Source organism: Erigeron canadensis, chromosome 8, assembly GCF_010389155.1.
Source record: "Erigeron canadensis isolate Cc75 chromosome 8, C_canadensis_v1, whole genome shotgun sequence".
NCBI classification, from domain to species: Eukaryota; Viridiplantae; Streptophyta; class Magnoliopsida; order Asterales; family Asteraceae; genus Erigeron; species Erigeron canadensis.
The window spans coordinates 21,377,892-21,449,980 of NC_057768.1; the positions used below are offsets into that span (position 1 = coordinate 21,377,892).

The 72,089-nt window shown below is 33.9% G+C and overlaps 5 protein-coding genes and 1 long non-coding RNA gene across 7 annotated transcripts in view; 2 read left to right on the top strand and 4 right to left on the bottom strand.

Moving 5' to 3' along the window:
• Positions 1 to 4,387, top strand: part of LOC122578048 — a 10,390-nt gene extending 6,003 nt beyond the window's left edge. The window contains exons 4-5 of the mRNA XM_043749914.1: positions 2,894 to 3,149; positions 3,552 to 4,387. Of these exons, the coding sequence (XP_043605849.1) occupies positions 2,894 to 3,149; positions 3,552 to 4,117 (822 nt within the window). The 3' untranslated portion in view covers positions 4,118 to 4,387. The remainder of the gene's footprint in view (positions 1 to 2,893; positions 3,150 to 3,551) is intronic.
• Positions 4,388 to 21,888: 17,501 nt separating this feature from the next.
• Positions 21,889 to 25,234, bottom strand: LOC122610415 (protein indeterminate-domain 4, chloroplastic-like). The gene is made up of 3 exons (XM_043783407.1): positions 25,108 to 25,234; positions 24,137 to 24,539; positions 21,889 to 22,756 (listed from the first exon to the last, which is right to left on the bottom strand). The coding sequence occupies exons 1-3, from the start codon at positions 25,232 to 25,234 to the stop codon at positions 21,889 to 21,891; spliced, it is 1,398 nt and encodes a 465-aa protein (XP_043639342.1).
• A 3,551-nt stretch (positions 25,235 to 28,785) lies between these two features.
• On the bottom strand, positions 28,786 to 29,223 carry LOC122610416. Its single transcript, XM_043783408.1, has one exon. The coding sequence runs from the start codon at positions 29,221 to 29,223 to the stop codon at positions 28,786 to 28,788; it is 438 nt and encodes a 145-aa protein (XP_043639343.1).
• An 11,677-nt stretch (positions 29,224 to 40,900) lies between these two features.
• On the bottom strand, positions 40,901 to 41,627 carry LOC122580678. Its single transcript, XR_006320836.1, has 3 exons — positions 41,439 to 41,627; positions 41,191 to 41,247; positions 40,901 to 41,074 (listed from the first exon to the last, which is right to left on the bottom strand). It is a non-coding gene; the product is annotated as an uncharacterized LOC122580678 (long non-coding RNA).
• A 5,219-nt stretch (positions 41,628 to 46,846) lies between these two features.
• On the top strand, positions 46,847 to 50,996 carry LOC122578908 (protein indeterminate-domain 4, chloroplastic-like). 2 transcript variants are annotated; one of them, XM_043750959.1, is made up of 4 exons: positions 46,847 to 47,068; positions 47,230 to 47,448; positions 47,940 to 48,336; positions 49,559 to 50,996. In XM_043750959.1, the coding sequence occupies exons 2-4, from the start codon at positions 47,304 to 47,306 to the stop codon at positions 50,715 to 50,717; spliced, it is 1,701 nt and encodes a 566-aa protein (XP_043606894.1). In that variant the 5' UTR covers positions 46,847 to 47,068; positions 47,230 to 47,303; the 3' UTR covers positions 50,718 to 50,996. The 2 variants fall into 2 exon arrangements, with proteins under 2 accessions (XP_043606894.1, XP_043606895.1); XM_043750960.1 differs by lacking the exon at positions 46,847 to 47,068 and having other exon boundaries at positions 47,280 to 47,452.
• A 17,249-nt stretch (positions 50,997 to 68,245) lies between these two features.
• Positions 68,246 to 72,089, bottom strand: part of LOC122579551 (protein NRT1/ PTR FAMILY 8.3-like) — a 4,575-nt gene continuing 731 nt past the window's right edge. The window contains exons 2-5 of the mRNA XM_043751740.1: positions 71,215 to 71,317; positions 70,924 to 71,141; positions 69,917 to 70,473; positions 68,246 to 69,306 (exon numbers count right to left, since the gene is read on the bottom strand). Coding sequence (XP_043607675.1) covers positions 68,484 to 69,306; positions 69,917 to 70,473; positions 70,924 to 71,141; positions 71,215 to 71,317 — 1,701 coding nt within the window. The 3' untranslated portion in view covers positions 68,246 to 68,483. The remainder of the gene's footprint in view (positions 69,307 to 69,916; positions 70,474 to 70,923; positions 71,142 to 71,214; positions 71,318 to 72,089) is intronic.

A 72,089-nucleotide genomic window follows, 5' to 3' on the forward strand; every position in this document is an offset into this window, starting at 1 on the left:
ATGAATAGGGAAGTTCTATTGTATGTTCTAGTAAATCCCTTTTGAGACCTGGAAATATATGTAGCAAAAGGTAGAAATGTGTTAATTAGCCCTATTTGAGCTCATCTATTGTGATGGCTGGATTTGAAACTGTCAGCTTGTAGTGGAGGTTAGAGGAATATTAAGATGAAATAGTGTTTTGCATAGAGGTAGCATGTTTGACCCAATAATTTCCTTATGAATGGGTCAATTCGGATTTGTCTATTGATCTACCCAGTTAACATAAATTAGCTGAAATGGAGATGGTCTGAAAGTTTCTTGAGGGGGTAATACTCTAATGTGTAGAACCTCCTATTTATTCAAACAATGAGATTTTACTCGAAGTTATATTACTTTGTAATCTTACTTCATACACCTTTAAAGTTTGAAAATTATTTTTGAATGGCAAAAAGGGTTCAAGGACAATCACAACTGACCTGTTTAAGTTTAAAACTTTACATACTATTTATCAGCTATCAAGATCATGGGCACGTTTCTTTCATTTATATGTCTTATATAACTTTCACAGCTTTTCACATCTGTCCATCCTTAATGATTATGTTGTTCAGGTTGGGTTCAAGTTTATTCCATTTATAATTTTGTTGGTTAGAAGATTTAGAATGCTTAGTTATGTACTTGGAGCCTTATAAAGTGTGAATGGATAAGGACATTACATTTGCTTATGTTGTGTGTTTTGATACTTGTTTGAACAGGGCGATATATCATTGGCCCATATTTTTTCTGAAGGAACTATCTAAGTGTAAATTATCTTCTAGATAAATGCGTGAGTGTGACAATGTTGCCTGATGTGTGCACTAATGTACTAGCCTTAAAATGGGCTTTCTGGTTCAGATTATGATCCATATTAGAAGATTTAAATTCCTATCTGTCTGTTTTTTATTTTCATTTTCATATTTTAGTCTTTATCTTAAAAGCACGTTTTAAGAGGTAAATCAGCCAAGTTAGCTCTTTGTTCTAGTTAATGCTAACTAAGGTGCTGCAAAATCGAGAGGCACACCTGAGGCATCAACCCAAGCTGCTGCAGACAGAGGTGAAAGGCACAGGATTCAGCCACCTGTTGTAATCTTAACATTTTTACCCAGCTTGTCTTTGCCTGAGCCCCATCTGGGTAGTCCTATATTCAATTCTTTCTCCTCTCTTTGATTTAAGGGAAAAGCATACATTATATCTTCATTGCTCTATGCGTCTCCTATTCTCCTGATCAGCGAGTGAAATGAAATATCAATGGAGAAACCCTTGAACGGATTTATCACTGGCTGCTGGAAAACACACAATCTTATTACATTGGGCTTGGCTCAGTTACCATTGTACATCGGTCTAGTTAATTTTTTTTACATGGCAAGTTCTTTTGATGGAACTCGAATCAATTTATTATGGTTATTTTACTATGAATCAATTTATTTAGCTATTTATAATATAATTACATACATATTTATAACATATTAAGTTCAGTATTAATTTATTTATTTTAAAAAGTCCAGTCATGTGTATGTGCTGTGTTCATTTTCGCGTCTCACTTCAGCTTTGGGGTCGCAGTTGCAACAGATCGGAACACGTCTTCAACACCAAAGTTATAGTCTTGTAGATCAAATTTCTCTATTTTTATGAGGGTCATTTCTTTTCATTCTGTGATATCTTGGATGGCTATACGTGGTGATCTTTTTTAAAGTCGTGCCTTGTTTTTCCTTTCAGATTATTCCGGTCAATCTCACTTGACTTCCCATGGACCCTTTAGGTCTCTATCCTGGAGTCTCATGTCTGACAAGTGATGACTCTGATTTGCGGTCTTTCCTCCTTGATACCAAAAACTTTGTTGCTTTATCTGAAATTTTTATAAGCTTTTGAGCTGTTTAAGTTCAGTGATCATTCAGCATATTTAATAATCTGAAGTCATTCAGTAAACTGCTAGAAAGTCAAGGGCCAACTGTATTTTGCATTTCTCCATACAGTGTCATTTTTTTTTTCATCTTTCTTATTTTGGACCATTTATCTTTTTGCATCATACTAGAAGTTTAGTGATGTTTCCCGAATGTGGAGATTTGTTGATATATTTTTTTGTGAAATCAAAATGTTAAGAGTAACAATTTACTAGGTTACTTTAGCCAGCCATTTGTGAAGTCTTAAATATGAGTCGCTTTTCAACGTACATCCTTGGTACCCGAGATTTTCTTTTGGACTTTTCATTTACTAGTATTGTCCCCCAAGGAGAAGAAGCCCAAAAGGTTCAACTGCAATGGCAACTTTTGTTTTACCGGATTAACTTGTGATTAATATTTGTGCTGCTAACATCTACAGGGATTATAACAGACAATAACTTAGAAGATATAGGTTGTAGTTTTGTTTTTATTATATGTTTTGAAAACTATATTCATGTATGCTGTGGAGATGGGAGTGATTCCAATTTGTGTAGTGTTTCTAGATAGGGTAAGATAACTGTTAGGACTTAGGAAACAGAAACGGATGAGGCTGTCCCTATTCAGGCTACCTGGAATGTAAGCGGCCTAACTGGGATATCCTGTGGCTGTTTCTGAACCTTTTCCTGGCCACCTCCCAGATTGTACTTAGCTGGGTATAGTTTGTATATTTTCTTCAACATGAGTAATGATAGATAGTTGGGATGTATATGTCATGGCACTGTAGTGGGCAGACATCTGTTTGGTGGCAAACAAAGTTTTATAAGAAATTGAGGTTTTTCATCTGCAGAAACCTCCCTCTGGTGTAGAGGCCACTTTCGGCTAATTTATATTGCTGCAAGTATCTTGCTTGATTTTTTTTAATGTTTTCATTTGTGTTTGGACTTTAGAGACAAGTTTTAACTAATCAGATATCCTGAACGTATTTTTTTTTTTATCAGCCTCCGTTATGGCAAAGGTACCAGCAGATATGTAGAGAGTGGGATCAATTGAACCCAAAATTAACAGCTGGGGCAGTCAGTGGATCCCAGGAGAAGGCATCTGCAGGCGACAAACCACCTATGTTTGCTTTTTGTTTGAAGCCACGAGGTTTGGAATTGCTCAACAAAGGTTTGAAACATAGGCCACATAAGAAAATTTCACTTTCTGGCTACAGCCATGCATTTCTAGGTGATCACGACGTTCATCGTTCTTCTGGTAAGCTAATTTTGACACTCGTGTATACTTCTTACTCTCTACTCCCTCCCTATTTTGGATTAAATTTTGTAAACGTGACAAGATGTGCAAGTTGGATGGCCAATTCCTTTATTTAAAAATAAGTGGTTAGTGTGTCAAAGTATAATTCCAAAAAATATAGTATTTCAATTATTATCTTACTTTTTTTGAATAAAAAGATTTATGAGGTTTTATGCATAAACAATGTTCAGCTACTTTTAACCTGTTACCTATATAGGATATACTTGTTTTGATTTTACCAGTTCGATATAAAATCCAGCCTGAATCAATCCTTCTAGAAGTTACAGGGTTATGATGGCCACCCCTTGTTTATGGCTGAGTTTTATATATTACTCAATTGTGTTTCTGTTTCATATCTGACAGGAAGAAGATTAGATGCATATCCCTTTGGAGATGAGAGAGCCGAGTCTTCAGATGTTTCTCCACTGGCAACTAGGATGTATTTGTCGCCTAGAGATACTGGTGGGCCCGGACAGTTTTCTTTGGACGGTGGTGATGCCTCTGACTGGAATCACCACCCGAGAGTCCAGAGAAATAACTCCAAGAACATTAGAACTGTTGTATCGCCAAGAATGGCTATGGTGTCATCCACCTTTAGCAAGGCAGGAAAGAGAAACAATGGGAGAAAGTTGAATACAACTGACTCTGATTGGTATAATCAACCAAGTTCTCCATATAGGCATCCAGGTCAACTGTTGTTGGGTGGGTCGGATCTTGATGAGTTTAGGCTTAGGGATGCTTCCAGTGCTGCAAAGCATGCTCGTAATATGGCTAAGCTAAAGAGGGAGAGAGCTCAGAAACTCATGCTGAGTGCAGACCTAGCAATTCATAAGGCGGTCTCTGCTCTAATGACGGCTGAAGCAATAAAAGCTTCTTGTACAGGAGATAATGATGAGCAAATGAAGTCAACCAGTCCACCTACGAGCTGATTGGTTTGATTTCTTCTGTTTCTTTTGTTCATAGGTTCTATTAAATTATAGTCAGTCAGCGAGTCAGGTGCAATTTTTGGTTTAGACTTTGTTTTCACACAGTGCCTGCTTTTGGTACATTTGGTAGTTAGGCTATAGTTTTCCCTCGAGCATCAGTAAACAACGCGATTTTGAGTTGGTGCTTTTGTGGGATAGGGTGGCAGTTTTGTTTAGACATTTTATCTGTACAGAAAATTCCCAGCGATGTATTTACTTGATTGCCCCCCCAAACCCAACCAACACTAACTACGAAAAAAGAAACCTCTCGTTTAATCTCACAACATTTAACACTAGTTAAAATAATAGTGTCCAAAAGCCACACTTGTTTTTGCTATTGCCTTTGTGTATTGTTTGTTAGCATATTTGGTCATAATCAAGCCAACTCGTCCCTTTTGGGGATGGTATGAATTGTATATGTTGCTGTCTTTGCTTGGATTTCAGAGCTAAGCAAGTCGTATTTAGCAAGAAAAGCTGTAATGAACCTCAGAAACAGTATGTCTTTATCCTAACGGCCCTTATTTCGAGAATCGTTGTTGAGGTTAACAAAGTATTGGTACACAAAGAGGTTTTAACGTTTTTATAAGAGTTAAATGCAAGAACGGTCCGTGTGGTTTGTTTCTTTTTGCAACGATAGTCCCTTTTTTAAATTTTTAGCAACTATGGTCCCTGAAGACATGTATCAGTTGCAACGGCAGTCCCTCTCTAACGGATCTGTTAATTAGTGCCGTTAAGTTTTCCATGTGAGTAGCATGTGAGGGGTATCAATGTCCTTTTAGCTACACAAACACAAGGTGTTCAAAAGTATCTGGATCCAACCCTGTAATCCAGAAATCTGATATAATTTTATTTGGAAAGTCGGATATTCGAACTTTTGATATCTTAAATTTCGGATACTGATAATTATTTTTGAAAATCTCGGGCATTCGAAAATATCTAAGATTATTCGAAAAGTTTGGATATTGAAATTCACTATGCGAAAGTTTGAATAATTAAAAATCAGATAGATGAAACATGGATATCCCCCCAAATTTTCGGATAAAGGATTTCAATATCTGAGCATATTCAAAATTTTGGATATTCGAAGTTTTCGGATATCCGAACTATCCAAAATTTTAAAAAAAAATGTCCTAGATATTTTCGTATTGAGACTAAGTTTCAGATATTTTGGTAAAGTTTAGAATATTTTCAAATATTGAAAATAATATTTTTCGATACTTTTTGACATTTTCGGATTTAAGAAAAAACATATATTAAAATTCTTAAACTTTTTTAAAATTCACTATCTGAATTTAAGTCTGAATTTAAGTCTGGAATATAGGGTATCTGACTTTTCAAAGAAAACAGGATCAGATTTTCAGATGACAGTTTCGGATATGCATGTATAGTTTTGAATATCCCTGGGTTTGTGTAGGTGGAAAAACATTAATACCCCTCACGTGCTACTCAAATGGGGAACTTAACGACATTATTTAACGTTTTCGTTAGAGAGGGACTGTTGTTGCAACTGAAACATGTCTTTAGGGACCATAGTTGCTAAAAATTCAAGAGAGAGACTGCCGTTGCAAAAACTGACAAACCACTGGGACTATTCTTGCATTTAACTCTTTTTATGATAATAAGAGTTCATTGAAAGAATAGTCCCTGTGATTTGTACATTTTAGTAAGGGGGTCCCTATTCGACAATCGTTGCAATGAGGGTCCCTATTTTGAGAATTTTTTGCAAAATTGGTCCAAATTTGACGGATCCGTTAAAGGTGGTCGTCAAGTGTTTAGGTGTGCAGCACGTGTGGGGGTATTTATGTACTTTCCAGTTTCCACGCCACAAGGACCTCCATTACTAAAATGGGAAAACCACAGGGACTAATTTTGCAACTAACTCTTCTTTATATATAAAATTTTGCAACTAACTCTTCTTTATCTATAAACCCTTATAAAGGGTATTGAAATTAAGTTTAAACATTTTTTTCATTCTCATACTACTCTCCATATTTACTTTATATTTTACACATTTTATTTACTAACTTTCGAAATTACCCTTACAAAAAAATTAAACCCATAAAAATAAACCGATCTTTGATTTTAGTTTAATTAACATTGATCTTTCTATATTGTTTTAAAACAATCGATATAATCTCATAATCTATATTTTTGACACATTATGTAACCAATGCATTCATTCACAAAATTAGTTATAAAATTCTGCCGTAATGCGCGGGTACCATGCTCATATATAATAAAAGACTATTGGTCTAACTACTACTTAACCATTTAAAAATTTTAGTTTACCTAAAAATTTAATTTACATGTATGATAATTACAATTATAAATCAAAAAATATGGAACCAAAAACCTTTAAATTATTAATTATATTAGTAGAAATTTTTTTTATGAATTTACAATTTTTAAAAATCCATCACTAAATAATTCTTTTTAACTTTTCCATAAAAGAATAAATCTTATCAAGTAATTAACTTAAATATAATTTTAAACACTTTTTAGCTTTTCATGAATATTTAATGTTAAATTACCAAAAACATATTTTCACTAAAAATTCTAAAACTTATAAATACTTCATTTTATGATTAAACTTCAATTCTCATAATAACTTATATCTACTTTCTAATAATATATCAAAGATTTTGTTTTTTAAGGCAAATATCAAATTACTAGTTTGCTTTTTCTTATATTTGTATATTAATATTTATTAATATTTATATTTTTTTATTTTCACTTATTTAATAATTTATTTTATTTAAAAAAATGTTGTTGACTTTTCGTGTATTTGACTCGAGAATAAATAACTAAAATACCATATAGACATTTATATTATTCGAATAGATTTGTTTTTTTTCTTTTTAATAAATATCAAATTTCTAACATACAATCTTTTATTTATTTAAGCTTATATAATAACAAAAGTTTATATATAAATCAGTTCTTTAAAATAAAAGTATTTATATAAGGTATATCTCTATTAATTAAAATATTAAAGTGCATTTAAATTTAATATTAGAGACCTAACGAGCAGATAATTGTATGTTACAATCTCTTGAAAAAGTCAATGAAAATATCAATGTGTTAGTTGCAAGATTGGTCCATGTGGTTTTTCCATTTTAACAATGGGGGTCCATATAGGGTGAAAAGTACATAAATACCCCCACATGTGCACACTTGATGACCACCTTTAACGGATCCGTCAAAATTCGGACCAATTTTGCAAAACAAATCTCAAAATAGGGACCCCCATTGCAACGATTATCGAATAGGGACCCCCTTGCTAAAACGTACAAACCACATGGACCAATTTTGCAATTAACTCTAATAATAATAAGAACGAATTGCATTTTTGGTCCTTGTGTTATTATGTCATTTGCAACTTTGATACAAACATGTGAAAAGGGGCGAAACGTATCCCTATGATATCACACCTGTTACAATTTTGGTCCAAAACTAACGTGTCGTAAGAATTCAGCCGTGAATGTCCCCCATGTGCGTCTCACGTGCAGGGTAATTGAGTCATTTACACCCTCCCACCCATATATATACCAGAAACCACCCCTAAATTCACTTCAATCGGGTTTGATATCACTTTTGATTAAATAAATAAAAAAGATTTGGAATCACTATAACTGTGGATTTGATATCACTTTTAATCGTATATGTATATAAATATATATGATATAGAGAAGAAAAGAGAAAGAGGAGGGGGTCCGGTGGTCATGTAGCAGCATGGAGGTGGTCTCGTGGTGGCAAAATCAGATACTGCTTTGGCGGCAGTGGTGGTGGCCAGCCGGAGTTATTCAAAGAAAGACATGTTTTGAGAAGAAATTCCAGTTGAAGTGAATTTGGAGGTGGTTTCTGGTATATATATGGGTGAAAGGGTGTAAATGACTAAACTACCCCTCACGTGAGACGCACATGGGGGCATTAACGGCTGAATTCTAAACGACACGTTAGTTTTGGACCAAAATTGAAACAGATGTGATATCACAGGGATACGTTTCGCCACTTTTTACATGTTTGTATCAAAGTTGCAAATGGTGTGATAACACAGGGACCAAAAATGTATTTCGTTCTAATAATAATAATAGTAATAGTAATGATGATAATGATAATGATAATGATAATGATAATGATAATGATAATGATAATAATAAATAATAATAATAATAATAATAATAATAATAATAATAATAATAATAATAATGGGCTTCTTTTGAGAATCAGACAGGCCGAGATATAGCCTGGTTTCAAGTTTTTGATCTGGACTTATTTTAGAGTTGCCTGTATACACGAACATATATATAAAAAAAAACATTACATTTTAATACATTATAAAATTTGATTTTTTATTATAAATGTATGTCTCAGTGATTCAAAATACTAAAGGATAATGAACACCGATAGTTGTAAAAGGTAAATATAACTTAATTCGATTTTTACAAACTTTTGAGAAATAGTTGCACCAATTCAATTAACTTAAAAGTAATGTAAAGAATAGAAATCTAATAAAATCGTAAAACAAGTATATATAAACAAACTTTAATACATATTGTAATTTTTCAATATAACTCTTTATAAAGAATCTATACAAATAATCACAGGGTTGTTGTGAAACAACACAAACTACACATATTTGAACAACCCAATTGAATTACAAATTACAAGTTTATAACCAACAAGTTTTCACTATAAGGAATCAACCAAAACTAATCTTTTATAGACTAAGCTATGTGTATGAGCAATAAAACTTTGTGTGAAGATTGTTATTGCCATACACATGCTACCAAGGAATGAGACTTTTATAGGTGCAATCTTTGCTTCCATTGGTCTCCAAATCGTCCACGTATTGATCTTCTATTGGCTTGTCAGAAAAAATATTTGATCGTGATATTCCGGTACAAGTGGTCCCCCATTGTACTATCACGTGTTTTCTCTCCGCAAATAAGAGAATGAACCTACATATGTTAAACAAACCACCAATTTGGAATACTATGATCGGTCTGAATGGTACTCCAATCTGACTCCCACACCCAGTTTGATCTTCTATCTTCAATTACTCTCTTCGACTTGGATTGAATGCTGAGAACATTATTGATACAACTTGAAGAACACTTGCTTCCATATGGTATTATATTAAGTATATGAGGTGTGATCTGAGTCAATTCAGATACTTAAGTTAATTCAGTTGAGACTGATTCATATCAGATTACAAACACACACAAAATTACCAAGTGTCACCTATCATATATGTCATTATCAAATTTATACATTAAATAATTAGGACTCAAAAATACATTCCATATGAATTAGTTGAGCTTTATTACACAATAAATTACTCGTGCTATAGTTTTATATATTTAAATAGTTTAAGGATTGAAAATTGTTATATCTATCATACAGAAGATTATACTAATTAAATTTTAGTCTTACTGAAATAACTATATTAAATGTTTCTTAAAAAAAATGTTTCTTAGATAGTATGTATGATATTTTGGATTACACTCATTGAAAGTATAAGTCTACATCTAAAACTACATCTACATCTACCAATATATATATATATATATATATATAACTAGATTAAACACGTCCGTTGGTCGGTAATATTATAATAAATAGATAATATATGCTATTTTTAATACTTCTAAACAATTAAAAATTAATATAAACTTAATTTGTTTGAAAATATATAAAATAGTTGCTAAAATTTTTATTTAATATCATATAGTACTTATTGCACCATACTTGATAGAAAGGAACTCGAACTGTAAGAGAACCTAAAATTACATAACTTTTTTAATTAATACTCCAAAAATATGATATTAGCTATGGGTTGTTTGGTGTTGTGTGTTTAAAACAAATTTTTCATTTTCAAAATTACGTTATAAATGATTTTCCAAAATGTGTTTCAGTAACAAATAATCACTTTTAGGCATGATTATCACCATTCTAACTTGCACTACAAAATAAATTTGAAAACCAACTTTGTTAAAAGAAGTGAATGTGAATAGTAGCTATTTTGTCTTTATCTGTATTTTCAGTATAAATAAAACATATGTTAATATATGCTTAAAGCTTCAGATTAGTTGGTTGGTAAAGCCCCTTGCCTCTCATGGGAGGGGTCTTTGGTTTGACTCCCTTCCTTTTCAAATTTAAACTTTTAGTTCCTTTATTTTTGTACCTACATAATTTTCATATATAACCTTGAAGTTTTATATTTAAACAGATTCATATTTATACTCTTGCCCCTTATTGTGTCATTTGATTTTTTATGAAACTAATTTAAGTAACATGATTTTATTTAAACATTATCATTTTTAAAATAAAAAAAACTTTTTTTTAATTTTTTGTTTTTAGATTTTACTTTTGGGGTTTTTCAACATTTATTTTTTGTGTAATAGTATGAATTCTAATTTTTTTTTTTCTTATAAAAAAAATTCTAAAAATTTTGTTATATTTTTAAACAAATTTTTGATATTAAATTGTTTACATATATTCTGTTGATTCTTATTATTTTCTTTTGACTTTATTTTATCAACATTTATTCCTTCTTATTATTCTTTTGAGTGACATAAACATGATGGTGTACCGGTACATTGCTACTTTTTTTTTTTCTTTTTAGACCCTTAACATATCTCATGGAATGACATTATTTTGTAACTTTTTGTACTATAAGTTTATACTTCATAAAAATTAGATATGAGTTGTAACTTATGTTTTTTTTAACATTTATTTTATACATTTAGTCTTAACTTTTGTTTAGCTTTTTGCTTTTTTGGCTTGTATTTTACAATTTTGTTTATACTTTGTAACATTATATTTTTTGTAGCATTTTTTTTCAACATTATGTTTTAATTAATATTCCATTTGTATATTTACAGTTTTTAAATTTTTTGCTTTTTACAATATTTTTAATGAACTTTTTGTTACTTTTTTTTGTAAAGTTTTGTATCGCATATATGTTATTCAATTTTTTTCACGTTGTAATTTTTTGTTCTCTTTTGAGTTTGTTTTTAAGTTATTTTATAAAAGAATAGTATTTGATATGTGACAACTTTATTTATTTTACCAGTTGTTTTTATATTGAATTAAATGAATACTAGCTGTTTTTATAAAAAAAAATTTTGGTTCTATTTGCATCCGGCGCATGTATTTGATCAACAACGGTTCCGTCATTTTTACCCATACACATCAACGCTCTTCTAATATCCAATGCCGCCCAACGGGCGGCCCGGGCTACCTAGTTATCAATATAACAATTTAACATAGATACTAAACACAAAAAAAATAAATATAAAAGCTTAAAATAAAGTAATTAAATAAAACTCACAATAAAACCAAACTTACACCTAAAAATTAGATAGGAATACAATCTAAAAAGAAAAAAAACTTTATAGAATAAATGGTAAAATCAATGACATAAAGATTATTTTAAAAAAAGATATTTAAGAAAAATATCGTAAAAAGTCAAACTTGTAAAATCATAAAACTTGATATTTAAGAATAAAGAAAAAACTAATGAGAGAAGCTAATGAGAGATAATTGGAAAACTTTTTAAGAACTTACGATCAAAATATTTTTTAATATTGCTTTAAACTATTACTTTTTTTAATAATAAATAAATCCACATCAAATAATATATAAAAATGACAAGTAAGCAAAAACATTAGTTGTCAATTAAAGGATTATGCCACATTAGCCTTAAATTATCCTCTCTTAGTTATATAAAGACAAATGTCCTATAATCATTCCTAAACAAATAAGAACCTTTAGATAAATTTCAACTTTGATTTATAACCTTTAGATCAAAATAATGGTATTATTACCAATTTATTATTAGGTAAATACAACATTAGTCATTCTCATTAATTTACACTTTTTTGTTTTTCATCAATAATTTACACTTTTTTTTTACATCATTAATTACACTTTATAACCTTTTGATCAAAATAATAATATTATTACCTAATTTATTTTATAAGTAAACACAACATTAGTCTTTCTCATCAATTTACATTTTTTTTTCATCGTTAATTTACATTTTTTTCCCACTTTTCATCATAAATATGTAATTTAAAAGAGATATCTAATATATATAATAAGAGGGAAGGGAATATAAGGCTGTTAGGCACCTAAGTTGAGTGAAAAATCCCCCACATACCTTTTTTTAAACCATAAAAATCATGGGGGGCCAAACATTTATTCAAAATATACTAATGTGAGGGGTTTTTCCACCCAAATTGGGTGCATAACAGCCCCATACTCACTTTTCTCATATAATAAATCATATATAAAGTTGGAATAATAATCAAATTTATATATCTGTAATTGTCGGTTCTCTATAAGTTAACACTAATAGTTTATTGTAAATAAACAAATAAAGAATTATTGTAAGCAACTTTTATTCTATGTTTATTCAAATGTTTACTTTGACAAAATTATATTAGCCAATTAAGCAATACTCAAATCGAATGATGATTAAACACAAGACATGATCTTTATAGATAGTTATGAGCCAATGACATTACATCAAGAATAATGATTTTCACAAAAAATTATTATAAATCAATTTCTAAAAACATAAGTTAATAAAAGAGTAACCATCCATGTTGTTGGTGGCACTATCATTTGTTGAAAATTTTATAATCATACAAAATAAAAATGTTTTACTTATAACACAACGTGGATTACTATTCTTATGGACTTAAATGTTGAGAAAGAAATAATATTATGAATGTGCACCTCAAATGAAACATCAAGTGATGTATTTATAGGCATCTTATTTAAATGTCTTTCAATCTTTGCTGCATGCAATGATCTTCTGACCTTTGTATAAAAGAAAATATGTGATAGTTCTACACCAAACTTTGTCTTCTATATTTGTTTTCCTTCTTTGACTTAGATCAAATTTTATAATCTACAATAATGCATCTTGAATAATGTTTGTTATTAAGCTTATTATATAAATACATATGAATATTAGTTCATCTTAGAAATCCAAGCTGACTTAACTCAAATGAGCATAAGCTGACTGAGTTCACAACTAAAGTTTAAACGTTCTTTTATGATGTTTGTTATTAACAAATCTAATTGGTTACACTAAAACTCAACATGTATATCGTACTAAACAACCTCGGTGCATAGTTATTTTTAATAATCACATATCTTATTTCAACACGTTTTATATATAACTATTAATTATGTTATTATAAAAACTTAATATGTTTAACTTGCGTATTATGCGGGAAAATAATCTATTATATATATAACAAGGTCTTAAATTATTTTATGAAGAAACAAGAACCGTTAGATGAGTTTAAACTTTTAGTTACAACAATTAGATCAAAATAATAGTATTATTACCAAATTTATTATTAAGTAAACACAACATTATCCCTTAAACTTTATATTTAAAAAAAATATAAGCTTATGTATTAAAATAATATTAACGTATAATATTAATAATAATATTGAATATATATCTATACTATCTTATAAAACATTGCCATTTTTTAAAATCTCAAAAGATGATTTGAAATACCTAAATTACCCTGCTTCTTTATTCACTAATTTAAACATCTCTAATTAATATACATATAATACCCTTAAATCTCAACCACTCATTTTTTCTCTCTCCTCCATAAATCATTTTATTCTTCTAATTTATTCAAAATCTTTTATCTCAAAAACCGTATATCGATAAATTATAAAAATTGTATGGGTGTTCTTAAAATTTCATGCTCTTTCATTAGAGGTGTCATTTGATATAGTTTCGAATAATTTTTAAATCCGAGTATGGAGCCCGTACGACTAAGACATTTGACTATCACACTCTATGACTTATCACCTCTTATTACCTATCACCCCACCATCTCACCGCCACATTGCACGGGTACTATTGCTCGTAAATATAAAAAAGCTTCGACAAATCTATATGAATGAAGTTTAAATATCACATTATCCAAAATAAAAAAGCATGTACAAAACATAATCTACGGATTTTCTTGCCTTTTATAAAAAAAAAGTATATATTAAGTATTATGTCTTTCACCTTTTTTGATACTTCAACTTAAAGTTGAGTTCATGGTTTGTTATTTTGATAATTTTTTGTGTATGGTTCGCATTTGTTTGTATGCAGTTTTTTTATTTTTAACCTATTAGTAACCATTGACTTTTTTCACTTATATCTTTTTCACTTATTTTTGGTCCCTTAATCATTTACCTTTAAATAATAGGGAAAAATATGTAAGTCCCAACTATTGCTAGATGGTTACTGAAGACATCTCTATGTCGATGGTAAGATACTTTGCAATACACACTGTATCTGGACGTGACCAGTTGCAGTGTGTAGTATACCTGGTAATCTGTAAGTTACTTATTAAGGTGACAATGTAAATAAGTAAATACGATGCAATAAAGTAAGTACAAGAAAGTAGATTGGTGAGACAATATGTATTTTTCAAGTGTATTTTATTTATTAACTTTAAATAAAATACAAGGTTGTTACGGAACCAAGATAATACACGAGTGTAAATATTCTAACAACATATGCAATACAATTGATCTATACTTGGAAATTTTCCTTAACAATCGAAACACTTAAAGTTGTGAAATGTTTCTTTTTGCGATTGAGAGAATATTGCACAAGTTCACTAAGGTCGCGTTTGGTTCACAGAATTTGATGGAATTGGAATTGAATTCCATTCCTTAGTGCGTTTGGTTGCACAAAGAAGAGGGAATCTCATTTTATAGGAATGTAAACATTCCATCATTTGATGGAATCTCCATTCCTTCTATCACTTGAATTTTCAAAAAATCAAAAACATTCCGTCAAATCCAATTCCTTCAAATTCTAATTCCTTTGTCTAATTCCTTTGAAATATTCCATTCCTTCCCAAAACACTCTGTGAACCAAACGCGCCCTAAGAATATTGCAAAGTCTGAATATGCAAAGTTTTTTTCTTGATTGTGCAAAGACCTCTATTTATAGGCAAAGTTGGTATTGGGATTCCAACTCTTTCGCTCAAATATGGTTGGTAGCATTTAAGGATTCAATTTGAAATCCTTTGAAAATGCTAGATAAATTAAGATATAAAGTCACTTTATTAACCTACTTTATGTACTTTTGTACTTTAATCGAAGACAATTGATATTGTTAGGATAAAGGTGCATAAAGTAAAAAGGTCTTCCTCGTAATCAGTGTAAAGTTTTGTAAGTTCTTTACACAGATACTCTACAGTCTTTGATCTGGTAGAAAGTCAACTTGGCTTCGCTGCCATTGACATTCTCTTTCTTCCACTTGATGTCTTCGACTTCAACTGGAATGTCTTCAGATGTATTGGTCAGATCTTCAACTGGAGGAAGTCGTCAGTTGCATAAACTGTACATTGCAACTGAACTTCTAATTTTTCTGGACAAATCTTCTGGTATCCATATGGAACTGGACACTGGCCAGTTTTAGCAAAACTGGTCCTAACAAAATACATAAAAAAGTAACCTATTTACCCAAAGTTCTTAAAAAGGGAAACCTATTTAGTTTTCGTCTATTTAAAGGATCTCGTTTTCATAAATCTCCTAATAAGAGGAACATTGTTAAATTTTAACGCCAGACTTTCACTAAGTGTCACGTCACCCATGTCATGTCATCACCTTTGCTTATGTGGTATTGACTAAAACATAAAATACATTGAAAACAGAAAATCCACCATTTTTCATGAAGAAAAGAAAATAGCAATAAACACCGATTTAGACGTACAAAAATTTATCTCTCTATACGCGCACACACCCCACCCTGTCAAACCAAGATCAATGAATCAATCGATAATCACGATATAGTCAACCTGCTGTCACAGAACTCGAGATCCAGGTCATCTTCTTAATGCACTGAAGAAAAAAAGAAAAAGGAATGGAGATGGAGGACTACCAAAAATGAAGAAAAGATCGAACAAAAGATAAAAAGAAAAAGTAAAACACATAGAAGGACAAGGAGGTGAAAATGTTTTGACCCATTTCAAAAAAAAAGTTACTGAACTAAACTTCTATTTTTATCTTTATAGAACTCCCTTTCTTGAAAATTCATTCAACTGATTCAGGTAAAATTATGTCTACTATTATCTTATATTTCACTACGTACTATAATCTTTAAACCCCAATTGCCATTTCCCTTTACTTGAGTAAACAGGACTTCTTAACTCGGATGGAAGCTTCATTAAGTTTGTTAGCAAGTGTAGGCAGAAGCATTGAAATTGAGGCAATTTTTAATTTTTTGCTTAAAGGGAATTGAGAAATGGGTGTGTGGAAGAATTGAGAAACATCGATTTTACTTGGGTATTATGCTTGGCTGTAAATGGATAACGGGTTGTGGAAGAAAGTTATAAGTCAATGGGGAAAGTTTTAAAAAGTTTTTTTTTTTTTTTTTTTTCTCATTTAAATGGCATTTGATCGATTGATACGAGTATTAGTGCTATCTTAAAAAAGGTGTTTAGTCAATGCCACATAAGCAAAGATGATGGCGTGGAATGGGTGGCGTGACACTTAATGGAGGTCTGGGTGTCAAAACTAACGATGTTCCCTTTATTAGGAAATTTATAAAAACTGAATCATTTAAATATACGAAGACTATATAGGTTTCCTTTTTCAGAAATTTCGGGTAAATAGGTTACCTTTTTATGTATTTTTCCCTAAATAATACCCCACAATACATATTATATACTCGATCAAAATAAAATAAATAATTTAAAAACTAACAAATGAACTCCAAATTTACCTTTTTCAAATAAAAGTTCACTTTCACTCACACCCTTTCACTTATGTTCTTCACCAACTCTAACTTATCATCTCTTTTCACTCATCCCCTTCATCTCACCCCTTACAAGTGGTCTTACCGTAAATGCACAAGCAAGATGAAGAGTGCGATAAAAAAATGTTTCGATCGAAAATTTTACTCTAAATATATTTTTTTCAACTTTGACCATTAATATATCTTTGTTTGTGCTATATGGGGGGTGTTTGGTATTGCGTTTATGAAAAAGATTATGCGATTTCAAAATAAATTTTGCGTTTTCAAAACTGAGTTTTGAAAACACATGTATGTATATGCTTTTCAAAAACTATGTTTTCACAGCTGATAATCACATTTTCATCCAAACAGTTTTTAAAATTATTTTTGTTTTATACACGTAATAATTAAATAATCACTTCAAAACGTAATTCCAAACACCCTCACAGTAATTGATCAAACTTATAATAATGCAAAGTATATTTAAAACTCACTTTGTTCATATAATAATCTATCAATTTGCTTGGAAAAAAATGAATCCTTAAACTCAAAATTAAAAACTAAATTTTGAGACACAAGATTTGAAATTCTTCGATTAAATAAAGAAATAAAGTTTGCGATGAAAATAAATGAAATAACAATATTAGTTAGCGAATTAGTTATCAGTTAATAAATCTAAAACTAAAAAGTTTAAATAGAAAAGTATAGATTATATAAAAGGATAAAGACATGGGAATGTACTCAACTATGGCAAAAAGGCTATGTAATGTACCCTACTACTCGACTTGTTATTTAGTGTAACCAACTATGTTTTTTGGGTTATTCAACGCAAGCAACATGTTACAATAGGTTTCCATCCGATTATATGAATGTCTCTGTATCTACATCATCATCATCCTTACTAAAATCGCAGGAAAAATTAAAATCGTGATAACTTTGTTGTTTCTTCGAATTAAGACTTGAAACTACCACCAATGGACTTAAAATTTGATCTCGCACAAACCCTGACCAAAATTTTTTGAATCCAACACTTGTAGGTACCCTATTGTTGCGTGGATTGTAATAAGATGTGATTCGTTATGTCAAGAGTGCGGAATCCTTTTGAGATAACTAGATTGCTATTGCCTTTTGTCAATTAACAAGTAGTTAATCAACCTAAGGTGATGCACGAAGCTTATGGTTCGTGTAGGAGGTCACACGAACAACAAGTAGCTTTAATTCGTAAATTCGTGAACAATTCCCTAAAAAGATCTACCTAATTTCGTAAATTAGGTTTATATTTATACTAGAATGATATTGGTTCGTGTGGGCTTCGGCCTTAATCAAGTAATTAAGCCCGATTAGCAATAAACCAACCGACCTCGTGCTGACGTCAGCACGAGGGTAATCCTATGTGCTGATGACGTCAGCACGAGGGTAATCCTATGTGCTGATGACCTCGTCCCTTTGGTCCTTTGCTTGACTCCGTTTGGCTCGTACACAACATCCAATCATCGTTTAAGTATTCTATGACACTTATAAACCTTGATTCTATGTTCTTGTACCTGCAAAACAATACATAACACATAAACACAATACAAAACACAAACAGATATAATATTGAAGTTCAAACGTAATCATTAAATACCAAGACAAGTTCTTATTTAAATGATTACAAATGTAGTTCCTAAAACATAAACGATAATCAAATTTATGTTGCGATTGTCACAACGAATCTGCATCTACAACACTCGCCGGAAAAATTTAAATCGCGATAACTTTGTTGTTTCTTCGAATTAAGACTTGTAACCACCACCAATCGACTCAAAATTTGATCCCGCACAAACCTTGACCAAAAGTTTTTGAATCCAACACTCGCCGGAAAAAATGGTGATTCGCCGGAAAGTTGCTGGGTCACCGTTTTAGGAGCTGTTTTCGAGTCTTTTTGTTGTTGTTCGAATCGTTCAAGCCATCAAACAGTATGTTCTTGATGTTTGTACCATTTTTTGACTATAGATGGGTGAAAGTGATGGTTAACAGTCACGCTTTGTGGATGTGTTGTTGCTGAATTTCGAGTAGAAAAGATGAGAAGGAAATGATATTACTTGTTAAGTTTGATGAAGAATCAATAGTAGTTCATATATGATTGCTTTTTTTTCTTGATTGCAATATATTTGATGAGATGGGAGAAGACATAAATGAGCTAGAGCAGAGCATCAATGATTTGAGTTTGATGAAGAAAATACCAATTAAAGTAAAAAGAAAAAACCAAAATAAATGAGATGGAGCAGAGCATCAATGTTATTTTTTATTTTAATAAAAAATAAAATAAATATGGAAGTGTAACCGGTAACTTGTTTCCTAGCAGGTTGCTTGCGTTGAATAACCCAAAAAACGTAGTTGGTTATACTGAATAGCAAGTCGAGTAGCATAATACATTACGTAGCCTTTTTGCCACAGTTGAGTACATTACCATGTCTTTATCCCTATGTAAAATCATTGTTGAACTTTATTATTTATATTAATAATATTTCAAACAAATAGTGAGTTTATATAACTAATTTAAAAAATTAAAATATTAAGAAATTATAACTTTAAACTAATAATAGTAAATTTAATTAATTATAAAAATGAAAATCATAATCCAATAATCAAATTTAAAAGTTTATAATATAATCTTATAAATATAAATTACAATCTAAGATCTTAAATTCTAACTTTAAATATGAATAAACTTTGAATCCCTTATATAATTTTCTAAATATATATCCGTTCATCATTGACCATAGATAGTAACAGTTATGTTTTTATAAAATATTTAAACATCTAGATTTATTAGGAAAGACGTATAATAAATAAATTATTAAAAATTGTCTAAGTAATAAGTTTTTTTTAATTTCATAGGATCAACAACATAAGCAAATGTCATTTAAATGTAATAGAACATTTTAGATGGTCAATAATTAGTTAGGATATGAAATTATATTTACTCGCGTATTACCCGAGACAATAATCTATACTATAGTTTATTATACAGTTTAGTATTTTATATAAAAAAAATCTATCTATACTATAAGTAAAAGAGGAAGTTGAGGGTACACTTGACACCCCTTAAAACTATTTTTAGACCTAAAACTTTCTAATAACTTCTCTAGAATTCTCTCCTTTTCTCCAGATTTAATTATTTTTTAATTACTTATTTAATAAATAATTACCCTTAAAACTCTATCATAAATCTTTTTTTTTTTATCAAAACAAATCTTTTTAAATTTTAAAAATATATAATATCCTTAAAACTCTCCAATAATATATTATTATATATACAATCTATTTTTTTTATTAATCATTCTCATTTATATTATTCTTCTTCATATTTTTAATAAACAAATAAAGTTCAATAAATTTCTCAACAAAAAAAAAACATACGGTTTTTTTATATCACTTTAATTTTATTTATGTTATTTTGTTCGTGTTTATTTATTCTTTGATATCGAAAATTATTATGTTATTGTTATTTTTCATCTCTTTAAATTTAAATTGTTGTCAATTGTAGTTTGATTATGCATTTCTTTTCTACTACAAAAGAGTTTATTCTTTTAAATTTGTTTTCTTCATGTTTGTTATATTTTGAGACTATCCGTTCATCAGACGGGCCTGAAGACTAGTTTATTAATATATGTTGGAAAATCTTTATTTAAATAAATGATAAAATTATTAAAGTTTTTTTTTCTTCAAGTTATAGGTTATAATATATATATATATATATATATATATATATAATTATTATTATATTTGAAATAACTATTGAGTATAGAAAACAAAATTAAATTATAAATAAATGACATTTTTTTTTTATAATTTTTGCTCTCATTGTGCCATTTAAATTTATAAATTTGATTTTTCTAAATTTTTTTCTTATGACCTTGAGTGTAAACTTTTATTTGTTTATATTGTATAGTAATTGATGAAAAAATTGTATCAATGGAAACAAACTTTTTTTTTCACGAGTCAAAATATGAGATTTATGAAAAGGTAGTGTTATATTAACATAAAATTAAATCTGCAGCAAACTACATGCTACAATAAAGACAAATTTTTACACATTACCCCTAACCCTTTTAATTTATAAATGATACAAAACTTCTTCTCATTTTTTTTGCTCTTGCTACATCTCTAAATTACGTCTAGTATTATTATGTTACCATTTTGATTTGATTTATACATTTAACTAATGTACACTTATGCCATTCTACGTGTTTATTCTTTAAAGTATATATATTTACCAATATTATTATCTGATTATTGTAATATCAAACAGTATAATCAAATCCAAACATCACTTTTTTAACAGTACGTTTTGTTACCGTTGATAATCTAATTCTGATTATTCAAAACGCATAATTTAATTTTAAAAAGTAATTGAGAAACCCTTTAAAGACTATATTTTCTTTATGCCCAGCCCGTCTATAAAAGCCCAGCAAAGAAAGGCTACAACATTTTCTAAAAAAACAAATTAATTCGTGCTTAATGGGTTTGGACCGGATTGACCCGGTTTAGACCGGGACTGGCCGACTGCCCAACATATAAACAGGACGGGCCGAATTAGTACGTGTTCAATATATAAGTGAAATGTTACTCCCCATCTTCTCTAGATGTCATGTGTCCAAATTCCGGTAATTGTGCACATGAAATCAGAACAAGCAAAAGTAGATCGAGCTAGAGAATAACACAAGTAATAACAAACCAAGACGAAGCATTACCATTGCCGCCTTTAGAAATACTAACAAACCAGAAATACAATAACAATAGTCCGAGAACACACGCGAATTAATGGAATGAAGTCTTACATAGTCTTTGTACACAAACAACTTTAGTTTTTCTTCCTATGCTAAAAAAGAACAAAAACCTCTGATTATATCATCCAATTTAGGGATTAAAAACAGACGGACCGATATCATTTGCAACATCCTTACTACAGAAAACTTTTTCCACTAAATGCACTTTCTGGCCCTTCACTGCGTATGTCACGGACTATTTTCTCTCCAACCCCAAGAAAGTCTCTTGTAAATCTCACACCAGTAGATTGTTGAATACCCATGTTGCTAAGAGTACCGTTTCTTAGCCGGTTCTGTTCTTCAGAATTGTCAAGTTTCCATGTATTATCATATCCCCCATTTCGGCTTTCCTCTTGTCCATAAGCTGCACCATAACTTAGATTATAAATTGAGGACCCAGCACCACTGCTGCTAAAAGAGTTGAGAAGCTCAATCATTTTGCTATCAGAACTTCCTAAATTTTCACTGCCAAAAAGACACTTGCCCTGTTCATACTTAGGAGTGCTAGAGGAAGCACTTGGATTGAAACCCGCAAACTTATTAGCACTATTGTTGCTAGATGTAGAACCAATTAGAGCAGCTTTCTGAAGCAATGTAGTGGCAGGAAGTTGCGGCATGACACGGGTGTGTGATGATAAATAATGTGCAGAAGAGGGATCTGACGAAACATTTCCACCACCAATGACCATACTTGTTCTGTCTTTTCCAGAATTCATGTTGCTTCTTATAAAACTGAAGTTGTTGTCTTTAGGCATGGTAGTAGTGTTGTTCAACAAGTTTGTGAGAAACATTGTATCAGACTTTGCCTCATATATGTGTTCGTTTGATTGATATGTTGATGGCATAAAGTGAGTTTTTGAGGCTTTGTAAGGGTTCGGTCCAATAGATGGTTTGATCATAAGGCTGGGTGGATTGCGGCTGGATGAGGCGACTGCCTTGGAACTCATTGGGCCTGCTTGAGCCAATGCCTCACAGAAAGCCCTGTGCGAGATGAAGCTGTCACGCCTGCAAAGTAATGGGAGTACGTCGAATGTTAACGACTAAAAATTCATTCTATCAACTATAAGACTCATTTTACCTTAATTATGTACAAAGGTTTAAAGGTCTAAACTATAAAATGTAAACATAATAATTCCGTGTCGTTTTCATGTTTGGAAAAAATGACACGATTAGTTAACAGGTTGTGTTCGTATTTAACCTTAACAGGTTCAGGTTCGTGTCTCAAGATGTCTCGTGTGACCTGTTATGCCTGCCCTTAACACCAAACCTAAGTAGACGACTACCTAGCTTATGGACTTAGCAATGTAAATAACATAATAATATAGGAGTACATAATTAAACTAGTCACATGCCCACGATGTGGCGTTGTGATGATGATGGGGGCGGCGACAACGGGTAGCGACGGCATCGACGGTGGCAGTGGCAGTCTAGCTTTTAATATAAAAGTTTTTGATATAAAAATAGATAATGTAGTTATTTTAAGAGTTAGAGAGATTTTTGTTTTAAATAATTTCATTAAGATTATTATTATTAGATAGAGATATTTAAATTAGTGAATTAAGAAGAATAGATATTTTAGATAGATCAAATTTCTTTTTAAAAAAACATTAAAAGAAAATGCTTTATAAGATAAAGGTGATCCATACTCTAAACATGATAAAAGGTGTAACTCAATTTTTGTTTCTATAATGTTTGTCTTGAATGTTAGTAAAAGCTTTATAGTTTCATTAATAGTTATTTTTTATTTGTTGTTTAGTTAATTAATTTTAGTATAGAAAGAAAAATAAAAATCAATAATACCTGATATTCTTTTACGAGTTTTGAGTCTCAATACCATCTGCGACGATGTATGAGGAAGATTGAGATGTAAATGACCTTACTCCTACCTTAAATTGAGATGTTGTTTCCAGGTTCTACTAAAGTTAGAATTAGACTTTTAGCCTTGCTGGACATGAGAATCGAACCTTTCACGTCTATCTCTAGTGGCGTAGGTTCAAACCATTTGATACAACCCAATTGATTTAGTATAAAAAATGTATATTTTACTACAATTATTATACAAATTTGTTAAGAATAGCAACAAAGAATAATTGCATTGACCAAATCAATATATAGAATGACATTTAAAGGTTTTGAGTTTAAATATTGTAATGCTTTCAAGATGAAAGGTACGTGTTTTCTCATAATACTGGAACTGGTATTAGTATCTAAAGAAACAATGCCGCTAGCCAATTAGAATATTTCATATGGATTTGAGTTTGATTTTTCACATATGTAAAAGTAGATTATTAGGAGAGTTTTCTGAATGATTAAGTTGCATTTTAGACATTGTGTTAGCTTAAGTGTAAGATAAATTACCTTTAAAAAAATGGTAAAATTATGTACCTGGTGAAAATTGTGCCACAATGACATTGGTATTCTTTTTTCCCACAAATCTTTGAATGGGCTTTTAAGTCCGATTCAACAGCATATACTTTTGTGCACCTTTTACATTTGTACTTCTTCTCACCATGCTTTCGAAAATAGTGTTTTTTGATGCCAGTAAGGTCTCCAAGTGCACGACAAGGGTCATGGTGGACACAAGAAGGCTCAGGACACAAATACACTTTTCTTTTCACTACATCATTTTCAGGCCTTTGTTGCTTAAGCTTCCATGGAAGATTATGACCCCTTTTATGAAGTTGCAAGTTTTGCTCCCTTGGAAAACCTTTGTCGCATACTTCACAAATAAATCGATTTTTTCCCATTAGAGAGGTAGGAGAGAGTGCAATAACACGTGCATCCGGGTCTATAAAATATTCACAATAAAATTTCAGATAGTTAAAATATCATATTGAATAAAGATTTTCAATAGTATATTGACCCATATTGTTTTTTAGTGTTTTACTTTCCAAACATTTCTAAACTAGGATTTCTTAGAACAAGAAAAGACAAGAAGAGTGAACAATCATATCATTGTACTCCTTTCACTTTAGTACATTGATCGACATTCTTAGCATTTAGAAAATCTATCTTTATTTCAAATTAGCACAAATAATTCAAATATATTCATTTCAAAAATAAAATTCAGTTCCATCTTGAAAGATAAGAATGCTTATTAAATTAGCTAACCCCATATTGTATTAACACTTAATATTCTAACTAATTTCAAAATAAATATGTAGTTTTAATAATAGATAACAAAAATATTTTTGATCAAAGCTGAAAGGAAAAAAATATACAAAAAGTCAAACTGCTATTTAATTTTGACAATTTATTATTACTGAAGCAAGTATTTTTTTTAGAAGAGAGAAGATAATATAAAGAAAAAAAAAATATGTTGATAGAAAATGAAGTAAAATAGTTAAAGAACTTGCATGGCATTCCTGGACGATTTCTTCGTTTCTTGGGAGGAACAACTACACGGATATCTTCTTCTTGTTTGATATCATCATCTACTTCATTCATTTGGCCTAAATTCAACAATGATGATCCAGAAGCCATCGATAGATCTCCTAGCCCTATAACAACTTTTTTCTTTTATTAACAACAAATTTTTAAAAACCTTTTGGCCGGCAAGATGCTTAACGGCTCTTCTTTTATGTATGCTAACCGTTGCTCTCAAACGAGTGTGCAAACGCGCGATATAGTTCACTATTAAAAATCTAAAACCGTAACTTTTGAAAAATAAATTATATTGAATCGAAAATGTGCCAAATATTTTGGCCGATGTGATGAACCATTTTCGAAATGTTCTTTATTAGCCTTGAAACCTCATATATTTTTCATTTTGTGATACTTTAAAAGCTAGCTAGACAGGTTTCAATTTCTCTTATATGACTCAAGAGAGAATTAGTAGTGGGACCCCATTGCCGCATAATGACATAATATCGTATGTAAGACAAGGTTATAAGTAAAGAACCACCGACCTATACATCATCTCTAGGTGTATTACACAATGTGATGCAGCATGTTTTATGTGAAGTTCATCCGAAAATAAATACTTTTTTGACTTTGAAGGCTTCTCTTAAATCATTTTTCTATTTAAACCAGGTATATAATGTAAGCATAATAAGTACGAGTTATTGCAGGTAATGTAAGCATAACATATCAATTGTCATGTATGTAGTAAATCGTTATACAATATGATTCATGGATTAACTAGTGTGACATTTTGATATAATTCAAGAAATGGGGTTCAATCTCCGTTAATCAATTTGACGGGGCCAGTTGTGTTTTTATTTGGGCGCCTAAATAAAGGGATGTGCTAGGTCCCGTTAAGAGAACAAACTAGCTTGGTCTAAGTGGGTCATCATCACTTATAGATGATAAGGGCCAAGGGGCGCTATAATCATTCTAATAATTAGCATGGTACTCGGGTAATGCGGTGGTGAGCATGATGGCGATAGTGTGGTGGTGGGGCCAATGGTTGATGTTGGAGGCGGCGTCGAGTGATGTAGATATTTGATGTAAAAGTAATTGATGTAAAAGGTTATCAAAGATGTAATACCCTGCTTTATAAAAATGTGGATTTCAAAAATAAAAAAAAAAAAAATTCAACTTTTAACATAACACTGTTAGCGAAAAGCGGAAGCGACGTTTAAAAATCTCATTTGATTCCTAACGGAATCAATAAAACATAATAAATGTCTCAAAAGGTGTTACCAACAAGTATCATCACAATAGTTAAATTGAAACCCTCAATCTAACCCAAGAAGTAATGGCCAAACGACTAAATAATAAGTCTACTTAAATAAATGCAACTATGGGTAACGAAAGCCAACATCCATAAGCTCCAATAAAAGCTACCCATCTCACAAGCATGCTACCAAGTCGCCAATCAATGCCTAACCTGAGAGCACAACACATTTTCACAAAAACAAGTGTCAGCTATTAAAGCTGAGTAAGATAACAGGTTAGTTCAATGAAAAGGATTGCCAATTAAATCCATTAAAAATCAACTCATGCATATATAAAGGCACAACAACAATATCAACACAATCTGTATAATAGGAGTATTAAATCCTATAATGTGCCTAGTAATCCTCCATATCAACACTAGCTACTTAACTAGCACAAACAACACAATCAACGCAAAGGTTATGCCAAATAAAATCTGCACAAATAAGTTGTGTGAGGCGGCCACATAGCCAAACAAGAAACCTCACCCGACTAGATGGGTAGGCCTTACGGGGTCCATCATTGTCGTTATGGATAGGCATAACCAAATCCATGAGTAACCCGTTACTACACTGGTGGTCAATCACTTCACCCGGAATTACTCTACCAACGCTAATTGGGTCAAACGGGAAACATGTACAGTGCCCCCGAGTGATCAACGCAGCACAACTAGCCTAAATAGGCTAACTGTGGGTTAAGCTTAACTCTTTCAACACAATGCTCGAGACTTATCTACACATATAGGTTGCAACCAAATCTACTCATCAACACTAGGGCCCTTATCGTGCACGTGACATGGCAACTTAAATCATGTATAGTGTTCTATGTCAACAGGTCCACACAAAATATTTACAACTCAAACGACAAGCTACATAAGTAAATCATGCAATAAACATCTCATTACTACATAAACATGCATGAATAATACCCCAGTTAACGTCCCTCATATATCCCACACCTAACATATGCATGAGACAATTTAAGTAACATAAAATGGGGTTTAATTATCAAAACTAATTTTGTTGTGTCTCTCATGTGTCAAAAATAAGTTATCTTACCTCTGCGCTTCACAAACCACAAATAATAATAGTTTACCAAGCTTGTTATGTATTCCCAATAACCTATAATCATTGAATGATTAATGAACACGTCAATAAACAAATAACCACTAGAACTACATACTTTTATGTCACTAAAAATAAAACAACCATTTTCTATTAGTATACCCAAACATGACACAATAAAGGGATAAGCTAAAACAAAAATTATATTTTTGTTTTCTGTTGTTGCTCACGACCAGGCAACCAAAAAGGACATGGAGTACTTTTGCTTATTTCAATTGCTCATACCTTCTTTTGTTAATCAAACCTACCACTCATGATATTGTTATATATGTACCTTTCTTGATCTAAATGTTTGAGAACACACTCTTATTATATTATATTAAGTGCTAGTACTAGATCATCTACAAAACAAGACAATTGAGTCTTTCTTTCTTTCACATGTGACACACAATCAAAATGATACCTCTTTTCTTTTATAAATTTGGACCATACAGGACTATAAATCCATGACTTGCCTTCATATACAACTATATTTATATATAATTTCTTTTATATTGTGGCTAGTACATTAAGTCACTATTAGGACAACAAACAACATGCTACTTTGTTTCTCTTTAAAAACGACTAAGACAAGAATCAACAAAAGGACATCTTTGAATTCTCCTATATTATTTACGGTTATTATATATATATATATACATACAACAACTATATATATAAATAAGAAAACAAAACACAAAAGATAATATATTTTTGATTCTTACTTATAGTTGACTGAAAGAAAGTAGAAAAGTACGAGCCAACAAAACGCTATCCCAATCTTTTTTGTTTGCTGCGCCGACCTCAACCCCCCAAACAACAAATATACTTCCGTTTATCTTTTCTTTGTATTCGACGGCAACCAAAGGGAATTTTATATATTTTTAGACTACGAACTTGAATGACATCTTATTAGGTTTTAGGTATATTAACATTTAACACCCTTCTAATTTAATTTAACAAACTGATAACCTCAAGTAACTTCACTTAATGACACCAAATATGAATTCAACACTATAGGGAATACATATCACCTCAACAAGTATTATTTAAAGGTAAACATTTATCAACACTTTTAGTCACACTAAATGGAACACCTATCCATATTTATCCACATAAACACATAATAATTAACACCATAATTATTCGCCTAAAATATACGGCCACATAACGGTAAGTCAACTTTGACTAAAGGTCAAAGTCAACGTAATGAATAAAAGAATTTGGGATGTTACAATTACCTCCTCCTTGAAAGGATTCTGTCCCTAGAATCTACTCAGCAACAAATAAATGCGGGTAACGATCCCTTATCACAGCTTCAGTCTCCCACGTCATGCTCTCACCCTTATTGTGCCTCCATTTAATCAACACAAGATCAATTACCTTTCTACGAAGCTTCTTTTGTTTCCGGCCAAGAATCTCAACCGGTTCATCCACCATCTTTTTCCTTGGATCAATGCTAATATCTTCCAAAGGAATTACACTCATCTCTTCTGCTAAACACTTCCTCAAATAACACACATGGAAAGTGTTATGAATACCATCCAACTCAGGAGGAAGATCCAATCTATAAGCTTGTTGATTGACTCGCTCCAAGACTTTAAATGGTCCAATAAAACGAGGACTCAGCTTACCACGCTTACCAAAATGAATGATACCCTTCCAAGGCGACACTTTCAAAATAACCATATCACCCACCTTAAACTCCATAGGTCATCTCTTTTGATCCGCATAAGTCTTTTGACGATCTCTAGCAACTCTAAGCGCTTCTTTAGCAATATTCACTTTATCAACAGTTATCTGAACAATTTTTGGCCCAACAAACTGCTTTTCTCCCGGTTCCAACCAACAACTAGGAGTCCTACATTTCCGCCCATACAACATCTCAAATGGCGGCATTCCAATACTCGAATGATAACTATTATTATAAGCAAACTCTATCAAAGGCAAATGGCCATCCCAAGCACCACCATACTCAATGACACAAGCTCTCAACATATCCTCTAACGTCTGAATGGTCCTCTCACTCTGTCCATCAATCTGAGGATGATAAGCGGTACTCAAATGAATTCTAGTACCCAACTCTCGATGCAACCCCTTCCAAAAGTTGGAATTAAATCGTCTGTCTCGATCTGAGACAATAGATAAAGGAACTCCATACTTCGACACAATCTCATCCACATATAACTCAGCTAACTTATTAAGCGGCGCTGTCTCACGTGTAGCCAAGAAATGTGCACTCTTGGTCAATCTATCCACTATTACCCATATCATATCATTACCTTTAGGTGTCCTGGGTAATTTCGTGATAAAATCCATGGTAATGTGATCCCACTTCCACTCCGGGATATCTAACTGCTGTAACTTACCATAAGGCTTTTGGTGCTCTGCCTTGACTTGAGCACAAGTCACACACCTCTGAACGAACTTAGCTACATCCAACTTCATAACCGGCCACCAATACAATGTCTTAAGATCATGATACATCTTAGTTGCACCTGGATGAATAGAATATCTCGACCTGTGAGCTTCTTCAAGAATCAATTCTCGGTTACCACCGAGTCTAGGCACCCAAATCCTACCATTCATGGTCTGAAAACCCCGACTATTCTCCACCATTTCAATTCTCTTCTTTTTACCTATTCCTTCATCATCAACATTAGCCGGTAACAAAGCTTCAACTTGAGCTGTCTTGATACGCTCAAACAACCCAGATTTCACTTCGGTAATCATGGAATGAAGTCTACTCATAGAACCTTGCCCTTTTCTACTCAAAGCATCAGCTACAACATTAGCTTTACCAGGATGATACTTAATCTCACAGTCATAGTCTTTCAACAATTCCATCCAACGCCTCTGTCTGGCATTCAAGTCTTGCTGGTTAAAGACATATTGCAAGCTCTTATGATCGGTAAATAAAGTACACTTGGTGCCATACAAATAGTGTCTCCATAATTTCAAAGCAAAAACCACAGCTGCAAGCTCCAAATCATGGGTCGGATAATTCTTCTCATGTGGCTTCAACTGACGTGAAGCATAAGCAATTGCCTTACCTCGCTGCATCAAGACACAACCTAAACCAGTACCAGAAGCATCACTATAAACCACCATATCCTCGGTACCATCAGGTAAAGTAAGAATAGGAGCTTCACACAATTTCTTCTTCAATGTCTGAAAAGATTGTTCTTGTGAATTAGTCCACAAAAACTTCACACCTTTCTTTGTCAACTCAGTCATAGGCTTAGCGATACGAGAGAAATCCTGAATGAACCTCCTGTAATAGCCAGCTAAACCCATAAAAGACTTAATCTCTGTCGGTGACTTTGGTTGTTCCCACTTCATCACAGCCTCAATTTTTGAAGGATCAACTTTCAAACCTTCACTAGAAATGACAAGCCCAAGGAATTGAACTTCCTTAAGCCAGAATGCACACTTGGAGAATTTAGCATATAACTTTTCTTTCCTAAGAACTTCAAGAACAGTCCTCAAGTGCTTACGATGCTCCTCAACAGATTTAGAATAGATAAGAATGTCATCAATGAAAACAATAACAAAGTGATCAAGAAAACGCCGACAAACCCGATTCATGAGATCCATGAAAGCAGCTGGAGCATTAGTCAAACCAAAAGGCATGACCAAGAACTCATAATGCCCATAACGAGTACGAAAAGCTGTCTTAGCAACACTTTCTCCATCCACTTTCAACTGATGATAACCAGACTGCAAATCAATCTTAGAAAAACAAGAAGCACCTTGCAACTGATCAAATAAGTCATCAATACGAGGAGGAGGATATTTATTCTTCACCGTTCGCTTGTTAAGCTCACGGTAATCGATACACATCCTCATAGAACCATCCTTCTTCTTTACAAACAGAATAGGAGCTCCCCAAGGCGAGGAACTCGGACGAATAAACCCCTTATCAAGCAACTCTTGGAGTTGAGACATCAACTCCTTCATCTCGGTAGGAGCGAGACGATAAGGTGCTTTAGCAACAGGAGTAGCACCGGGAATAAGATCAATATGAAACTCTACTTCCCTGTCAGGAGGAAGACCGGGAAGATCATCTGGAAATACATCAGGAAACTCAGCTACAACATCAACATCCGAAATAGAAGGATTAGCTTTACGTGTGTCAATCACATAAGCCAGAAAATGATCAGAATGGTCCTTAGTCTGCCGGATACACCTAAGAGCTTTCACAAGGGAACTAATCTTCACACTACCCTTCTGCTTATCACCATAAACTGAAACCACACTATCATCGGGAGTAGTGATACGCACTATCTTCTTAGAACAGAGAATAACAGCGCCATTCTTAGACATCCAATCCATACCCACAACAATATCAAAGCCAACAACAGTAGTAGGCAACAAGTCAATAGAAAAAGAACGACCCTCTATCTCTATAGAACAATCAAAGAACCCATCACGAACCATAGAAGTACGACCGTCAACTATCTCTACCTCGATCGGGTTATCTAACGGGCGAGTTACTACACCAAGCTTAGGAGCAAATAAAGTAGACACAAAAGATCTATTTGCATCGGAATCAATTAACACATTAGCAAGAGAGGAATTAATAATAAAGGTACCGCTAACTACCTCATCATCGGCTCGAGCAAGTTCAGCAGTCATGTTGAAGGCATGGGCTGTAGTCTTCGGTCGCTCATTCTTCTTATCTGCAGTCTTCAACAACGGACAATCTGACCTCTGATGCCCTATCTGCTTACAATAATGACAACGGGGCTCGGCTGTGCAATCCTTAGCAAAATGCCCCATACCTGTACACTTACTACAACTCAAGGTGCTGATAGAACATGGTCCACTATGCTTGGACCTACAACGAGCACACCAATTACCTGCAGGAAGACCAGTAACATATCTGTTAACCTGTGAAGAATCATTAGGACACAAGTGTTTACAAAATCGAAGCTTCTTTGTGAAATCCCTAGAATACTTAGTAATGGACTTTTCTCCCTTTTTCAAACCAAGAAACTCAGACTCCAAAGCTTGCAGCTCCCACTCAGTACAGAACTCTTTCTTGAACAACTCAACAAATGATTCCCAAGTCAAGCTAGCAATATAACGGGAACCTTGTGGCTGAATACGAGTATCCCACCAATCAAGTGCATCTTTATCAAGCATCTTTGCAGCAAATACCACCTTTTTATTTTCGGGGCAATTACTTGCCTCGAAAGTCATCTCAATCTGCCGAATCCACCTCATACTAGCAATAGGACCAGTACTACCACTGAACATCGTAGGCCCACAATCCTTAAAAGTCTTAAATTTGTATTCCCCACGTCTCTCACCGCCATCATGATGTCTCTTGTGAACTCCACCACCATCCATATCATCCCCATCGTTATGAACCCTGTCGTCCCTTCGGCGAATAGAATGAACCGAAGGAGTAATACCTGTACCGCTACGAGTAGGAGATGGCTCTTCATACTGACGGTTTCGGCGAGGGTAACTCTCTACCGATCTTTCAGGCTGATTCAACAAAAGATCCCTTTCAGTCCTCACTTCTTGCAACTCTTGTCTGGTCCGTGTCAACTCATTATTAACAAAACGTAGCAAATCAACCAACTCAGCTGGAGTAGGACCCTCATTCACATTGTTATTCGGGTTAGTAACACTTGGTCCAGTAGCATCATTCCTACTTCTGGTATTCACCATACTTCTATAAAATCACAAACGCGAAAGTTTAACGGCAGGCATAAAGAGAAATAAGAAAATTAAGGCTAAGCTACATAATTATTCATCTCTACAACAAACACATATAAGCCTTAATCCTACTCTCACACTCAACCCAAACCCATCCTAAAGGCAAACTTTCAAAGTTCAAATGCGCACTATTTTAACTAGTTTAAGTCCAAGACCTACAACTATGGCCAATGGTTCACTTAAACCTGTCTTTGATACCAACTTGTAACACCTTGCTTTATAAAAATGTGGATTTCAAAAAAAAAAAAAAAAAATTCAACTTTTAACATAACACTGTTAGCGAAAAGCGGAAGCGACGTTTAAAAATCCCATTTGATTCCTAACGGAATCAATAAAACATAATAAATGTCTCAAAAGGTGTTACCAACAAGTATCATCACAATAGTTAAATTGAAACCCACAATCTAACCCAAGAAGTAATGGCCAAACGACTAAATAATAAGTCTACTTAAATAAATGCAACTATGGGTAACTAAAGCCAACATCCATAAGCTCCAATAAAAGCTACCCATCTCACAAGCATGCTACCAAGTCGCCAATCAATGCCTAACCTGAGAGCACAACACATTTTCACAAAAACAAGTGTCAGCTATTAAAGCTGAGTAAGATAACAGGTTAGTTCAATGAAAAGGATTGCCAATTAAATCCATTAAAAATCAACTCATGCATATATAAAGGCACAACAACAATATCAACACAATCTGTATAATAGGAGTATTAAATCCTATAATGTGCCTAGTAATCCTCCATATCAACACTAGCTACTTAACTAGCACAAACAACACAATCAACGCAAAGGTTATGCCAAATAAAATCTGCACAAATAAGTTGTGTGAGGCGGCCACATAGCCAAACAAGAAACCTCACCCGACTAGATGGGTAGGCCTTACGGGGTCCATCATTGTCGTTATGGATAGGCATAACCAAATCCATGAGTAACCCGTTACTACACTGGTGGTCAATCACTTCACCCGGAATTACTCTACCAACGCTAATTGGGTCAAACGGGAAACATGTACAGTGCCCCCGAGTGATCAACGCAGCACAACTAGCCTAAATAGGCTAACTGTGGGTTAAGCTTAACTCTTTCAACACAATGCTCGAGACTCATCTACACATATAGGTTGCAACCAAATCTACTCATCAACACTAGGGCCCTTATCGTGCACGTGACATGGCAACTTAAATCATGTCTAGTGTTCAATGTCAACAGGTCCACACAAAATATTCACAACTCAAACGACAAGTTACATAAGTAAATCATGCAATAAACATCTCATTACTACATAAACATGCATGAATAATACCCCAGTCAACGTCCCTCATATATCCCACACCTAACATATGCATGAGACAATTTAAGTAACATAAAATGGGGTTTAATTATCAAAACTAATTTTGTTGTGTCTCTCATGTGTCAAAAATAAGTTATCTTACCACTGCGCTTCACAAACCACAAATAATAATAGTTTACCAAGCTTGTTATGTATTCCCAATAACCTATAATCATTGAATGGTTAATGAACACGTCAATAAACGAATAACCACTAGAACTACATACTTTTATGTCACTAAAAATAAAACAACCATTTTCTATTAGTATACCCAAACATGACACAATAAAGGGATAAGCTAAAACAAAAATTATATTTTTGTTTTCTGTTGTTGCTCACGACCAGGCAACCAAAAAGGACATGGAGTACTTTTGCTTATTTCAATTGCTCATACCTTCTTTTGTTAATCAAACCTACCACCCATAATATTATTATATATGTACCTTTCTTGATCTAAATGTTTAAGAACACACTATTATTATATTATATTAAGTGCTAGTACTAGATCATCTACAAAACAACACAATTGAGTCTTTCTTTCTTTCACACGTGACACACAAACAAAATGATACCTCTTTTCTTTTATAAATTTCGACCATACAGGACTATAAATCCATGACTTGCCTTCATATACAACTATATTTATATATAATTTATTTTATATTGTGGCTAGTACATTAAGTCACTATTAGGACAACAAACAACATGCTACTTTGTTTCTCTTTAAAAACGACTAAGACAAGAATCAACAAAAGGACATCTTTGAATTCTGCTATATTATTTACGGTTATTATATATATATATATATATATATATATATATATACAACAACTATATATATAAATAAGAAAACAAAACACAAAAGATAATATATTTTTGATTCTTACTTATAGTTGACTGAAAGAAAGTAGAAAAGTACGAGGCAACAAAACGCTATCCCAATCTTTTTTGTTTGTTGCGCCGACTTCAACCCCCCAAACAACAAATATACTTCCGTTTTTCTTTTCTTTGTATTCGACGGCAACCAAAGGGAGTTTTATATATTTTTAGACTACGAACTTGAATGACATCTTATTAGGTTTTAGCTATATTAACATTTAACACCCTTCTAATTTAATTTAACAAACTGATAACCTCAAGTAACTTCACTTAATGACACCAAATATGGATTCAACACTATAGAGAATACATACCACCTCAACAAACATAATTTAAAGGTAAACATTTATCAACACTTTTAGTCACACTAAATGGAACACCTATCCATATTTATCCACATAAACACATAATAAGTAACACCATAATTATTTGCCTAAAATATACGGCCACATAACGGTAAGTCAACTTTGACTAACGGTCAAAGTCAACGTAATGAATAAAAGAATTCGGGATGTTACAAAAGATATTTTAAAAAATAAAGGACTGATTAGTTAATTTAATCATTAAGGGTATTTTAGATAATTTGTTATATGTAACTTTCAACATAGGACATATTTTTTTATAATTAGTACATATATAGATATATAATGAATCGTTATTTATAAGTAATTATTATTGAAAATAATAAAAATTTTAAACGTAGTCCTTGAGAAGTTTACAAATAGTGCTCGTCGTTAATTGTGAGCAAGAGCATCTTTAAGTGCAACATTGGTATGCTTTCCGTCAATTGGGTGTGCCGATGTTAATTAGTATTTTCCCAATTACTCGATAATGTTACATTCCAGAGAATATATAATTACATTGTGGCTGGTCTATTGGTCAATAGGTCAAGCTTATAATATTACATTATTACAATTATATACTATACTAACATACTCCCGCAGTTTCATCAGGAGAAATACAAGCGTTCAAACTTGATCGAAATTTGTTAAACAGTGAAGTATGAAGCCCTTTAGTGAAAATATCAGCATACTGTGACTAAGAAGGGACATGTAGAACTCGATATTACCTAAGGCAACCTGATCACGGTCAAATTGAATGTCAATCTCAATGCGCTTAGCTCGTTGATGTTGTACTGGCTTTGATGTCATGTAAATGGAGCTGATGATTCACAATAGACAATTGTGGCCTTAGTAGGAGATATGTGTAGTTCCACTAGAATATTACGTTGCCAACATGTCTCAGCTACAACATTGGCCACACCTTGATATCAGGTTTTTGCATTGGACTGGGAGATAACAACTTGGCGCTTTCAAGACCTGTAGAGAAGATTAGCACCAATAGATACACATTATCCTAAGGTAGATTGACATGTAGTCGGACAACCACCCTAACCTGCATGAGAGTTCCACGAAGGTAGCATAAAATATGCTTAAATGCATTAAAATGTGGCTTTCTAGGAGCATGCATGAGAAGACATATCTTTTGTACAACATAGAAAATGTCAAGGCGAGTAAATGTGAGATACTGAAGAGCACTTGTGAGAATCCTGTAAAAAGATGGATCAAAGGCCGGAGAGCGCGTATCATGTCCATAGCAGTTTAACATATTAACATACGTTATCATGTCCATAGCATACTTCTATTGAGATAGAAACAACCCGATAGAGTTGCGGGTGGCGTATATAGCAGGAAAGTAGTTAAGAGTTCCCAAGTCTGTCATGATAAACTAGCGACAAAGCTGACCAATAATGGTGCAAAGCAAAGACGTTGATTATGCTGTAAAAATGACATCATCAATGTATAAGAGAAGGTTAATCTGCTATGTTGAAAACTATGTAGTTGCATAAAATCAACAAAGCACTAGTACCAAGCAGCTAAGGCCTTTAAGGCCATATAAAGAGCGTTGTAGGTGGTACATATGATCTAGAAATCTAGAATCACATATCTAAGTGGCTTATGCATGTAAATAGTTTAATGTAAATCGCCATGGTGAAATGCATTCTTCACGTCTAGTTGATGAATAGGCTAGTGACGTGAGATTGCAAGACTAAAGACAATACGGATGGTGGCTGGCTTAACAACCAGACTGAAAGTCTCGTCACAATTAATGCCAAGCAGCTGACTTTTACCATGACTTTTAATATTAAATTTTCTTCAAAAACAGCCACATAGAAGGAACCACATTAGCTCCCGGTGGTCAGGGAACAAGTACCCCAAGTATCATATTTAATAAGAGCGTGATATTCCTCGTTCATGGCTTTCAACCAGTGAGGGTCGTTAATAGCTTGTAAATATGACCGAGGCACTAGCGAAGTATTAGTGGTGTGTAAGTTAAGGCGATGCATCAGTTGGTAATCTCGCATTTACCACGGGTCACCATGGGATGACTAGGTAGAGGAGGTGGATAGATGGGGGTCATGGGTATTGCGTTTTGGGTGCTAGGGGTAGGGGTAGGGGGTGACACAAGCGAGTTAGGTGATGTGGAGGAGTTTGAATACGAGGACATTGATGGTTGTAGAGGCTCGAACTCCGAACGGAAGAGTGGGGACAAGGAGTCAAGGAACTCATATGAAGGTAAGTGAGTGAGGTTCACTGATCCAAAGGGAAGACAGTTTTTAATGAAAACAACATGATGAGAAATGATGACCTTTTTGAGTGGAAACATCAAGGCAAGGAAAACCACACTGATCAGATGGGTATCTGAAAAATATGCATGGTGCGGATCGAGGGAAAGTTTGTGAGGATTCACAATGCGAGAGAAGCACAAACACCCAAAAACAAGAAGAAGCATGTATATATGTTGAATGTTGTTTTAGGTTACGGAAATGTGGGGTGTCATTTTGAATAGTGGATGAGCTAGGGGCGAATGTTTAGGAGATGGATGGACATGTGAAGAGCTTCTACCCAATATGTAGACCTTAGATGTGCATGAAACAAGAGGGTGTGAATGTATTTTGATGGTGTGAAGCATGCATTCGGATTTTCCGTTCTGTTGTGAGGTATGTGGACTTGAAAAGTAACAACAAATTCTATAGGTGGAAAAGAAATTCTGAAATTTTTTATTATTAGTTGATTTCACCGCCATTATCACATTAAAATGATTTAATTGTACAATTACATTGATTGTTAACATTATAAAATGTAACTTTTTTTTGAAATACATCCTATTTACGACGAAGTGGATAGACCCATATGTAATAAGTAAACGGAACAAAAAACAAACCATAATATTTCAAGCCACTAAAACTAGTAACAGGTGATGTCCAATTATGAGAATGTATAATATCAATTGATAGTGTGTGTTTGTGTGTGTTGTGGTGGCCAAAATTTCAAGAGAAAAAGAAAAGAGAAGAACTTATAAATCAAAGTCTTGAATTAGTTCCTTAAATCCTTGAGGTAATAACCTTTATAACCTAGTTTTGATTATTTTGAGAAATTGGGGTTCTTAAGATACCTAAATTTGAGGACTTTGCTATAATTGAGTTTATGTATGATTTTCCCCAAGTTTTTGATATATTATAGTTTGTTAGTGAGTTGCATGATAAATCTAAGTAATAATATGAATGATGGCAATGAAACCCATGTTATGGAAAAATAGTGGTTTTACTAGTAAAGTGAGATGATGATAATGGTGATGATTTAAATTCACCAAAAGAAACTTTGATGAAAGTAATGCAACTCAATCACAAAATGGGATTTTCATGAGTCAGGAATGCTAGTGAAATATTGTATGACTAGGTTGAGTTAGCCAAGATTGTGAATGTTAGCTTATATGCATATTATGATGTGATGATAGCTTGAAAGCTTGTATTTGTGCATTGTGATTTTATTGAGTTGTTGTTCGAGTCGCGAAGGAGGTGAGTATTCTTTCATACGTTCGTGTATACGACGGGTCGATTACCATATGATGATGGATTTCATGTATGGTAATCAATTTGACATTAAAACCCATGTGTGGCAATGTGATTAATGAGGCCTAAGAGCCTCTTGTGAACGGGGCCTAAGAATCCCAACTATATGATATTGTTTGTATTCAATTGCTTATATGGATTCATGTATAGCGTTAAAATAAAAAGGTGAGAATGTAGATATGGCACGACTGTGCCATATGCTACATGTGATAGTCCTTTGTGCGTTGTCCTCATTCGTTTATATAGATGTATGCAAGTATATTCACTAAGCATTCGCTTACGTTTTAGTTATTTCCCTTTTTCTAGGCGGTTCCGGAAAAAGAAAATAGGAACTCGTGGAATTGAAGTTTGAAGTTTTACAAGTCACCTTTGAAAGGTTGAAGGTATTACCATTCTTGAAGGAATGATATTTATTTGTAAACACCTAGTTATCCCACCACTTATGGCTCATGATATATTGGTTGTGTTTTAAAAAATCGAATATGTATGCTTTTGTACTCATAATTTGGTCATATGGTCATTTGTATCTTGACGAAATTGGTAACTTCGGTTGTTTCGTAAATTGTGAAAATGATCTTTTTGTGTAAAAAGCATACTTCATCAAATGGAAGATTTTGGGATGTTGGTTTATTCGTTTATAACTTATTTAGATGTCTAAATGTAAGATATGTCAATTTAGTCAAAATAATGTTTTCATGAAGTGTCATCAAATTTGTTGTTACTGCAGAGACTGCGGATGCTGCGTATCATCCGCCAGAGCATCCGTAGGTGAATGCGGACATCTGCCATACCATCCTCCGTCCGCTGTTTTCGACCTCACTTTTTCTCGAGCCTTCGTTTGAACTTCTCGAGTCCTGAAACTTGTAAATTAGTTTTATTATATCATTATAAGAATGTTTCAGTCGTCATTTCTTGAATTGGAGCATTGTGATTTTTAACGAAAATTGGCAATATTTTTCTGTGTTGGAACCGGTCAAATAAAGTCAACTATAAAAAATAGTCTTTTTTTATCGGGTTGAGTTGTTTCATGTAAATAATTAAAACCTTTAATTATATAGAAAACAATTTTAGTTTAAAACTAGTTAATTAAAAATATGAACATCGTAATTAATCTTTATTAGTCTTACATAAACAAATTAATGTAATTAACTCGCTAAAGTAATAATTAATCTAATTAATTATTAAAGAGTAAAGACTAATCCTATTAATTATTAGTGAGAAATATTATAACACTACTAGAAAACTGGGTTTCACCGACGGTCAAATCCGTCGTTAATCCGTCGGTAACAGCTATTTCCGACGGATTACCGACGGAAAATATCCGTAGGTAAAAACCTCGTCGGTATTATTTTCCGACAGATTTAACGACGGAACTCAAATTTTACCTACGGAAATTTCCGTCGGAAATCCGACGGTGAAACAATTTTCCATATTAAATAAAATTATTAAATTAAATATTTTAGCCATTAAAATTAACATCATATTTTGTTGGTGATCCAAAAAAAATAAGAATTATTAATCAGAACTAAAATTAAGATAAAAAATATTCATTAATTTATATAAATACTTTAAGAATATACATCATTACAAACAAATAACATCACAACATATATACAATCTATTGCTAAAAGGTAAATCTCATCTTGAAACTATATCTTTAATTTCTTCTTATTCCACCAATATTCCAAGCTTCATATGCCTAGATCTGAAACATATACAAGAACATGAAACCAAATAAATTTATAAACCCATATTAAATATCACAAAATATTTATAAAAAAAAAAATAGAACATAAAATTTATTCTAGTTTCTATTATCACCTGAAATACAATCACTTTCTATGAAATCTTATAATTCCAACTTCAAATCCTTAGGATCTGAAAAGAAAAAAAAAAAGAATTAGGATTTTCAAGTATGAAAAAAAAAAGTGAATAAAGATATACATAACTTTTGTTTGTGTAATTCAACCAAATAAACTTATATCATCGGTCATGTTTTTGCTATAGTTTATAAATTTATACAAAACAAAAAAATAACAATTAAATAATAACCAAAAAAGAACTTAAACCCGAAATATGATGGCTGGTCAACATGGATTCGATGGTAGTTTTGAAGTATAAGCAGAAAGGTAGTATAGGTTTTAATGTTTATGATGGTTTTATAAATGTATGATTTTTGGTGGTGGAATTTTTATGTTGTTGAAGATGAAAGAGGCTGCCAAAAGAAAAAGAAAATGAATGTGAAGAAAGAGAATAAGGTTCATAGAATCTTGTATGTAAAAATATATGGTGGAGAGATCGTCTTGGGATATGGAGTTAGGTGTTTGGAGGTAATGATAGAGGGAAACGAAATTTTAAAACTTTTTGTAGTTTTTCATTTTTCATGTCCATCTTGCCATATCTAAAAAAAATACATTAAATCAAATAAAAATTAGTTTATGTAATTACAACACTAACATAGTCTTACAATGTATAAAATATTTTTAAAAAAATATTATAACTAAAGACTAATAGCCACTTATAGTAAAAAGTTCACAATTTTTTTTCAATAAAAAACTATGCAAAATTAACTTAATGTGTAGATTAATACGAGTACTAGATTTAGACTCGTGTCAAATATACGAATTGTTTATGACATATTAAAAATAAAATATAAATTTATGCAATCCAAGAAAAATTGTGAAAGGACAAATCAGTGAACTCAAATATAAAAGATGTAGCAAAAATTATAATAGAACAAATCGTAAATTGAAATACAATTACTAGAACATTGACGAAAACGTTTAATTTGTTCGTCTATTAATATCATGTCAAGGGTTGTTGTTGTCGTAAAAGTTTTATTAATATAACAATTTAAGAAAGTTTTATACTTGTTTTCCCTTAGATATATTTATTTTTATATATAATCGTTGATAATTTAATAAGTTATAATTATAAATATCTTGAATAATTTATAACTATAGTTTAACGAACATTAACTGTAAGCAAAGTGATTATAGGGTAACAGTCTTTTACCGAAAAACTGTAAGCAAACTGAGTTTTATCTTTTAAGAAGTATTTTTTTTATATTAGTTGGTTTTATAGGATAAACATGAGTTATAAACATGAGTTTTATATTTTATATAGTTTATTTTAATAATAAAAAGTGTAAATTACATTATTTTTAAACAAATGAATAAAAAACACAAACACGAAAGTGAGTAATGCAAAGTATTATCTTAATGATAACACTATGACCACAATTGCCAAGAATGAATATGGTTTTAATATTAATTGTAGTTGAAAAAAACACGAAACAGTGAAAAATACGAGTTTCAGGCGTATACCATAAATATAATTAAGAATTTATATATTTTTTGATTATGTACAAAGTTAATAGCTCCATCATTAGGTTTTAAAACAAAACAACTCAAAATATATAATTATCCGTCGGTAATATGTCGCTAATACCGACGGATAATTGTACATTTTTGGTTTCGAATCTATAAACTTGTATTTTTCAATCTAAAAGACAAAAAAAAAGTTGTCCAACTCTTATACTCCGTAATATGTTAACAAAGTTGTAATTTGGTGTTGTTTAGCATAATTATTCAAATGCTACTTTGGCGAAGCAAACTCAAGAAAAGAAGTAAACATGAAAAGTGGTAGTTTTATGTTATATCTTATGATTATCGATGCAAAGTATCATAGAAAAGATGTTAAAATGGTTACAATTGTCAAGGATCAACATCAGATTTAAATTAATGATAATTGTAAAACGTGTGATGACAAAAAAAACAAGTTTGTGAGTCCAAACAACCTGTAATTACATATTTGTATGGTTTTTTTTATCATGTACGAAGTTTATAAACTAGAAAGTTAGTTTCCAAAGCTAAAAACTAAAAACTTGAAGTTAACCGTCGGTAATCCGTAGCTATCACCGACGGATTACCTACGAACATGTTTAAAAAGTTCATTTATTTTTAAAATCCGTAGGTTATATCGACGGAAAAATCTAAATATAGATTAAGTAAATTTACAAATCTATATAGATTAAGTAATTTATTAAATCCGTCGGTAATCCGTAGGTAAACATAAAATTTTATATAAAAGTATAAATTATAAAATAGTATTTTAGAAATCCGTCGCTAATCTGTCGGTAAAGTTTGATTCTTTCCGACGAATTACCTACGGAGTTTTTTTTCCCGGTAATCTATCGGTAATCCGCCGGTAATCTATCTTAAATTTCATAAACAACTTTGCGGTGGTATATCCGTCGGTAATTGCGACGGATTTTTTTCCGCGTTGGTAATTCCGTCGGTAAAGCCCAGTTTTCTAGTAGTGATAAAATAATTAAACTAACTTTAATTCCTTAAACGAGATCAACATGCATGCAAATATAGTAAACTAAATAGATATACAACTAAATATATAAAATTGAAGGAATACTAAGCACCTTGGTAGAAGAACTTAAAGACTTCTTGCAATGAACAAAAATTCAAGTGTAGAACGCCTCAAGAGGTTCACACAGATAAACAAATCACCAACCACTAGCTCGGTGGTTGTATTAACTTAAATCAAATATAAATATTTGATATATTGAAAATATAACTAGAAAGCTAATATCAAATCCCTCCACCAAAAGGGGTGGGTTTCCACCAGGCTAAAGAGAGGTAGAAGAGAGGTGCAATTAAAAAGATAGAAAACCCTTCTATTTATAAGGGTGAAAAACCCGTGGGTTTTTTTTTTATTCCATCAATGTGGGATGGAAAAACTTTCTTAAAATTTCTCCTCCCTCCCCCTCTTAGTTCGTGTGCCGCCCTTAGGGGCTCCATGGGTCGATCTTGTTTGGTCCATGGTCATGACGGGTTGGCCTATGGTAATTACGTACCCAACCCGATTTTTACATGTTTCTTGGTATTGGTCTGAACTTCATTTTCAAATCTATTTTTAAAAAGTTTTGTATATTCTTTATATTTTCAAGTTCAATTAGTCTTTCATTGTTATTCGCATGTGAGCCTCCTTGAATCATATATGAATGGTCGTATAAATTTCGTTGAGAAGTTTCCATAATTTCTACATAAACGTCATGACGGTGGTCGTGGTGGTTAAGACATGATGACGAGGATGTGGTGGTGGTGGTCAAGTTATGGAGGTGGTGCTGATGGGATGGCGTTGTTGTTGCTGTTGGTAGTTGCGTATGTGCGTGATTAGATATGTTTTAAAGAATGGGAGATAAAGATACAAATATAGTCCTGGAATTATTTTTTCTACAATAACATTGCCAACGACATTTTCATTGCAGAATGTTAGACGATAATTTGAATTGGTTATCGAATTTTCGATGGAAATTTAAGTGTCTTGGTGAAAAACCTTTGGTGACGACATGTCGTCGCTAATGTAGTAACCAAAACCTTTTTTGTCTTTTTATGCGCCACCAAACACACCGTTGTATCTAGTATGTATATATATGTTTTTATCATATATGTTTTATTAAATATAACTATTTTGATTATTTGTTATAATTAATAAAATAATTTGATACTAAATATATTAATATTAATATAATGCATCACTTATTATATATATATATATATACATATATCTTAATCTATGATTTATTATTTAATTATATTTACTATATATAAAATTAACAACATATAATAATATTTAATTAATAAATAAATATAAGTTATTGTTTATGATAAATTTTATATTGATATATATTTAATCAATAATAAACTATATATTAATATATATATGTATATATATATATATAATAGATAATATACTTATTAACATATATATAATATTAGAATAAATTTTATTTAATGATAGTTATGATAATATTATATAAATATATATTAATGTATACATACATTAATATAAAATTTTTATTAGTTACATATATTAAAGTTGTTGTATTATATTATATATATATATATTAATATATAACTTTTATTAAATCATAATTATTTTATGCTTATTTATTATTTATATATGTTACTATTTTTATAAATATAAATAAAATGAATTGCGTAAGTTAGTAAAACAAATTTACTTTATGGAAATTGGTCAAATGGGCTGTGTATGTTCGTTTCTCATTCGTATAAACCTATTGGGCCTTTCATGTTCTATGTTGTGTCGTGTGAGCCTTAATTGGCCCAATATGATTTTTTATAATTATGAGTGTATAAATATATACATGTATATGTATAATTATGAGTGTATAAATATATACATGTATATGTATATATGGATGTATGTTTGTCTTATATAATTCATAAACTTAATTTCTAATGTGCATCTAGTTATTGAGTCTGTTGGGCCATTATGTTCACCAATGTATAAATTTGCCAAATGAGTTGTATGTGTTTGTTGTTCACTCGAATGGGCATATTGGGCTTAAACCTCGTTTATTGTCATATGGGCCAAATGGGCCCCACATGTTGCATCGATATTTATGAATGTATGTATATACATGTATATATGTATATATGGATGAATGTTTGTTTTATATAATTCAAAGCTTAATTTCTGGTGTTCGCCTAATCATTAGGCCTATTAGGTCCATTATGTTCACCACTTGTGTAAATTCGCCAAATGGGTTGTGTGTGTTTGTTTTTCACTCGAATGGGCTTATTAGTCCTTATACTTCGTTTCTTATCTCATATGTGTCTAATAGGCCCAATATGATTCATCAATAAGTACAAATGTATGTATATACATGTATATACACATATATGGAAGTATATTTGTCTTATATAATTCAAAAGTTTTATTTTTAGTGTTCCGTCCAATCTTTTGGTCTATTGGCCCAATATGTTCACCAATTGTGTAATTTGTTGTCGCCAAAGTCGTAACCAAATATTTGACAGGAAAATTTGGGGTTGAAGGTAAACCAAAAAATGAAAAAATAAAAAATAAAATACATTTGGCGACGACATTAGTGACGGAATTGGTATTTTAAAGTAAAATTCAGTTTTTTGTGCAACATTTAATTTAAGAATAAAATTAAATTAAATTTGCATGGCAATGACTTCGCGAAGATTCACAGCCAAATTTTCATTATGCTAAATTAGAATACATGGTTAATAGAAAATAAACCGAAAAGTAAGTTAATTATTTTAGAAATCAAACCGGTTATTTACTTATTTATTTGTTTCTATCATTTGTCTTGTTAATTTTAATGAATGATTTCAATTTTCATTTTTCCATTTCATGGTACAAAAAGCTAGCTAGTATATGGTACTACAAGTAAAAAGATAGGGATGATTTTAAATCCAAAAGCAATGAGTGACGGAAGGTACGTTGTGTTGTCTTGATGAAATGTAGAAAAGATATACGACGAAAATAAGGAGAGATAGCGGAAATATGATACCCCACTCACTCTCTCTTCAGCCCCGCCTGTGACTACAACGACAGCAACTCACCTTCCCCCACCACCTCTTAAAATAACAATTCCTTTCACTTAAAATATTGTATAATAATTCACACAAATTTGTGAGGAGAATAAAGAATTCCTTTCACATTGTGTGTGAGAGAAAGGTGCGCGCAGTGTCTCTATATTGTATGTACGTCTTTTATGTTTGTATTGTATATATTCAAGATAGCAACAAATTATTCAACAACCACCATGTAGAGGCTGCCAAAAGAAATTACTGATTTTATTATTTGTGTGAAGAAAAAGGAGAGAAATAATATTAGCATAAAAACACAGGTATTATATACTGTCTATATATATATATATATGAATCAAGTATATATATATATATGTATCTTTTTTTTGTGTGTGTTTTGTCTTGTTGAAAAAAGTTCATGGATTTTAGCTGTCTCATGATATTATTCATGCTTTTTTCATGTTCTTTTGTGCTTATGCAGGAAGTTCATGGTTGTGATTGTTTGAAGATTTGTGTGATTTTAGAGTTAATTAATTGTGTTTAAGATCGATCGATATGGCAACAACTTCATCGTCGACGTCGTTTTTCGAGGCAAGATCAGAAGAGGAGCAACAACATGTTCCTTCTTCATCAATACCAGCTACTACATCTTCATCAGCTTCTCAGCAAAAGAAGAAAAGAAGCCTTCCAGGAACTCCAAGCAAGTACCATATAGTTTCCATATGTCTCTAGCTAGTTAATAATTCATTTAATTAATTAGTTTATGTTTAAATAATTATATTTTGGAAGAAAAAAATAGAAAAAAGTGATCATCGTTTTTATGAATCTATGGAAACCTACCCTAGTTAGAAAGTTGTTAATTAAAAATAAAGCACTAACTTTTGCACTATTATTTTTCTTTGACTTGATCAATTGAAAAACCCTAATTTATAGTGATAGTTAATAATTAATAATGGGATTCATATACTTTTCCTAATTATATTTCTTTTTGACTATTAGAACTACATTTAAAAGCTAAATTCATGACCTAATTAGACAAATGTTGATTTTGTTGTTGTTTTTTTTTTTTTTTTCATAACTTGGATTATATAGGATATGTAAAGTAAATTATGGCTTCAATTATTATGTACCAATTCAATTATATTTTGTATTGAATCCAATCAACTTGTTTGAATGAAAACCAAAAAACAGATCCAGATGCGGAGGTGATAGCATTGTCACCAAAGACGCTAATGGCGACAAATCGATTCATATGTGAAGTATGTAACAAAGGGTTTCAAAGAGAACAAAATCTACAACTTCATAGAAGAGGACACAATCTTCCATGGAAGCTTAAGCAAAAGACTAATAAAGAAGTAAAGAGAAAAGTATATCTATGTCCCGAGCCATCATGCGTCCACCATGACCCTTCTCGCGCACTAGGAGACCTTACCGGAATCAAGAAACACTTTTCTAGAAAACACGGTGAGAAGAAATACAAGTGCGAGAAATGTTCAAAGAAATACGCGGTCCAATCTGACTGGAAAGCTCACTCTAAAACGTGTGGTACCCGCGAATATCGATGTGATTGTGGCACCCTCTTCTCAAGGTATTTCCTAGATATCCCTATATCCTAATTCAAATCTCGCAATTCTTTCACCTTTAAGTGCCCTCGTGGCTGCGTTTGTTGTTATTTTTGTATGTTTGTATCTGGGTGTATATATATGTACGTATATATACACCCAGATTCAATTTATAAGTTCAAATTATATGTGCAACGTTCCATACGTGCATAATACATATATAAATCCGTACATACATATTTTTGAAGACGTACATATGGGTACTAACTAGTTCATGTGCGATTTTTAATTTAAACATTACACAACATCCATAATATTTCCAATAATACATGTCATTTCCCCTTATAATTTTACTTGTATTAAATATGTTCTAAGGTTGGTACTTGGTAGTGAAGTATAAATGATTATAAGAAAAATTCTAAGGTTGGTCAAGTATAAATGATTATAAGCTAGAAAATATTCCAATTGATGATATCAATAATTCCTAGTGTATATATATGTATGTTTCTGTAGCATGATAAGATGCTTTATAATTAATATGTTGGGAAATACACCAGCTGGTTACAAAATGTGTTTTTGGGAGATAGTATGTATGTAGTCACGTGTATGTCAGTGTAGACAATGGTAACGGTGAGTGTCTTTGCTGTATATATTTGTTGTCTAGCCTATGGATAGTACCTAGCTTGTATATATATATATATATATATTTATCACTATCACTATATATTATTTTGCTTCTAGCGCCCTGTCTGTCTCTTTCGCTTTCGAATATTTTCTTAAAATGCAGAAAGAAATGAAAAGAGATTGTGAACAGCTAGCTAGCTGGTCCAAAATAACTTATGAAATGTGACTCATAAACTAATCATTTTAAACTTTTATTGTTTCTATGATATATATAGCTAGAGGTTATTGATTTCACTTTTTACAAATTTGGTACACTGAAAAACATATGCATTGAAATGTTGACATATATATATTGTCCTTGATACAATTATAACCATGAGCAAGTTTCAGAGAATATCATCATGATCATATTCATACTTCTTGTATAGGAATAAATATTGTTGCCTTAAAGTTTAGATTCCATTCGGACTAGTGACATACATTTTTGGATATATATGTACGTATATCACATGCAATATATGTATCATTGTCATGTCTTTTTCATTGTGTTATCTACTTGCATATATTTGAAACAGACTAATGACCTAATTTAATTATTTGTAATCTTGATTAATTATTTTCCAGGCGTGATAGTTTTATCACACACCGTGCTTTTTGCGATGCGCTAGCTCAAGAAAGTGCAAGAAATCCGTCGTCCCTTGGTGCAATCGGTAGCCATCTTTTTGGGAATCATCCTAGTAATTCGATGAATTTAGGTCTTGGATCACAAATACCGCATTTACATCAATCTTCTACTAGCAACATGTTAAGTCTAGGAAATACGAATTTCCAACAAAGCATGCTCCCGCCTAGTCAAACGCCTCTATTTTCACATCCTCAAGATCAACAACAAATGTCGAGCTCCTCGTTGCCTTTTTTTACATCCGATCCTAGCCAAGGATTGAATCAAGTGTTGAACTTTGGTCAACAAAGCCAACAATTAGGGTTAATGGCAAACAAGCCAAATATTCAAGGATTGATGCAACTTCCGGACCTTCATAGCGATACTAGCAATATTTCTCCTAATATATTCAACTTAGGATTCTACTCGGGCAATAGTAACGGCGCCACCAATGGTTTGAAAAACAATGACAACGATAACCAAAACAATGAAACAAATATGTCATCATCTTCTGGTTTTATGATTCCTGATGATCATCAGTTTAACGCCGGAGGTGGCTCAAATGATCATATTTACTTCAATTCACCACAAGAAAGCCAAATGCAATCCCATATGTCTGCTACCGCCTTGTTACAAAAGGCCGCGCAAATGGGTTCAACGACAAGTAACAACAATGCCACCACACTGTTAAAAAGTTTTGCTAGCTCTTCGACGAGTAGTATTGGTGGGGGTGAGAAATCACAGACTGGCAGCCAACCATTATCAGTCAACTTTGATGGTAGAGGAGACCAGACTGGCAACCCGATTCACGGACTAATGAACTCTCTTAGAAGTGGTGGAGCCTCAATGTTTGGTGGCTATGCTGGAGACCAAAACGGAAACATGAATTTTGGAAATATTAATGAGGCAGGAAAGTTCAATAATAATCAGAATTTCTCTTTAGGTTTAGGAAACTCAAAAAGAACAACTCTAGATTTTCTAGGAGTCGGCTACTCGCCAAAACAACATCATCCTCAACCTCACCCTGGTCATATCAACGTAAACTCGTTGGACCCAAGGGTAGATTCGTCATCTCAAGCTAGTCATGAACTTGGTGGATCCTCCAATTTACAGGGAACCTGATTATTTTGGTACAGTTTCATTTCATAATCAAAATCATACAAGTTTTTAATCATGCTTCAATTCTCCACCAGAAAATTGAACTAGCTTATAGCTAGGAAACTTGTGATACCTTGATTACTTATCATGTTTTATCGATCAACCACGGTTCTATGACAAAACACGGCAAATCAAATGTACGTTTCCGTGATCGCTTTTTGTTTAGAAAGAAAAAGCTCGACTACTCAAAATGGATGTAAACAAAGGTGAATTTTTAATTATTTACTATTTCATTAGTCACAATTTGGGTTGTCTAGTGTATTATATATATATATATTGTATGTCTGAATCAAGGGCCCTTATATAACATGGGGTAAATGGTACTATCATTTGACACCAGTTGTCTTCATATATTTAGCTAGAGAATAAATTAAATAAACAAACCATATAAACATTTCAAAATGTGTAGAAGGACAAGGATTATTTTCCCATAAACTGTCTCCTCCTAGCTATATATCTAGCATCACATACATCAAGACCTCCTTTTGAAATGATCTAACAAAAATGTATAGATTTACAGGAACAGTACCTTGACCCTGTATGCCTTTTGAAATGACAAAAAAAATAACGATTTGTATAGTATGTACAAGGGATCGCATACCGTTTGTTACAAGGTTATACCCGATCAATTGTCACGTAGCCGGCCTGTGTAGAGTTATGTCCATATTATAGGACTATTATTGCAATTATTGATTGTTGGTGCAGTTTGTTAATCTTCTTTTTTACTTCTAACCTACCTGTATAAATAAGCTTTTTGTATTAATTTACTTTACATTTTAGATCAATGAATGAATATCATTTTCCAAGCTTTCATGAGTCTCACATATTTTTTTAGAACGACTTTCTAATTTATTCCTACTCTTAAATTACACGCATGTTTGAGATGAAACCCAGAACTCTCGAAAAATCTCTATTAATCCACCCCACAAATGTGGGATCGAGGTGGAACTCGAATCCAGGCGGCCGGATCCCCCAAAGATCAAAAACCTTACCAATGGGCCACCAACCCCATTGGCATGAGTCTCAGATCTTGATCTTATTCTAAGACACATCATTAGTTACTCATGTACCATATAGATCTGTCATGTGTATCTCTTATATGTTCGCTTAACATGACCATAAGAGGTATTCGATTTATAAACTTATTGAATTGGACCTATATTTGATCGATGTAACTCAAACCGTACATATGGTTGTATGTTTTTCCCTAACTACATTCATTTGTGTATATATGGTCCGGCCGGAGCTCATTAGACCTACGGTACACTTGTGAACTTATAGTTGTTTTATAGGGTTTACAAGTATTTATTATATATTGTACGTCAATCCGGAAGGCAACTTGGATCCGAAGTTGTAACCTTGTTGCATTATAAAATATAAAATTTAACTTCCTTCTATTAATGTCAATGCATTTTGTTGTAAAGATACATTTTTGATTTCAATGTAGTATCAAAGCATGTAGATTCGACAATTTATTATAACTAGCTAATCAAAGTAACATCATAATGTATTATCATATGAGATTGTAAATGAGTACGGTTGAATGTCACATATCATGTTAATTGGCAATTCAATAACAATTTTGCGTTACTGGGAAGGAACATTAATTAAACAATATGGCATACGTACAAACTCTTTAAAGTAGCTAATCATTCAATATATAGATCAAAAACACATATACTAAAAGTATAAGAAAAACAAAGGGCAGGTATACTTTTAAGATGTTACATTTAGATACAAAATAGACTAATGTATACCTTTTATAACTACTTGCATGTCCTTTGTTTGGTTAATTACATCCTTGATTGCTTCTGTACGTATATCACTCCATGTGCAAGACATTTTATGATATCTTAAAAGCATCTTCATATAGAAGGGGAAAAAAAAGCTTTATGTTAATTATCATATTGAAGAAAGTTTTTTTTTTTAACGGCGGGTGAGAAGGTTGTTCCATCGAGCTGAGCAGAGACATCCAAACGGGCAGTATGCTCAGGGTTCGAGGCGCCTTACACCGCTGGTACCCTAAAGGGAGTCCATTTTACGCTAAAGAGGTAAATGCCCGAAGTCAATGGAAATACAAGATTCGATCCCATGACCTCCAAGCCAACATCCCCTCTCGCCAACATATTAAAGAAAGTCCTATGGTGACATAGGATTAGTTTGGATTGGTTTTAATTTGTGAATTATTTGATTATTGTTTCTTTATGTATAATGTAGGTGAATCGGATTATTGTCCGAGAATAGGTTGGAGTGAGAAATTAATGAGAGAAAATGGGTCAGGAAATGATTTTAAAGTAAACTCTGTGGATTCTTTTATTTGTGTCTCTATAGCATGTTGGAAATTTTATAATTAAAAGAATATTGCAATAGGCTAGATATTTACAAATTGAATGACTTTCCAAATATGAGAAGAATCACCTTTTCAAATAGGATAATATTATTCTCCCTTGAGTGTCTAGGTTACACAAAATTTGCATTGAAAAAGTTCAAATTTTTAACTTAAAAAGTCAATCTGGGTTCAAGTAAGATCTTAAATATTATATGTAGTGCTATTAGGGGGCTCGCATTGGGTTATAAATGGCGAGTAAGAAATGGAGTCTATTGCTAGAACACCACCGTCAACCACAAGAGATGAGTGAGAGATGAATTGGTGTAATTTAACATCTAGTAGCAAGATAGAAAGTGATATAGCAGTTGGAATGTGGGTTTGTTTGTTTATTAGGTATTTAATTGTAGTGACTAGGGGTTGGAATCGAGTCGAGTTGTTCACGAACAACTCGAGTTCGAGCTCGAGCTGTTCACGAATTAACAACTTGAGTTTGAGCTCGTTTAAACCGAGTTTGAGTAGAAAACAAGCTCGATTAGTTAGACTAGTCGAGCTAAAAACTTTATTTTTAGGATCAGCTCATTCGAAAAATCGTTTAACTGTTTCGATCTGAACGATCGAGCTACACGAGCTAATATGTTAATAATGGGACTAGAACTCATGATAACCAATGAGATCAACCATCTTTTTGTTTAATGTTTTACTGTAATTTAGATAATTGCTGAGAATTAGTTATATTTCACTATCTACACACACGTATACCATAATCTAAATAATTTACGAATGATTATCCATATCAAAATATCTTCGTAAATATTTAAATCATGATAACATCTTAAAAAGAATATAAATATTATATAATTAATACCAATGATGGTTGATATCTATTAATTACGATATTTTGCTCGTTAAACTATAATATGTAGATATAATATGTTTTGTCAAGAGGATTTTTTAATATATTTTAAATAAATGTTTAAAATGTTTTCATCCCTTAACATTAATGATTCAATTACAATATCAATCTTTTACCTTTTAAATTATCTTCGTAACTTTTTACATCTATTATATACACCACTCGACGCTACTCCACCACCAATAGTCGCCCCTACCATCACACTATCACCGCCATAATTACAGTTGCACTGCACGAGTATCATGCTAGTTACTATAAATAGAAAAGACATACCAAAATTATCATAATTAGAAATAAAGTCTCATTTATTGTAATAAAATGAAATTCATCATATAGTTGATTTTGTCCATATTCTATTCTATAATGGTAGCATGTTTTACTATATGTATATAGTAAATCAGGTTTCACACGTGAGACCAAGTTGTATTCGTAATATGTAATGTTCTATCTATTGATGGGTTATTCGGTTTAAGTATACACGATTGATGATCGAGCTTAAATGATGGTGTAGTTTTAATATTTTTTTTCTATGTCCTATCCAAAACTCTATTAACTCAAAACCCAACTAATTAATGGGAAAACCCTAAAAGGTTTCCCTAAGGATTGGACTCGTTTATCTCAACTTCACATGTGGGCTCAAACTCCACTGGTAACATGTACCGCTCTATAACACGATCGAGTTAACTGAGCTCGAGCTCCTAAATATGAAAACGAAACTCGAACTAAATTAATCTTACAAGTATTCAAATAAATATACGAGCTTGAGCTCGAACACTAATGAGTCGAGTCGAGCTCGAACTCAATTTTGAATATTTATGCGAGCTCGAGCTCGATTCGAGTAATAAATAAACAAACAATCCTAAATATCTTGAAACTCGACTCGACTCGTTCCCACCTTAGTAGTACTAGAGATAAGATGTAGTGTGGTATGACATTATCAACAAAATTGTTGTGAGGAAAGGAGTGAGAGATGAAAAAGATAACAAAAGGCTATATAAGACTGGGCTTAAAAAGGCCAATATGGCTTGAAATATTTTTTTGAAAGTCCGCGCCACTTTTGCCCGATTACTAGCCAAATTCAGCTCGAAGCCTTAGAAAAGCCTCATGTATAACCCGAAGACCTACTTTAAAAGCCCGAAGTTTGGTCCCTTAAAAGCCCAAAGCTTGGTCCTTTAAAATCTTAAAAGTATAGTTCCCACAGCAATCAAAGATTATTTTAATAGCATCAAACGACAACACATTAATTTTCACTCTTGGACATTGAACATGACATCATTGAAGTTGAAAACGGTAGAAATCCAAATCAAAGCTACATGATACTCTCTCTTTCTTAATTTAATTGTCCTAAGTTTGATATTTTGATTATTTTTATTTCAAATTTGATCGTAAATAATAATTTTGTGTTATATAACACCTAATATAAAATATAGGAATGACTTGAGTTTGTAACGTAATTTTTATTTATATAATTTTCATCAACTACTGTATATTACATAATAATATAATTACGATCAAAGTTTTAAAAAATAAAACTTTTATAATCAAAATAAAACATTTAAAATAGGACATAGTAAATAGAACATTGCCTCCTTATTTCAATCTGATTAACATTAATGCGTACCTCTTATTCCGAATAAAGCTTGAAAGCACTTATTTTGTTTCAAGAATTCTTATTGGTTAAAGTTTGAACTTTCTATCATCTCTTATAAATTGACGTATATTTATTGTGTTTATTTTTTTTATAATAATTTGAAGTAATATTTCAATAATACGGGATATGTGTGGCTATAATAGATATAACTAGTAGTTGTAACTTGTAACTGTATCTTTTAATTGAAATTGTAAGTTGTAGATTTTAAGAAAAGCTATTAGCTAGAGCTTTTACATTTTAGAAAATTTTTAATTGGTATGAAAGCTATAGCTGCTGAAACTTCAAAGGGTATTGTGTTTTTTTTTTAAAATTAAAAGTTTTATCTGAATTAAAAGCTCATGAAATGTTATATCAAGCATCATCTATTATGAAGCTTTATAAATGAAGCTTTTTTCTTTCAAATAAAAGATAAATTTAGTTGCATTCAAACAAAGCTTTAAATACGATATGAGCTAATCGTTCAAAATTGAACGTTAAAGCTTTGAAAAAACTCTTGAAAAGATGATGTCGAACATGTCAAATATGTTTGAAGTATCCGTTGATAATTATGAGTTATTCTTCATATATCTTTTACTTATTAAGTTTTTAGTGATTTGATTACTGAAATCGAGTAGATAGTACTATATATTTTTCACTAGTAAATTTGGTACATGTTAAATTCAATTTTTTAAATCCAAGTTAGATTGTTGGAATAATAGAAAGTAAATAGACAAGCCCAAAAATCTCTATCTGGCCTAATTAAAAGCCCAGACTGGCCTCGTCTGGCAGGCTCTAACAGGCTTTGTTTTAATATGAAAAGTCCGGTCTTATAAGCAATGTCTTTCCGGCCCCCGTCTTTTTAAAAGTTTTTAAGCCTGGATTTTCTTGGGGCTTTTTTGTGCACCTCTAATTAAAAAGCAGGTTAAATAAGTGATAAATACTCTGAATTTTGGTCTTTGGAACAGAAATCATGAGTTCAATCCTCGTTCCATGCAAAAGTTGGAAGGTCTTTTCTACCATTTAGGTAGAAATTGAAAGCAACCTATCTACTTAGGTAAAATTTAAGGTCTATCTACATCTTAACCTTACCATACACCGTCGAAGTATTGAAACTCAAAACCCATAAAAGGCAGATTCTTTCTTTATTTCTTTTTTTTTTTCACCTATAATTGGAAGTGAGAGAAGGGATGCATCGCCGGAAAGCAAAGTGAGCCCTCTACATGATAAGTATGACAGCTACGGGGGTTATGGGAAATAACAACATATCGATAAGAGCACACATATCACTAAGTAACACAATTTACTAGTTGCTCACTTCTTTATCAACATACTATCTAAAATTGTTGCTGGTTTCGGCTAGGAATCTTGAAGGAGGCACGGGACAACCCTTATGACCCCTGCTATTTTGATTTCGGACAAACATATACTCCGTATCTCCTAACTCGTATAAATTATGTTTAAGAAAGTATATAGGCTTAAGTTCTAAAGGGTTAATCTAGCTTAGGAAGGGTTGAAAGGTTGCGTAAGGCTTGTTGACAGTTCCCAACTGGTGTGAGATTAGTGAGATAATCGCACGCCACCAAGCTTATATGAGAGTGTTTGTGTGTGTTTCATTCTGCCTTGAACGAGATTCATGGCAAGGTATTTATAGGGCCTAAGGAAGGATCTAGACCTGGTCCCAAATCCATGACGCCATGGATGCAGGAAGCCGTTGAGTGGTGCGTTGTCTAGTGTAATGCAGTACTGAGGGTGTGCCAGATAGATAGACGTCATGATATTGTCGTAGTCTATGGATGTGTATAGACGTCATGATATTGTCGTAGTCTATGGATGTGTATAGACGTCATGATATTGTCGTAGTCTATGAATGTGTATAGACGTCATGATATTATCGTAGTCTATGGATTAGACTCCATAGCCTAGAGGGTGGTAGCCTAAGTAAGCCGTAGCCTACTTAGTCGATAGCCTAAGACTCCATAGCCTATAGGGTGATAGCCTAAGTAAGCCGTAGCCTACTTAGCCGGTAGCCTAAGTAGGCGGTAGCCTAAGGATTACGTCAACTAAATCTTTGCTAAAAATATAGCCGTGGGTATACGTTATCAAGCCCCCCAGCCTAGCACTTGTGAGCTTGTAAAGTGTTGGGCTAAGAATTCATTTACAAATCTAAAAAATTTGAATATCATAAGATTGGTCATGGCCGAAGGGTGTTAATATGGTCGTAGGCTGTATTTAAATTAGTCGTGACCCATTAGATAGATTTTGGCCGTAGCCTTATCCAAATTTTATTGTGGACGTAGCCTTAATATTGTTATGGTCGTGGCTCCTTAAATGGGTTGTGGTGATAGGATATTAAATTATTGTTTTGATATAATTGATATAAATAATTCTCATGTGCTAGGGATTTTGTGTGTATGTATTTGGTTTTCTTTGACTTCTAGACCGTAGGGGGTGGTGACACAGTGGGTCCGTAGACTATTAATTTTGCATATTTGAATATTACTAACTTTTGGATAGTCCATGGAAAATCTAGATATTTTATTTTCTTAAAAAAGGAAGTAGGCTAATGTTTTTTTCTAAACATTGTGGGCCTGAACCTAAAGAAGATGTGTCTTGGCTTGTAGTTTCCATAAACCATAGGGTGTGAGCTGATGTGTATTTATACACTTATTCCCCCCTAAAACAGGGATACAGAAAACTACGAACGCAAACAAAAGATTCGCCAAAGAATATTAGAAAAATTGTGTGCGCGTGATATAAGTGTGTCCGCGCATGGGGAATCAACCTGCTGCTTCATGTCTTGTCACATCACCCTATTTGTCTGTCTTTCTTATAAATAGGGGTAAGATTAATTTCACACATCTATTTTCAAATCCAAACAATTGTTTCTCTCATGGGTGAAGAGCTGTAGGGCTCTCTTCTTTTTTATTACTAAAATTTTTTTTTTATATATATATTTTTTTCTTCGGCCGTAGCCTATTATCTCCTCAAGTGACAATAGGATATAGCCTACATCAAGAGTTTCGATCCGTAGGCCACTTGAATCCGTGGGGTGCTCGGTCTGTAGCCTATTATTTAACAGGTTTGTCTCATCTTTTGTTTTTAATTATGGGTGGTTGTAAGAAAGATTTAGCCTTGCATACATGTAGTATAGACAAGGAAGACATGCTTTGGTTTCTTAAAAAATATAGGTTTCCTCCTCGTAAGGGTTACATAGTTCCTAGGCCTACGGATACCATTAAAGAGGCTCCACAGGGAAAAATAGGTTTGTACTTTGCCATGTTTGAGGTTGCTAACATCCGGTTACCTTTTACACCTTTCTTTCTAAGTATTCTCCATTATTTTGGATGTCATGTTTCGCAAATTACCCCAATGGGAGCCGCCAAGATCGCCATGTTTGAGGCTTGTTGTAGGGCTCATGATGGGGAGCCTATAGTCGAATTGTTTCGTAGATTCTATAAGTTATGTTGTTCCGGGGATTGGTTTTCTATGGAGAGGATGTCTGAGCCTGGGTTGGGTGAGTGTATTACAGATTACAAAGATTCTTTAAAGGGCTGGAAAAGTAGGTTTTTTTATGTACATCATCAATTGTGCTTCCTATATATTATCAGTCTCTCGAGTTCAAGGATGTTCTTGACACTAAAGGGAAAATGTCTGACCCTATTCCGTATGATGGTTTTGACGTGGAACTGTATAAGTCCCTGTTGGCATCTAAGGTTGTTTGGAGGACATTGCCAGAGGAGATTCTTTATCTTGCTAGATTAAGTAAGACATGGGCCCATCATCCCGCGGAGCCACTGATCTGGGGCACGGATGGGAAGGGTATGGAGCCGAAAATTATTTTAGTTTGCTTTACTATGACTAATTGTGTATAATTCGTAGCAATAACTTGTAAATATGTGCATACTTGTGACATTATATCTTGACTCTATTCTAATTAAAAGATATCTTTTGATTGCAGTGATGGACTTTACCACTTTTCTGTTAGAAGGTTATGAAAATGCCTCTTATACTCCTGACGTCCCTAAGGGCGAGCGGGTGCCTACTGTTAAGGACTTGGATTATTCTAAAGAGCTTGAAGTACTTTTGGATGATGATGAAGAGCTTCAAGCTATAGATCCTCAGGCAGAAGGGGTGGAGGGTGTGAGCAAGTCTCAAACTTTAGGGTTGCCTGCCTGTGCTAGTGATTTTGGACACATATCAAATAAGCAGAAAAAGAAGAAACAAGTGGTAAGCCAATCGGGTCAGAAACGAAAGGGTAAAATAGATAGGGAGACAGTATCTAATCAACCCAAAGTTAAGAAACCTAAAGTTTTTGAGGGAATAAGGTTGTCTGAGCCGTCTGGTGGAACTTATAGGCTTCGTAGTGATGGCCAAAGTACTTCTGGTTACGGTATGGTGAAAAGTAGGGCTTCCCTGGTCAAGGTATTTGGTTCTAAAGCAGAGAGGACGCTCCCTGGCGAGCTTTCAGATGGAGAAAGGGAGAAAGAGGAAGAAGAAGACGAGGGAGAAGAGGAAGAAGAAGGGGAAAGTGCCACGGGAGGATACTATGCTCCTGATTTCAAAGTTGATGAGCTTCCTGCCATTCCTTCTGTTAAAGATTGGGAGCCTCCGGAAATCCCAGATGTAGATGGTCCTTTTACTTTGACGCTTCCTTGGGTTCCTTATAAGAGTGGTCTGCTCGAGAGGAGTGAGAGGGCAGCTTATGTTCAGGCGTGGTGATGCCTTCTAGCCGTAAGGAGATGGCTGGTCGCACTACCAATTCCTTCCACGATCACAGTCGTGAGATAGCTATTCAATATATGTCTTGGCAGGTAGATTTTATTTTATTATTATTATTATTATTAATACATACTTGGGTATACAAGCTAACCCTTCATTATTTTGGGTTTCTCTTCTTTTTTTTTGTTTGCAGGATGATAACTTTCGCAGGTGGACGATTATGGAAAAGAGCCCAAGTGAAGCAAGGAAACAGGTGACGATGCTAAAGTACCAGTGTCGCGGATATGAGGATAGAAATGGCACATTTGCATTCGGACACCAGGTTGAAGATCTTAAGACCGAACTTCAGATTGAAAAACAAAGGAACGGTATGGTGGATGCAGAGTTAGACCGTGAAAGGGGCAAGATACGGGATTTGGTGAATTGGCGGAAGACTGGAAAGAAAAACATGATAACAATCAAAAGAAAATTGAGGAGTTGATGTTGGAGTTTAGTGAGAAAGAGAAGTGTTATCTTGATGAGGTTCGTGAATTAAAAGAGAAAGTAGGTGAGCTTGCTGGTGAGAAGCGGGCTGTGTTGGAGGCTATTCCAGAGTTTGTCCGAAATCTTCATTCTAGCCTTGAATTCAATTTGGCTATGGCTGAGGTTTAAAAGTTTGCTGTACGTTTGGGTGCTCACCGTAACCTTGAAAAGTTACATGCTAGGAATTCTAAGTTGGACATTACTAAGTTTGAGGGGTACAATCCAGGTATTATATCTGAGCTTCAAAGCGCAGGGGAAAAGTTTCGACAGAAGACTTATGCTTACCTTACTCAGCTAGCATCTAGTTCGGGACTCTTGGCAAAAGACCTATTGAAGATTCCGGCTCCAGAGACTACCTCTACTTCGTTTTCAGTTCCAGCTCCATCTACTTCTTAGGCTTTTCGCTTTATTTAGTTTGTTGCCTCTGTTGGTTTTAGACATTTCCTTTATGTTTGTATGTTGCCTCTGTTGGCCTTAGACATCTGTTGGCCTTAGCCATTTTCTTTTGTGTATGCTTCATGCTAACTTTGTGTTGAACAATTTTTATGTTGCTTGCCTTTGTTTTAATGATGTTGTTACCTTTAGTCTTATGCTTTGGATTCCTATCTTGGTAGCTAGAGCGTTGCCAAGATTAGTGGTAGGGTAAGTTCTTTAATTACTTCTTACCTTTATACGAATTGCATGTTTCAATGCCAGAGATTAAATTTAGGGCTTATGCCCTTCTAGTCCTAGTAGCCGGAGCGTTGCAAGGACTCTATAAAATCTAATTTTTATGTATGTATGGTTTTTCGCACTACTAGTCCAAGTAGCCGGAGCGTTGCATGGACTGTATGGAAACCCTTAATATTCATGAAACAGGAAAATAAAAATTTGCTCTAAGTGTTGAATGAAATGGAAACCTTTGATTTTCATGAATTTTCTAGGCCTGAGCCGCTTGTACATGTTAGGCCGTGGGCCGTAATGTGAAAAAGTTCAAAACGAATCATTCTAACAATTTGGTAGTGCATATTTAGACATAGCATTTTTTTAGTTGCCTTCCATTCCATGTCCTTGGGAGTTCTTCTTCCGTTGGTGTGGTTAATTTGTAAGATCCATTCCCGCAAGCTTCAGAGACTAAGTAGGGGCCTTCCCATTGCGGTCCCAATTTGCCTTGGGCTTCTGCCTTACTTGCATCATTATTTCTTAACACATAGCTTCCTGGCAGGAAGGTTTCTTTATGCACTCGCTGGTTGTAGTACTTCTGCATCTGCTTTTTGTATTCAGCTTCCTTAATGGCTGCGACTTCTCGCCTTTCTTCCAAAAGGTCCAAGTTGGTTCTTAGTTGTTCTTCATTTTCAGTGTTGCTTATGAATCGTCTGGCCGTTGGAACACTAGCTTCAGCTGGGATCATTCATTGCTTCTGTCCCAAACACCAGGCTAAAGGGAGTTTCCCCGTTGCTGGTTTTGGGAGTGGTTCGGTGTGCCCAGAGTACTTAATGTAATTCGTCCACCCAACCATTTTGGCTTCTTCCCGGTCTTGCCTTGATCCCCTTAACTATCGACTTGTTTGCCGACTCCACTTGTCCGTTGGCCTGTGGGTGGGCCACTGATGTGAAACTTTGGTGTATTTCAAGATTTTCACAAAAACTTTTAAACTTTCCTTCACAAAACTGCTTCCTATTATCGCTCACGATTGTTTCTGGGATCCCAAACCTTGTTATAATATTTTCCCACACAAATTTCTCCATATGTTTCCCGCTAATTGTAGCTAGCGGTTTGGCTTCCACCCACTTGGTGAAGTAGTCAATCGCTACTACTAGGAACTTGAGTCTACCTGGGGCTGTTGGGAATGGTCCCACAATATCGATTCCCCATTTGGTGAAAGGCCAGGCTGCAGTTACAGGTATTAGATCATTCTTGGGAGCCTTCTTTACTGAGGAATGTATTTGACACGAATTACATATTCTTATCTCTTCTTCAGCGTCTCTATGCATTGAGGGCCAATAGTATCCCATTCTTGTGATTTTGGCTACAACAGTTCTTGGACCAGAGTGGAGACTACATGCTCCATAATGTATTTCTCGAATAACTTCCTTAGCTTGCCTTGGTCCTACGCATCGAAGTAGAGGATCCAAGTATGATTTCTTGTATAAGCCTTCTTCCTCGAGTACATATTGCGGAGCCTTGACTCTGATTTTCCTTGCCTGGTCTCTATCAGCGGGAAGTGTCCCCATTGGTGAGATAATCAATAATTGGTGTCATCCATGTAGGGTCGTCTTCTTCTATTGGGGCTACAGTCGGACTTTCTTCAATCGAACTTCTCTCTAAGGTTTCTACCAACACTTTCTTGGTAAGGTGAGCAAACGATGTAGATGCCAATTTGCTTAGGGCGTCTGCTATCTTGTTCTTGCTCCTACTGATATTCTGAATTCGAAAAGAAAGAAATTGTTGTCTAATCTGCCTTACTTTCTCAAAATATTTTTTCATAACCGGCTCTTTTGCCTCATAAGTTTCATCTACTTGAAAAGCCACTGTCTGTGAGTCCACAAAAGCGTGTATGTGCTTCACCTTCATTTTTTGGGCTATCCGGAGTCCTGCCAGTAGGGCTTCATACTCTGAGACATTATTAGTTGCCTTGAAGTTGAACCGAAGGGCATATGTGAATTCTTGGCCTTCTGGAATAGTAAGTATCAATCCAGCTCCGGAGGCATCGGCACTGGAGGCTCCATCCGTATACAATTTCCATGTTTCTGGCTCCATAGGCTCCTCATACACTTATTTTGTCAGGGTCTTCCTTTTTTGAGAAGGCTCTTTACTTAGTGTCTCTGCTAGGAAATCTGCCAGTACCTGTCCTTTGATGGCATTCCTTGGGCGAAATTCTATCTCATGCTCCCCTAGTTCGATAGCCCATTTGGCCAATCGCCCGGATACTTCTGGCCTAGTAAGCACTTGCTTTATCGGCTTGTCTGTGAGGACCTGGATTGGGTGGGCCTGAAAGTAGCGCCGGAGCCTCCTAGCAGCATGGATTAATGCCAGGGCCAACTTTTTAATTTCTGGGTATCTTGTTTCTGGACTTTGGAGCACTCTACTCATAAAGTATATAGGCACTTGCCCTCCCTTTCTCTCCGCTGTTAGGAGTGCAATAATGGTTTCTTCTAAGGCTGCCAGGTAGACTTGCAAAACTTCTCCCTTAATGGGGGTTACCATCACCGGTAAATGCGTTAAGTATTCTTTAAGTTCACTGAATGCCTTTTCTGCTTCTCCGGTCCATTTGAAATTCTGCTTGTCTAAGCAGCCTTTCAAAGTCTTGAAAAATGGGAGCGATCGTTCTGCTGACTTGGATAGAAATCTGTGTAGGGCTGCTAGCTTGCCGTTGAGGCTTTGGATTTCTTTGAGAATTCTTGGTGCCTTCATGCTGTGTATGTCTTTTATCTTCTCTGGATCTGCTTTAAACCCTTCTCTTGTTATCACGTGCCCTAGGAATTGGCCTTCTTCTACCCCAAATAAACACTTCTTGGGGTTCAACTTCATGTTTATCTTGAGGAGGGTTTTGAAAGTTTCCTCTATGTCTACTAACATATCTTCTTCATTGCGACTTTTGATAACCATGTCGTCTACATAGGCTTCAAGATTGCGGCCTATTTGTCTTCCGAAGGCTTTGTCAACTAGTCTTTGATATGTAGCCCCAGCGTTTTTCAACCCGAAAGACATTTTTCTATAACAATAGATTCCATCATTCGTGTAGAATGCTGTCTTATCTTCATCATCTGGATGCATCTGGATTTGATGATAGCCTTTGTATGCATCTAGGAAGCATTTTAGACGGAATCCTGCCAGCGACTCTACTTTCCAATCTATCTCCGGCAGTAGGTAGCAATCTTTTGGACATGCCTTATTGATATCAGTGAAATCTACGCACATCCTCCAGCCACCGTCATGTTTTCCGACCATCACTGGGTTTGCTACCCAGCTTTGGTATTTAACCTCCCTTAGTATTCCTGCCTTCACGAGATCTGCTACTTGTTCACAGGCTACTTTGCTTCTTTCTGGTGCTAAACTTCTTCTTTTTTGCTTTATTGGTTCCACATGTGGTCGGGTATTTAGCTTGTGTTGAGTATCAAACTTTTCTCCGTCAATGGTTATTTGCCGTGGGACACCAGTCATGTCTGCCGGGGTCCAGGCAAAAACTTCTTTGTGTTTCTCTAGGAGGCTTCTTAACTTTCTTTGGAATTCTGTTGGGAGTTGTCTCCCGATTAGCACATGTTGATCTAGGTGCTTATCATTGATGAACAGCTTATTCTCCGACCCTTCTACCTTGTTTGGCAATTCTCCCTTTGGTTTATCTTCAGTTACTTCGACATGGGCACAACAATACTCTTCTTGACTATCTGCCTTAATGCATCCAATACCGTAGGGTGTAGAGAACATGACCATGCCATGCATTGGGGAGGGAATAATTCCCATTTTTCGCATAGCTGTCCTACCCAAGATAACATTGTAAGGGGAGTCAGCCCGAACTATGATGAAAGTTAGCATTTCTGTTCTTATCATGGGGATCGTCCCCACTGTTACATGCAGGGTGATCTCCCCTAAAGACCAAGATCTTTCCCCTGTGAAGCCTACTAGTGGGCAAGAGATATTTTTCTTTGTTTTCCTTAGTTCATGCCGAAGTTTCAGGAAGCAGTGTTCATACATAATTTCACAAGCGCTTCCTATGTCTACGTATACTCTTCTCACTGGGTGGTTCCCCATCACCGCGCTTACTATTAAAGGGCCTTCGAATGCTTCTTCTTTTGCTATGGGAGGAAAGTTGATCATTGCCTTTTTCCAAGCCTCAGCCTTTCTTGCCTCTACTTTAGTATGCCTTACATCTGCTATGATTACCATGATTGGTTCTTCGAGAGGCTCTTGCTTCGTCTCTGAGGGTCCCGCCTGCTGTTTTCCTTTTGGACTTGGGGTTTTTATTCCCCTCACCAAGCTAGAAAGCTTCCCAGTCTTCAACGCTTCTTCCATCCTCCCCTTCAATACCATGCACTCATTGGTGTCATGACCATGAGAATTGTGAAACTCACAAAACTTTGTTAAGTCTTTGGCTTTCGGACCAGCTCGTGACTTTGTTTGTGGCTTTTCAGCAGCCAAAATGTCTTTTGATCTTGGAATGTGTTGTAGAGTGCTATGGTTGCTTGTAGAGGTGCCATGTGACCTATGGTACGGGTTGCTTCTATTTCTTTCTTGTCTGAAATTGTTGTTGCGGCGTACTTTGTCATCTCATTCCCAACGCCTTCCTTCTATTGGGCCTGCGACATTCCCTGCCGTTTCTTGACCCGTCATAAATATATGGCATTTGTTGGTGACCTCTGTGTACGGTTCTGGTAGATATAGGAACTCCACTAGAGGCTTCCACCTTAGGCCATGCACAAAACCAGAAACTCGTTGGTTTTCGCTAAGGCCTCTTATGAGGGAAGTCTCATTTGTGTATCTTGTTATGAACTGCCGGATGCTTTCATTGTCTCTTCTCTTTATATTATGGGCCTCCAAGTGTATTTTCTTGTACTTTACTTGTTGGCTGAAGTGGGATCTGAATCTCCTTTTAAGGTCTTCAAAACTAGTGACACTTCATACGGGTAGGCTTTCAAACCATGCACGTGTCGTATCCCTTAGGGTCAGTGAAAACATTTGACATGCCACCGGCACGTTCCATTTCTGCATTTCTTATCATGCCATTGAAATGTTTGAGATGATTGTCTGGGTCACCCTTCCCATCGTACATTTCGATGCCTTTTGGTAGCCCTCCCTCCGGCAAAGGGTAGTCTTCAATCCATTGAACGAATGGACCTGGGTCCGTCTTAACAATCATATCTTGTTCGCTGGGGTACCAAGTTGAGGATTGAGGAATGGGATAGCAGGGTGGTTGTGTAGTGTAGCTTCCGTGTGTTCCCATAGGTTGTGGTGTAGAAGATTGACCATTCATGTTATACCCCTGTTGGGGAGTGAGTGATTGGTATTGTGGAACACAAGGTTGGGTGTATGACATCGTCCCCCCAGCGGGTTGGTGAGTAAGGTGTGGTTGTTGGCTTGTGACATTTAGGTTGGAGTTGCCATGATATGTTGGGTTGTATGTTTGTCCCATGGTTTGGACATATGAAGCAGCAAGTGGTGGTAAACTAGGACCTTGTGCTTGTGCCATTGTGGAGGCATTTACAGTAGAGTTGGAGTGGACCCTTGGCCTACTATCTGACCGGGTACGTGGGGGAGCTTTCATTTCTATTTCTTCGTCAACTGCTTCACTCTCTTCTTCGAATAGACGTGTCCGTACACTTCTCATATTCTTCCGCCGAAGGTATTCTTGTATCAATGGCTCCAAAACTTCCCACTGCCGATCCGTAGGCCGTGGGAAATCTTGTATGACTGGTGGACTTTGATTTGTAGTAGGTGGATTTTGATTGTAGTAGGTGGATTTTGATTGTAGTAGGTGGATTTTGATTTGTGATTGGTGGATTGGAGGTTTCGAACCCAGGAGGTAAATTTGGGTTATCTTCCTCCATTTTTCCGTTACTAGATTATATTTGAGTGCGGATGGCGCCACTTGTTTAAGCAAGTATATAGGCTTAAGTTCTAAAGGGTTAATCTAGCTTAGGAAGGGTTGAAAGGTTGCGTAAGGCTTGTTGGCGGTTCCCAACTGGTGTGAGATTAGTGAGATAATCGCACGCCACCAAGCTTATATGAGAGTGTTTGTGTGTGTTTCATTCTGCCTTGAACGAGATTCATGGCAAGGTATTTATAGGGCCTAAGGAAGGATCTAGACCTGGTCCCAAATCCATGACGCCATGGATGCAGGAAGCCGTTGAGTTGTGCGTCGTCTAGTGTAATGCAGTACTGAGGGTGTGCCAGATATATAGACATCATGATATTGTCGTAGTCTATGGATGTGTATAGACGTCATGATATTGTCATAGTCTATGGATGTGTATTGACTGCATGATATTGTCGTAGTCTATGGATGTATATAGACGTCATGATATTGTCATAGTCTATGGATGTGTATTGACTGCATGATATTGTCGTAGTCTATGGATGTATATAGACGTCATGATATTGTCGTAGTCTATGGATTAGACTCCATAGCCTAGAGGGCGGTAGCCTAAGTAAGCCGTAGCCTACTTAGCCGATAGCCTAAGACTCCATAGCCTATAGGGTGATAGCCTAAGTAAGCCGTAGCCTACTTAGCCGGTAGCCTAAGTAGGCGGTAGCCTAAGGATTACGTCAACTACATCTTTGCTAAAAGTATAGCCGTGGGTATACGTTATCAAATTACAAGGTCCAACTATTGAATACCATATCTCCTAACTCGTATAAATTACAAGGTCCAATTATTGAATACTAACATATCAATTCTCAGGTTTCAAAACATTAATCATTTGCCATAAATTCTGAAGCAATTGATACATGAACATGTTTCTCACACATTTTTCTGAAAAAAATATTTCCGAGCATACAGTACATCCTAATGAAAAAAGAGATGTGCACTATCCCATTGATAAGTATAAAAACAACTGATGTTAGGCCAACCCTAATGAAGCTTATTAAACAATATAGAAACATCATTGATCTATAGTAAGATGAACTTGTTGCAAAAATTTAGGAAGCGGCTTTTGATTTGTACAACTTAGCACAAACTACGTACACCACCATATTCAAGAAACTAAGCCCAGCCAAAAGCCAGAAAAACCGATCAAGATGACCTTGATTCAAGTTATCAGGTATCCATCCAAGTTGTCCACCACGAGTAGTAACAGATGTGACCACGGTTAAAATGAAGGAACTCAGATAATTCCCCAGTGAATTCGTCAGTAAAGCAAGTGCACTACACAAACTACGCATAGCATCGGGTGACTGATCATAGAAGAACTCAAGCTGGCCAATGAAAGTAAACACTTCTGCGGCACCTAACAAGAAGTATTGGGGTATTTGCCAGAAGATACTAATTGGAACAGGGGTATTTTTATCAATTAACCCGAGTGATCTAGCAATACTGAGACGTTTAATCTCAACCAAAGCTGCAGCAGACATGCAAAAAATAGAGAGAAAGAGACCGATACCCATCCTTTGCAGTTCAGTAAAGCCTCTTTCTTGCTTTGTGATTTTTCTTGCAATCGGGACAAGGATTCGGTCATAAACAGGTACCCAAAAGATGACACTTATGACATCAAAAGAGGAAAGAGAAGCAGCAGGAATGGTGAATGTACCAATTGCCGTGTCCATCATCATTCCTTGTTCTACAAACAAGGTTGACATTTGGGCATATACTGCACAGAAAACGATCCCGGTTGCCCAGATTGGGAACATTCGGATCAAGATTTTTAGTTCCTCTACCTGGGTTACAGTACATAATCTCCACGGATTGGAGTAGTTACCACTGCTGGTTTCGGTTGTGGAGAGTACAGCAGCTTTATCAAGAAACCTGCATATTGAAAGATCAATGAAAATGTACAAAATAGGGATAGGCCAAGCTGGATTAAACCCAGACATCATTTCAAATTGTTTGATAAGTAATTACTGTGAGAATTTATTTGGACAGTTTTCAACCTATTTGACATGTTCCCTTTTTAGCTACTTTTAATATAATTATCTCATTTGACCAGTTAACAAATAAAAATAAACCTATATCTACGTAATCATAGGGACTGTACATAATAACAATCTATCAGCAAATATGTAAGAAAGAAAAATAATGGCTGTAGCAGTGGTAATTTCGACCCATTAAGCCATTACGTACAAATGGGTCAATTACCTATACTGTCTCCAACAGGTAAAATAGAATTCATTTCTTATACTTGCTGAAGTGGAAACATATCAAAAGAGTTGAAACTTAGTCAACTGGTTCTCTTGAAGCATTCTAGTCTGGCTTTTCAAAAAAATTATATTGTTGCTTTATAAATTTAGTTCTTATCTTTTTATGAAAAAGGGCAGAAGTGCTGGTAGGATTGGCCCAATGTATATGACTCAACCCCACCAACCCAATTTGCCATCTCCAAGAATTGGTAATAACTTGCTGAGGTAAAGAAACTTACTCCATTTCGTCAGTATGAATGAGTTTTCGGCTTCCCTTGATTGCTGAGACTTTATCAGGAGTTTCATATAGAAGTGAGCTATCAGTAGGAACTCGCAGATTCCTGTTATGAAATGATGCAACCAAAACCTGGCACATTCGTGTAATTGGGCTTCCACCTGGTTTCTGAAATCTATAAAGAGGTGTTCCAAGAAAGAAACTAACGATAGCAGCACCCATGAATAATGCAGGAATGCCAAAACCTAGTCCCCACCCCTTATTGTCTTGAATCCATACAATTAATGAACTTGAAATTAATGCACCGATATTGATGGAGAAATAGAACCAATTGAAGAAAGATCCCTTTGATACTCTCTCTTTTGAATCCGTGTCATCAAATTGATCAGCCCCAAAAGATGAAACACATGGTTTGATCCCTCCAGTACCAAGTGCAATCAGATAAAGCCCACTGAAGAAAAATGCATACTGACTAGGGGTGGCTCTTGGGCAATCAATACCCACGCATTCGACAGGCTTCAAAGATGGGACTGATGCTGACATAGTCAATGTGCACATTCCCTATGGACAACCGGAAATGAAAGCTTGTATTAGCAGTTTAGCACACAATAAACTGTTAATGTAGCATGCAATAGAGGTGACAAAATGGGTGGATTGGGTAAAGGATAAGAACATGTAATCTTCTATCAATATAGGTTAGATGTGGTTTATATATTTCATCCAGAAAACTTGTACTTTTCATAACAAATTAGTGCGTTGAAATTAATGTACAAAAAGTATGTTATTTCAATCATTGTCTACTTCTAAGTTTTCACCTGCATCATTTCAAGATACTATGTGAAGCCTGAACTAATTTCAGCATGAAGGAGCTAAAATGGTTTGCAGGGGTCAACTGTCATCCAGTTACAACACATATTATAAAATGAACTATTGACCCAAACCAGTTTCAACCTGCAACCCAAACAGCCTGTTTGCCACCTCTAGCAACATGTTTAAACCTTTAATGATTACAATGAAGTATATGATAGAGAAGACAGCAATAATCCAATATCTTCCACAATATGCATCTGCCAAGACAGCACCGATAAGAGGAGTCAGGTAGCATGTGCCTTGCCAAGTAGTAACATTTCTGGCAGCGGAAGCGTTTCCTTCATGCAACTTTTTAGTGAGGTAGCTCACAAGGTTAGTAGATATTCCATAATAGGCTAGACGCTCACAACATTCATTTCCTGTCTCAAACTCAAACAACGTTAATAATTCATGAAATAACAGAAAGCAAGCACAAGAATAACGATAAAATACCAAGGATAAAGGGGCATGCTCTCCAATTTCCAGTATTGGTTTTTAAGATTTTTCTTCCCTTGATGTCAACTGAACCATCTCCCGTGTAGAGGCTGTCCTCGGTCTACACACAAATATAAAACTTCAAATAAAACAGAAAACTTGGCTTAATAAACACAAACACATGTTTACAATGTATTGGACTGTTTCCTTTACTTTCTAGTTTCGAAAAGCTTCAAATTACAAGTGGCCGAATTGGGTAAAGGGTTACACTGCATAGAGAATTAGAGATACATGGCCAACTAGAACAGATATCTGTGACTGATTAGTGATTACTATCCCAACTAAAGTCGATAATTCATTAAATATATAAACTTTATATATTTATGTATAACCCATTAGTTTAACCACTTCATTTTTCAAGATTGAAAAAAAAAAAGAGACTTTCATACATTCTCAATATAAATCTTATATTTAGCACACATCTATTACAAATTAATTAATAGCAATATTCAAACAACAGTTCTAGAAATTTTTCTTTCATACATATATCTATTGATTGTAATTCCAACTGTAATATGATACACGATTACATAACCCATATATATCTATATCTATACTATATTATAAAGCAGATTCCTTCCAGATTTTCAACATTGAATTGAAATTTTCAATATTGATTTTAAGTACATCTATATCTATATCTATACTATATTATAAAGCAGATTCCTTCCAGATTTTCAATATTGAACTTGAAATTTTCAATATTGATTTTAAGTACTTCCCTAAAATGTCCCTCATATCTATTCTATATTTATCTAAAATAACCATAATACCATTTCTTTCTCCTCAAATATCAACCAATCATCTTTTTTCTCTCTCCTCCATAAATCATT

Bases quoted from the DNA above. Each gene is read 5' to 3' on its own strand.
- LOC122610415 (XM_043783407.1), bottom strand. From the start codon at position 25,234: ATGGCTTCTGGATCATCATTGTTGAATTTAGGCCAAATGAATGAAGTA. The intron at 24,540-25,107 runs GCAAGTTCTTTA...AATATTTTATAG, and splicing joins AAATCGTCCAGGAATGCCAT to ACCCGGATGCACGTGTTATT. The intron at 22,757-24,136 runs GTACATAATTTT...ATTACTTTGCAG, and splicing joins TGTGGCACAATTTTCACCAG to GCGTGACAGCTTCATCTCGC.
- LOC122610416 (XM_043783408.1), bottom strand. From the start codon at position 29,223: ATGGAGTTTAAGGTGGGTGATATGGTTATTTTGAAAGTGTCGCCTTGG.
- LOC122578908 (XM_043750959.1), top strand. From the start codon at position 47,304: ATGGCAACAACTTCATCGTCGACGTCGTTTTTCGAGGCAAGATCAGAA. The intron at 47,449-47,939 runs GCAAGTACCATA...ACCAAAAAACAG, and splicing joins AAGCCTTCCAGGAACTCCAA to ATCCAGATGCGGAGGTGATA. The intron at 48,337-49,558 runs GTATTTCCTAGA...ATTATTTTCCAG, and splicing joins TGTGGCACCCTCTTCTCAAG to GCGTGATAGTTTTATCACAC.